Source organism: Mytilus californianus, unplaced genomic scaffold (assembly GCF_021869535.1).
Source record: "Mytilus californianus isolate M0D057914Y unplaced genomic scaffold, xbMytCali1.0.p SCAF_44, whole genome shotgun sequence".
Lineage (NCBI taxonomy): Eukaryota > Metazoa > Mollusca > Bivalvia > Mytilida > Mytilidae > Mytilus > Mytilus californianus.
This window is the reverse complement of record NW_026262695.1, coordinates 1,036,964-1,109,052: the sequence shown is the minus strand read 5'-3', so window position 1 is coordinate 1,109,052 and position 72,089 is coordinate 1,036,964. Positions and strand designations below refer to the sequence as shown.

The window sequence follows — 72,089 nt, the reverse complement described above, 5'->3', positions numbered from 1 at the left end:
TGTGCGTCGATCTCTTCGGATAACATATAATACGTTGTTCGGCTGTGCCTTTTTTATGTGCTGATTTAGGTTGTTTTACGTATTCGTTTTTATTCTAGAGTAAGTCACCACTTCGGTGTTAACATGTTTATCTATTATATGGTCATTTTTATAAATTTACTGTTTGCAAAAGTATGAATTATTCTAAATTCTAAGGATTTTCTTATCCAAGGCATATAACCTTAGTCGTATTTGGCACAACCCTTTGGAACTTTTGGTCCTTAATGTTCTTCAACTTTGTATTTGTTTTGGCTTTCGAACATTTTTGATCTGAGCGTCACTGATGGGTCTTATGTAGACGAAACGCGCATCTGGCGTATTAAATTATAAGCCTGGTACCTTTTGATAGCTATTATTTGTGTGTGTCTTTGTCCTGTATGTTCGTTCTCCCATTTATTTGTATTGTAGTCCTGTTATGTAGTATTGTCATTTTAATGTTGTATTTAACATTGCCGTACAAGCGGGCGGTTTGGTTAGCCACAAAACCAGGTATAACCCTCCATTTTTTCTTAAAATGTCCTGTACCAAGTCAGGAAATGGCCATTTGTTATATTATAGTTCGTTTTTGTGTGTGTTGCATTTTAGTGTTGTAGTTCTGTTGTGTCGTTGTTCTCCTCTTATATTTGATGTGTTTCCCTCAGTTTTAGTTTGTAACCCCAGATTTGTTTTTTTTTTCTCAATCGATTTTTGAATTTCGAATAGCGGTATACTACTGTTGCCTTTATTTGATAGAGTGATGCAAGTTGTAAATACTATGAGTTTGACTGTCCCTCTGGAATCTTTCGTCCCTCTTTTGTAATAATTAGTGAGAGTGTTTGAATGGTGCAAGTTTTTCCTGGGCCAAATTGTCATAAATTCAAGACAAATTACTTCCATTTAAACCATTTCCGCCTGCTTACAAAACGTAGACGGTTAGGAACCAGCTACAGAATTGTATTGGGGTTTAATTAATTAAGCAACACGAATTAAATTAATTACTATATGAAGTTATAAAGTACATTACATACACTAACTATTTATAATTATATGATACTTCAGATGATCGTCGGCTTGGAGACAAACCGGCAAAAAGATTTTGGTCTCCAAATATAATAGTATGGATACAAATTAATAACATCATACATGTCATACGTTAGTCACACAAAAATGAATCCTTGTAGTTTTAATAATTTATTACAAACATCTAAAATATCCGTTGCAAATTGATGACTACATATTTTGTACTATCGTAGAAATATGAGGATTTTCCATAATAAACTTTCCATACCTGTATAATATGTTCGATTGAGATTCAATATATGCCTGATTGGATCTCTATCAAATCTACTCCTGTTAAGCTTGTGTAGTAAAACTTTGCATACATTTCAAATTCCGACCAAATTTGTTGAAAACAGGACAAGATTCGTGTGTTTGAAGGACTGCAACATACATGTTAGCGAATGCTTTGACAATGAAGGTATGTCAACAAGTTTGTTACAACAAATGACCGTTTTTACTTGAATATGCAGTTTGTCAATCACATTATATTTTTAATACCTTGGTGGGGTTTAATACCAGAATATTTTGATAGTTTTCACTAAAATCTCCATGTTGGCGAATTTGATATGTAAATGTTAATGCGTTATAAGAACACAAATTGTTCGTTTTCAACTGTATAAAAGAATGATAAGTAAGCATAAGTATGGCATCAAGGTTTCAATATGGGAAAACAATTTTTTTTTGTGATATTGCGTATTTGGATAATTCTTAATGTATTACCACATCTACCAACTATAGTGTTGTCATCTGAACTACAACGCCTTTCTTCCAAGTTGTTGCCATTTGCCGTTTTTCTATTACAATTACCGCAACATATCGTTGTGCAGTTTCCTGGGTCTGATGATTTTCTCACTGTACCATTATATTCTTCAAACAAACAAAAAACAATATTCCAATTTTTCACATTCCAAAACCTTCTTTTTGAAATACATTCTTCAAATATACAACATTGAAATAGAAAAAGAATTAAGCAAATCACAATCCTTATATTGAGGTCTTTCTGTGGGAGACCCTGGTATCCTCAGTTGTGATATTCGACAATGAAACCCTTATCTGAATTAAATACCGTCCAAAAATAATATTTTCTGCAAAGATTTAAAGGATTTGCGTTTTATTTAACTGATTACACTAAAGTGAGAAAATTTTTTTTTTATGCATTTTCTTTTTAATACGTCCAACGGCTAATTCATAATCTGAAATAAAACTCACTAATGATTCTATATATAAACTTTAAAAATAATTATCCAGTAACAATAAAAATATTACTGCAACTACTGCAAGAAGAAAGACACACATGAATTGTTACAGTGTTCGAAAAATAAAAGTCACCTTGCAAGTATAAGTTAGACAATATTTGGTCTGTTTTATGAATATTTAAAGCCCAAGGCAAGTACTGTGAGACCATTAAGAACATATCCACACCTTCGAGCGACTTAAAAAATTATCTCTTCTAATTTAAATAATCAAACCTTAAATTAATTATAAATTAACTTTTTACAATAAAGTGTTAACAAGGTTAATAAAAGGAATATATATCTTATTTAATGGTCATTTCAATTGAATGGATTAAACAGCACTGACAGAGTTTTGTAAGGCAAAAAGGATAAATTATTCAAAAATTTATTTTTTTTATTTTTTTTTCTGTTTCAGGTCAATGGTAATACTTTTATATCTTAAATTTATTTATCTTCAAAAGCACAAAATGTTATATAAATCAACTTTTTGAAATTTGTATATTCTTTGATAATAATAAAACTCACTCAATTAATATTAAAGTTACTATCATTCAACACCAGATGATTACTTTTTATTAATGAATGTACAAGTTTTTTGCCTTTTTTTTTCGTAAAGTTCATTTGCTCTAAATATCAACAATAATTGATTTATTTCGGGTCTGGTATAAAAAACTGAATTAAATATTGTTTTACCTACACCCCCCTCCCTCCACCCATTTTTTTATTTATTTAGTTTTGTTGCCTTTATCATGTTTATGTTCCATTATTAACGTTTGTAATATTCAAAATGTTTTTATAAATCTTGTCTCTTTCATTTTTAATCATTAGGCTCTTTTCCTATGAAATTGGCCTTGAGTAATTGTACACTTCTAAGCATTCAGAACCCCCCCCCCCCCCCACCCCCTTCCCCTATTGTAAAGGTCATTTGATCGAGGTAAAGTTAAGAACTACCACATAGAGAGTACGAAATCGTGATATACATTTAACACGAAAAACGAACATCCATTGTTCAAAATATAATTTCAAATACAGTGTGAATCAAAAAGACTTGTTTGAAAAGTGTTTTGTATATCGTCTCACGTAATGACCCTTTATTGTAGCGATGAAAGAGAGTCGCAAGATACCAAAGGGACATTCAAACTCATATGTCGAAAATAAACTGACAACGCCATGGCACAAAAGAAGAAAAAAACAAAAGACAAACAAGAACACACATTTCACCACATAGAAAACTAAAGACTCAACAACACGATCCCCACAAAAACCGTTGACGACTTCAGGTGCTCCACAAGGGTATGCAGATATTGCACCATATGTGGAGCCTGTCATGTTGCTCATGTGATAAGTCTTATTCAGTAGTTCATATTCGGGGAAAAGGAGGATAAATTAAAAAGCTTCACTTTTTTGTCCGAAAGTTAAAATGCACATCGACGAAATTTTCTTGTGTTTTTTGTCCAATAAATGGAGGGAAGTACTGTCTCTGCCTTTGACCTATCAAAGATGAAAAATTGAAAAGTAAAACCCGAATTGGCAACAACACACGATAACTATCAAATAAATTAAATGTGGAAATGGATTGCACTTTGTATTTTAATCAGTGAAAATAACTTAAAACTAACATAGGTCATTCTTGTATACCTTGAAACAAATTTCATTGAAACGTGGTATCGTCCAGGTTCATTCAACAAAAGAGAGACCTAGGGTAATTAAATAAAATAAATCCATAGAGGTCAATAAATTGGTCTGCAGCTTTTATAAACATGATAAAGCAAAGCTTCTGATGTCTCGATTGTTGCACTCCACAAACACAAAAGTAAGAAGACACCACCAGAAACGGTGTTAAATTCTTACTTTATAGCAGAGAAAAATGTTTAAATGGTATCGCATTATAAAACAATAAGGAAATATAGTATGAAACAACTATCCACCAGAGAATAAATGCAACTTACAACTTACTATTCCCGTTAGCGCCATGTGTCGCATAATGAAAAGGATATAATTTATATATAAATAAAATAAGTGCGTCATACTGATTGTATATGTATGGTAAATATCAATTCATTATACTAGTTTAATCAAAGAATCTTACCTTTATATACGAAAAAATTTGTTGAATTCAGACAAAATTGTATATCAAGTTGTGGTGTGTGATCAATTTCATCATGATTGCAAGCACAGTTTAGTGTTTGGGTCTGTAAAATAAAATCATGAACATGTATTTAGTTTGATTGTACAGCCTATATTTTACATATATAAAATGTAAATTGCTGGAAAGGGTTTATACAATTATCTAGTTAGATATATCTTGAAAGTGACATAGCTATTATTAACAAAGTAGGAGATGACCTTAAACTAAATGCAAAGAATGAAAATATTTACGTTTGTATACTTACGTTCGGAACTCTCTGTCTGTAACCAAAATAGCTTCCCATGCGTTTAGAGTCACATTTATGTTTACAATATCCAATCGATGCCGCTGAGTGATAAGAGTGGATATGCATTTCAGCAATTGAAAAACACCCTTAATGAAAATTGATAAATTATTTGATGGCAGTTTAATTAAAAATTCATTCATTTCTAGTATTCCATGTATCCACATTAATTTATTAAAAGAGATCTGAATGCTTAGATATTATTTGTTAAACAATCTCATGTTGTCTTTACCGGTAACAGTCTTTTTTATTCATTGATCTCCACGGAACGGTTGATATTGTATCCGCTTTTTCTTGGGATTGTGTTGCACAGCATTTAGTTTTCTCTGTCGATTGCTGTTTGCTTTTCGTTGTCTGTTTTTGAATTTAAGTTCTCTGTTTATCTTCGACTATATGCAATTCTGTAGAATATGTTGTATTTTAGCTTTACATATGATTTAGACTACTTTTTTATTTGTAATATTGAATACTGTAGTTTGAACTCCAGCTTTGCTTCTGTTTTTAGTGTGTAAGTTTTTTTATATTAGGGTTTCGTGTTGTTTTATTGCTATTCTCACGCCTTTTCTTATTGGTACGAAATGGTCAAGGTACGAAATTGTTTCTGCCAGGGTACGAAAAAAAAAAGAGAGACGAAAGATACCAGAGGGACAGTCAAACTCATAGATCGAAAACAAACTGACAACGTCATGGCCAAAAAAAAAAAGACAAACAGACAAATAATAGTACAGATGACACAACATAGAAAACTAAAGACCAAGCAACACGAACCCCACCAAAATCTGGGGGTGATCTCAGGTGCTCTGGAAGGGTAAGAAGATCCTGCTCCACATGTGGCACCCGTCGAGTTGCTTATGTTATTACAAATCCGGTAATAGTCTAATTCGGTAAGTCACATTCGTGAAAAGGGAAGGGTATTGTAGTTACGACATAAGGAACATATCCGATATCATCTGTGAAACGGTTATTCCATAACGGTCAACCAACTCGTGATGGCGTCCGTAAAATTTACGAAGGGATGACTTCAACTTCACCATTTGGAACTCTTGGTTTAATAGCTTCCTTGTGAGCAGCAATCCTCTATCAAGGAAATCATGATAGGAAACACAAGCCCGGGAATATCGTATCAATTTGGAGATATATACTCCGTATGCAGGCGCTGCTGGAATGTTGCTACATAGAAATGGAAAGTTCACAATTGGGAAGCTGAAATAATCTCTTTTGTCGTAAAGTTTTGTTTTCAACCGACCTTCATTGTCAATTTCTTGCTGAAGTCAAGATATGAGGCAGACTTAACTGTATCTGTAGTATCCTTTATCTCTAGTTCGATGGGATAGATTCGTTCAACATAGTCACCAAATTTTGTATTATTTAGTGAGAGAACATCATCTATATAGCGGAACGTAGAGTTAAAGGATATTGCTAACTTCTTATCTCTCTTCCTAAGAAGCTCCTGTATGAAGTCAGCCTCATAATAATAAAGAAACAAGTCGGCAAGAAGAGGGGCACAGTTGGTTCCCATTGGAATTCCGACAGTCTGTTGAAAAACATGTCCTCCAAACGTAACAAATATGTTGTCAATCAAGAAATCAAGCATCTTGATAATGTCAGTTTCAGAGAATTTTTTGTTTGAATCAGAGTGATTCTTTACAAAGTAGGATTTATCCCTCCCCAAGACAAGATACTTGTATTTACGTTCGCCATTCTTTTTAATGAAACAAAGTAATACCAACTCTTTCAATTTGTCTTTTAGTTTGGAATGGGGAATACTTGTGTAAAGTGTAGAAAAGTCAAATGTTTTAATACTATTGCAAGATGAGAGAGTCTTAGATTGTATGTACTCTAAAAGATCTTTGGAATTTTTTAGTATCCACATCTGATTCACGCCACCTCAAGAATAGGCAGTTTCACAATAACTTTGGAGCCCTGCTTTGATTGCTGATAAAATAGATGTTAATAATTTAGAAAGAGGTTTCGTGAAGCACTTGGAAGACCCAGCAATATACCGTTGTTTGTAAGGACACTTATGTAGTTTAGGTATCCAATACAGTGATGGAAGATCCAGTTCTTCGTCTTTGGTTGAAATTTCAAAGGAACATAGAACAGACCTATGATTATCTAGGATTTCCTCTTTGGTAAGTGTCGTGAGGGTATATGTTGAGTTTCGAAGTGAATTGTCAATACCTAATTCATTTATCAAGCAGTTTATGTAATGATATTTACACACAAAAACGATGTTGTTTGGGGCTTTATCTGCGGGGACAACAACATATTTGTCATGGAGGTAGGACAAGTGTTTTGCAACATTTGGGTCTTTAAAAATTGATGTAGCGTGGGTATTGATATGCCCATTTAGTTTCTTAATTCGGATTTGTATTAACGACCTCACAGCCTTAATCCATTCGGAAAGAGTATCTATGTCTTCTTTCTCGCGTATAGCCCATTGCCTGGCATAATCCTCGACTGAATCCATCAGTATTTTTAAGTTGTATTTCCAATTGATGGATTTAGGCTCACGATATTTCGGACCTTTGGATAACAAATTTCGCAGGGAAGTGTTATCGACAATGTTGAGGTCTCCGGTAATAACGTGGCCAGCCGGATTATATGTGAATTGGGACCTAGCACAGGTGCAATCAGGAGGTTTAGACTTGAAGTCGTCAATGTTGAGATCCTGCAAAACGTGTTTGTAATTGAAAATTTTAGTTGCAATTGGTTTGGTATAGGTATAAGAAATTATTGGTACAGACTGATCTTTAAAATAGGAGGTATTTTCGACTGAACTAAATTATGATGACGGATATTGCCTAAGTTGACGCCATCCAGACCTTTGTTGGCAAAGGAAAGTTTAAGAAAAGATCTTTTCTCTTTTTCATCTTTTCCAATGCGAACTGGTTTGAAAAGTCTGTGACTTGCAATATCCGAAATAATAGCGGTAAGTTTGTATTGGTTTGGATGAGGGTTTGTAACCGTGGTTTCCAAACATAAATTGAACAGAGAATGAAGTTTTGAAAGGGGTAATGAATACAGTTTCGTGCGAATGTGATGAATACCTAACGGCTTTTGTATAGATGGCAGCAAGTCATTAATAGAGACATCATGCAAAGTAGGTGATATATAATGACGATGACCATGACTGCGTCTACGTCGAGGAGTAGAGTTGAAAATATTCATCACATTCACCGAGCTACAGGAAGGACTAGATAGAATACCTATACTATACGAAATGGTTAGGGTACGAAATGACTATAATTAGTTATATTTATGTTCAACTTGGAAAATATGATGTGTTTTATTGCTATATTTTAAACTGATTTTTTCTGCAAGATGGACGCCTCGTTAGATCTTGAAACTTGTTTGGCTATAAGTAAACAATTGCATTGTGAATGCAATACTTTTATCGTTGTAAGAAATATTTGTGAGTCACAACAGATTTTTTTTACAAAGTAGTAACGGCTCCGATTCCTTAACGTTTTATTTATTGTCTCACTTGTCAGTTGAATATAATAGAATATTTTCTGGATGAAGCTGCCGTACAAATTCCATAACATTCTCCCTTCCATTTCATTATTTTGCAAAATAGGTTTAGACTTAAAGTAAGAACATAACCAATTATAAAGTAACGTGTCTTGATGATTTTTGTAGACTGGTTGTTACCTTTTATCTGTTTTTATTTTTGTTGATTTTCAGATGTCACATAATCACATATACAAACAGAAGTGGCTGTAAAATTTAAAAAAAAAAAAAGTTTCTATGCCAGTGCTCATACTGTTCGATATAAATGGGAAGCGTGATTCAACTTAGCTAGGATAGTCTGAAATGCCTACCTTTGCTGTGCACATGAATTCAGTCCCTGTTTTTGAGGAGTTCATGTTACTAAGTCGTAGAGTTCTTTTAAGTGTTCCGTATATAATAGTTTGTCTTTTGTTCTCTTTTTGTTTTGTTGTCGTGTAGTCTGCTCTTATTAAGTTTGTAAAGTGTTTTTTTTTTCAGAACTAATTTGATACTGTTGTTGGCAGACTGCTAGTCCTTGCTAGTATCATCTCATCAGCTCAGGAGTAAATATAATGCATCGACATGGATTATTAAATACCATTTTAGAATAATATTCTATTGATAAATCTAGAAATAACTTAGAAATTCAGTTTTGAACAGTTACAGCAAAGTTGACTTATCGTGATTTGTATTCGTATTTGTATTGTTCTATAGAACATAAATAAAAAAGGCACGAGGATAGCAAAAAAACAACACAAAATCCTAATATAAAAAAAACAACACTTAAAACAGAAAAAAACAAACGACAGGTGGAGATCAAACTACAGTATTCATTATTACAAATAAAAATAAAACCATTCTTAATCGTGTGTATAGCTTATGTGCTTTGTTTATATGCCATTTTGTTTTTCTTTGTTGACAAATTTGTTTGCTTTTATACTGATTGAAATTATAACACAATGTTGACTGCTGTACCCCTATTTATGACATTTTACCTATTATATAGATATAAAAAGTTGTGGTATGAGTGCCAATAAGACAACTCTCTATCCAAGTTATTATGTCTGTTTGTTTTGTTCACACAAGTCATTGTTGTCAATATAATGGAATGTTATGCGACTGTCATACAAGTGCAAGGTTTAACTAGCTTTCAAACCAGGTTTATCGTGTTTATACACCATTTTCTACATAAGGAAATGCCTGTACCAAGTCAGGAATATGACAGTTGTCTTCCATTCGTTTGATGTGTTAGAGCTTTTGAGTTTGCCTTTTAAAAAGGGACTTTCCGTTTTGAATTATCCATGGAGTTCGGTGTTTTCATTATTTTACTTTTTTCCGATTATTTGTGGTGAGATAGCTCCTTAGATATCAAGTATTTTTACATTTATACATGGTGAGATAGCTACTTAGATATCAAGTATTTATACATTTATACATGGTGAGATAGCTCCTTAGATATCAAGTATTTATACATTTATACATGGTGAGATAGCTCCTTAGATATCAAGTATTCATACATTTATACATGGTGAGATAGCTCCTTAGATATCAAGTATTCATACATTTATACATGTTTTACTCTTAAACATGTTAAATATTTGCATTTGAGTGTTCCTTGATGACAAAAGACACAGAGAAGCGCTTCGGACACACCACATCTGTAAATATTATTTTTAGTTAAATATCCCAAACTGTTTACTTGTGAAAAAATAATTGGCCGTTAATGCCGTAAAAAAAAAATAGCCCCTTGCATCATATTAAATATATATATATATTACCTATGCGTCATGAACAGCTCGATGACAAAACTTGATGCAAATGAAAAGGGAAACTAGTTTAATGCACTTAATCAATTTGCATGCCAATGTTTCTATTTTGTTTTATTTTTCTGTGAAATGGTGACAGGTCTTTGGTACTCTCTGATTTTGTTTTAACTTATTCAAACTGGATACGAGTTAGAACTCTTAGCATGCTATGGACATTTGTATGCAATGTTTTAACGATTTTTCTTGTTACGTTTTTTTCTATTATTGACACATCTATTTTTGTTTCGTTCATTTTACAAGTTGTAGTTACCAATAATCTCAAACCATCGTGTTGGTATTCTATAAATAGCCTTTCCTATCCAAAATTCGTTCTCATCATTAATGCCACTACTCCGTAGGAGGTCTTCTCTGTTTTCTAAACCATACGGTTTGCATGCATCTCTGGCATTATCCCATGTTATGCCATTTAAATCCCTGTGGACTGTTTTTTGAGAGGATTTTGCTAGAGAAATCGAAAATAAATTCTATTAAATGTTGCCTATTTACCTATAAACATAACAAATTTTGTATTTAAAGATATATTGGCATGGCACTGTCTGCAGTACCATGAATATCATGTCGAACAAACTTCATGTCACACCAAAAATCTGTACAAAATGCCTGTACCAAATCAGGTGTATGACAATTGTTATCCATTCGTTTGATGTGTTTGAGCTTTGATTTTTTTCATTTCATTAGGGACTTTCCGTTTTGACTTTTCCTCGGAGTTCAGTAATTTTGTGATTTTCCTTTCAATGCCTTATGAATAACCATCAGATCAATATTATTGAAACAGACCTTTCAAAAAGGGCAGTGTAAATTTGAGACTGAGGTCTAAAGAATATTTGGTTTGAATACAATTTCATTGATAATGATTAACCTGTAATTAGGAAAATAAATGTGTTAAAATCAGAACACTGACTCATACATAGAAGGCAATATCGTAACCTTTCTGTCTTAAATTGTGAATTCATACACACTATACAATAAATTAAGGAAATTAACAAATACGTATGACTAAAATAACTATCAATTATTAAAAATATAACGCAACAACTGTTTGTATGACCTCATCAATATTTAAAATATTAGAAAAACAAATGTGGGAAATATGTAGGTATTCGAATGATCACATGTAAAATTGGATAGTCGTCAGAAACTATTCACTATAATTATAACATAAATCGGAAATCTGAATTGGTTATATTAAACAAGGAAGTCTAAAGTTCACATAATACTACATTTTAAAAAAACGACAAAACGTTCAAACCAATATTTGCCAAATAAGGAAATCACACTTATTCTCAACCTATTTGTTAAATGTTAAAATTTAGAATAAATATCATCGACAAAATGAAACATTTATTGATTCCAAAGTTTGTAAAAAAAGTCCAAATATCAAATAATGATTTCAGTTGACCTACATCGTCATGATCGTGTTTGTATTCTCTTTCAATTGCTTGAACATTTCAATATTGCATTCAAAACCATTAGCATGATTAGCTTCAATTACAAGGCTGAGTAGTTGATCATTTTGTAGAAATACCGTTTGATTGGTGATAACAAGTTTAGCTTTTAAAGTTATGAAACCAGGTTTGATATATAATTTTTTGCATAAAAAATGCATGAACCAATTCAAGAATATGACAGTTGAACTGTTTTTCATTCTTTTGATTCGTTTGATTCGTTTGATGGGTTTGAGGTTTTGATTATTTGTAAAGTGACTTTTTTTTAAGTAGTCCTTAGAGGTCGTTTTTCCCTAATTACTACAAATAATTTCTTCGAACATTGTAACACAGACATATACGGATTAGATTATGAGTGGTTTGCTGTTGTAAATCTGTATGCATACACATTCAAAAAGATACGTGTATGACTACATTTTCTTATATTGTATAATTACACATAAGAAACCTTTATATAAATATAAATAAATATTGAAATGAGGTACTATGTGAAAACAACTTACCAAAATGTATGAAAATTATCACTATTAAAGCATGTAAAATGAGCATGTCTACAGCAATCATTGAGGATATCAGCAATCGGAAACAATGAATCTGAATCATCATTGTATACATTTATGACCAAACAGGGAAGTTGATAGTTAGCAAACTATTACATTTCGAAAAAAAAACCTACGTATCTTTAAAATCGCATTAGCTGTCATTGGGTATAAGTAAGTAAGAGTTGGTAAAGTACTTTATGTCACATGCAAAATTATTCCTCAGACTGTACCACGAAATCAAGCTAATATTGTATAATCTGTATGCTTACTTCTAATATTAACAAATTAAACTTTTTTTAATTTAAATTTATATTTTCAAACTTAAAAGCACTTTTGGAAAGCATACAGTATAACAAGTCAAAAAAGGAGAAAAAATACACCGTGCACAGAATAATCTTTGAAGAAGGGGAAATACATATCAAAATGACAAAATAACGAAATAACAATAAAAATCTAGATGTATGTACATAGTTAACAGATGCTTTGTGAATAAACATGTATTTTGCGTATTTATTTCAAAAGTAACTTTTATTTTTTTCTGTGGGTGATTTCCTACTAATAGTATTCAAACGTTGAATTCCTGTCTCCAATCACGTACTTACTTCTTTAAATCAAAGTCGGTTTTAGCCCTGTGTATAGGAACACGTCATTAAAACAATGTCTGTAAGATTTGTATCAGATCCATAGATGTAAAATGGACATCCACGTATTTTAAAAAGACAAATCATTTTTTAACAATTAAAATTGATTGTATATGTTTTACGATCGACATTATTTTGAAATAAATAAATAAAATTGATTACATGACATAAACAATCTCTAAAGACATTATGTCAATACGATAATTAACGTATCTTGACGTCGCCGTATAGTTTACGAGCAAAGGTGAATTGTCAATATCAATACTGCTTGACCTCAATTAAACTGATTGAAAGATTATGCCTTCATCATATGAAAATCAAGTACAATTCCTCCCGTTAGGGGTTAAGTATCTTACCATCATAAAATATATGAGAAGAACATAACCCGTATCATGCCAACAACTGGTTTTAGAATAAATGTGTTTATTTTCGATGCAAAGACCCTATGAGTGAATCAATATTAATACCAAAATATGCAATCCTTAATGACCTGACAACAGTATCGTAACTATATCCTTTCTGAATAAGTCTGTTTTAAGGTTGGGTTAGCCTTTGAGGTGAATGCCGACATTTTTGAGCTATGTTAAGAATATTATCATAAAATATTGGATGTGAAATACCTGAACGTATAAGATGTCTGCATGTTGATGTATATTTACGAGTGATGTCCTTGTACCGATGATAAAATTTAGTGAATGTTTTGACTAGTTTGTGATATCGAAAACCCTGGTGTAATAGTTTTTCAGTAGTACAGAGATTTCTTTCGTTGAAATCAAATATGTTGGTACATACACGAGCGAATCGAACAAATTGAGATATGTAAACACCATAAGCTGGTGACAAGGGAACGTCACCATCTAAAAATGAATAATAAACAATATGAAATGAAAAATCATCTCTTTTATCATAAAGTTTGGTATTAAGCTTCCCGTTTAAGACATTAAGCCCTCTAGAAATAATTTATAGTTGGTTCTTATAATAATGTACTGCTACACAACTGTTCCTGGTTTTGGTGCCAGCAAACATGTTTAACCCCGCCATATTTTGTATGAAACTTTCCCAAGTCAGAAGCTTGAAATTCAGTGGTTGTCATTTGTTGCTGTATATCATATTTGTTTTGGGTTTATAATTGTTTGTACATAAATCAGGCTGTTTTCTCGTTTGAATTCTTTAACATTCACAAAATCACAAAATACTGAACTCCGAGGAAAATTCAAAACGGAAAGTCCCCAATAAAATGGTTAAATCAAAAGCTTAAAAAACACATCGAATGAATGGATAACAACTGTCATATTCCTGACTTGGTGCAGGCATTTTCTTATGTAGAAAATGGTGGATTAAACCTAGTTTTATAGCGCTCAAAATAGCTTTAAAGTTTTTTTTTAAGTTTAGGTCTTGAGGGGGCAGTGACAATTTCTGGTGGTGTTGGAAGAAGGGGACTTCCTATTTAATGAGTGGAATTGATAAGCCGCTGGAATAGATGACTTTTAACAAGTTTACAGCTATATAGATAAATATATTTACATGTAAAGTTTTATTAATATATACATATATATAAGCACTGGCTACGGTTACAATGAACGTCACAATAATAAAAAAGTTATTGTTACATTGGAGACTTATTGCCGGAATGCAGGGTTGTATTAATATGATAATATGCATATTTATTTGCCGAAAGTCTTCAACATCGTCGTCGTCATCATCATCATGATCATCAGTTTCATCATCATCATCATCATCATCATCATCATCATCATCATCATCATCATCATCATCATCATCATCATCATCATCATCATCATCATCATCATCATCATCATCATCATCATCATCATCATCATCATCATCATCATCATCATCATCATCATCATCATCATCATCATCATCATCAGCAGCAGCAGCAGCAGCAGCAGCAGCAGCAGAATCATCTTCATCGTCGTCGTCGTCATCATCAATCAGGACGAGAACATGTTACAAACAAACAACAGTACACAAAACTCAACATAGAAAAAAAAGACTGAGTGTTGATCTTAGGTGCTCCGGAAGGGTAGGCAGATCCTGCTCTACATGTGGCAACCGTCGTGTTGCTCATGTTAGTATGTTGGTACAAACCCGTTGATAAGTCTAATTCGGTAGGTCACATTCGGGAAAAAAAGGGGGGCGGGATTTTTTCTAGAGGTAACAGCCAGCAGGAAGACACATAATTCTGACTTTGAGTCGATCGTCTTTTCTCTTACTCCGTAATGCTATTCTTAGCGGCGAAGCAACATACTAATTTGAAAGTCTTTGCTTTGACCAGGCCGGGGTTTCAACCCAAGACTTTTCGCACTTGATGCTATTACGATACCACGAGTCAACCTAGGCGGTTTAAATGGATTGAATATAAATAAACAAATTGATTAATGAGTTAACTGACTATGCGGTATGGATCTTGCTCATTGTTGAAGGCCGTACAGTGAACTATAATCTTTGTTAAGTTCTATGCCATTTTGTCTCTTGTGAAGATTTGTGTCATTAGCAATCATACCATACTTTCCTATTTTTAAAATTAGAATATACCCTTTATTCATGCAAGTAGGAAAGATCCTTTCTCTATTCTTTTTTTCTATTTTCACATTTCCCAACCGATTGTGAAATATCTGTTCTCGGCAAATATGGTCGAGATTTAATTATGATGTCAAGTTTTCTTGGTTTCTTCTGAATTTCCTATTGTAACGTCATGAAAAAAGACGACCATGCCTGAATACGTCACATATATAAAAAAAAAACACAGCTTTCTGCAAATCTTTGAAAAGGAAGAATAAAAATCATAAGAGAAACAGATTCCACCACTATAACTAATTTACCCTTTGTAAAATATCGGGAATTGTAGCACAAACTCCACAACATAAAATATGATTCTGATGATTAAATTGATGTCTAACGTCCAGTTAAAAACCAGTAATACATATCAGATGAGAACATGTTAATGTGATATATGAATAATTATATGACCTCGCATTGTACTTGGTTGACACGCTGAACCGGATTTGTTAAACATCCAAGTTCACAAGGTAGCATTCAAATTGAAATCATGCTACTTTACCAAGACACATTATTCCGACTCAGAACCACCCAGTCTTTCTCCTTACTCATAAATGCTTCGTGCTGTCGGAGAAACAGTAAATAATAGATTTTCTTAAAAACAAACTTCAGTCTTATTCTTTGCAAGATGATTTTCTATACTGTACAGAAAACTGTCCCAGGTTAGGGAGAGGGTTGGGATCCCGCTAACGTGTTTAACCCCGCCACATTCTGTATGTATGTGTCTGTTCCAAGTCAAGAGCCTGTAATTCAGTGGTTGTCGTTTGTTTATGTGTTACATATTTGTTTTTCGTTCATTTTTTGTACATAAATTAGGCCGTTAGTTTTCTCGTTTGAATTGTTTTACATTGTCATTTCGTGGTCTTTTATAGCTGACTGTGCGGTATGGGCTTTGCTCATTGTTGAAGGCCGTACGGTGACCTATAATTGTTAATTTCTGTGTCATTTGGTCTCTTGTGGAGAGTTGTCTCATTGGCAATCATACCACATCTTCTTTTTTATATGTATATTTCAAGCACCAAATTGTAATATATTATGTTCTAACTTATCAAAGAATCAAGATATGTGAACAAAGCATAAACCTTTGTTGTGTATTTATCATAGAGATGGTGGAAGCTGTATTTCTAATAAAAAGTGAGCTCTATAATGATAAAAACCTAACTGTTTAGGAATATTTGTTTATCATCATTATGTATGAATACATGATTAATTGACAATTTCTCCCATTTTCTTTTAATTCATGAATCTTTTAAGAAATCCAAACTTATAACAGTATATAAACTAAACACCAAGATAAGATGAACATGATGAAGAAAAGGCTTAATGAGATAAAACCAAAATTTGTTAAAATAAATCAGTGAAACTTCTAGAAAAACAGAAAAAGTAAGATACAATAAGTCTGGCAAAGTGTAAACTTTTTATAGACGAAAACAGGTTGATCACATATCCATCGAGTCCATATTGATTGTAAATTTGTAAACATCTGTATTATGTGTACCGTAAACAGCAGTCCTCAAGTATGCTAGCTAGTAGGCACTCTGTTGGTAACTGAACTGTCGAGGTTTGTTTCCCTGTATATTACTCTTACGACATTTGCATTCCTTGTAGGCTAATAGTTGTAGGTTTATGCACACCATTTTGAAAGAATTAGACTGCTTCTGCCAATGTTGAACACGTAGTAAGAGAGCTATTTTCTTTATTACAACTATTATTTTATAGTGATTTTTGTTTGTGTCTGAAATTTCTAGACAATGATTTATTCCTTTACATTACATGGAGACAGATAGTATTATTTTCATATCTACAAATATAGAATGCGTAATCTGATTTTTTGTCAGAATTTAATTTTTTACTTTATTTTCATGTTATAATTCAAAGAATATATATTCGAAGTAATAGACTCATCTGAAGACATAGCACCTCCCATAAATTAAAAATTGATTTATATGGGATTTCAATATGATTGAAGGCCGTACAGGGAAGAATAGCTGCTTACATCTACGTCATTGAGATTAGTCATGTCAATAACAATCATGCCCCCTTTTTTATTTTCTTCATAATATTCGGGGGAAAACAGTTTGTCTTAAACCAAGGTTACTATTTTGCATAATCAACATGATCAATGCGAAACACAACATAATCGTGAGTACACCATATAAGAATAAGAGGATGTGGTATGATTGCCAATGAGAAAACTCTCCACAAGAGATCAAGTGACATAGCAGTTAACAACTATACGTCACCGTACGGCTTTCAACAATGAGGAAAACACATAACGCATAGTCAGCTATACACGGCCCTGAAATGACAAAATGTATTTTTTTAACATTTCAAACAAAAAAAATAACGGCCTGATAAATTTATGTGAAAAACAATGAAGGAAAATCAAATATGATATACAGCAACAATCTACAACCACTGAATAACAGACTCCTGACTTGTCACAGGCACATACAGAATGTGGCGGGGTTAAACTATGTCTTTAGCAGAAGCTATTATAAGCATATGCAATGTTTAACAAAACTTTACTGTATTAATTATAACATCAAAAAGTCCATTCATTACCCATGTCAAACTCACAGGGGTAAAGCATATTTGTAAAACAGAAGAAAATCAAGAGCTGCGCCATGACAGCATGATACGCTCGTCACTTTTTCAAAGAATAAAGTTCTATAACTCCTCAATGGCATATCAGAAATTTATAAAAAAAAAAACAAAAAAACTAAAGGGCGGTAATTTTAATAGATATAAACCAGTCATCAAAGTTTCATGAAAACTGCTCAAAGCACTTTTGAGTTATTGTCCGAAAACTGGAAAATCCCCCCTTTTTATGAATAAAATTGCATATCTCGGAAACGTAAAATCTAAAATTAATAAAAATCAAAAGGGAGCTTACGTCAATAGATATAAACAATTCACCAAAGTTTCATGAAAACTGCTTAAAGCTTATGAGTTATTGTCCGAAAACTAAAAAATCCCCCTTTTTGATGAATAAAACCCAACAACTCGGAAAAGTAAAATCCAAAATTTATAAAAATTTAAAGAAAGCTTACTTAAATAGATATAAACAATTCACCAAAATTTCATGCAAATTGGTTAAAGTGTTTTTGAGTTATTGTCCAACATGTTGACGACGGACGGACAGACGGACGGACAGACGGAGGGACAGACGGTACGACGGTCGAACAGACGGACAACGGTATACCATAATACATCTCGTAAACGGGCGTATAAAAAAACGAATTAACACGGAATAACTAGGAACTATTGTGTCCCTTTCGAATGTTACTGCGTTAAGTCTGAAAACTTTGACTTGTTCTTGTATATGTCACAAACACACGATACATACACGCACCTCGGTACTTTGTGTCTTTTGTGTTAATGTAACAAGTAATTCCTTCGAATTTCGTGCAAATCGGATGAGTCAAGTAATTTCAAAACTGACTTTTACAGTTTGTTCTAATAATGTGTTGTTCCAACACCACTGTCCAAGGTTAGGGGAAGGTTGAGCGCTTCCAAACATGTTTAATCCCGTCACATTCTTTAGTTAAAACAGTCATTGCCATATGTTGCTGTTAGTCATATTTGTTATTCGTGTATTGTTTTGTCGTAATTCAGAACGTTGGATATCTCGTTTGAAATGTTTTACTTGTTGTCATGTCGGAGCTTTTTATAGCTAACTATACGGTATTTATCTTGTTCATTGTTGACGACTTTACGGTGTCCTATAGTTCCTTGTATTCATGTAATTTGGCATATGGTGGATAGTTTTCTCATCGGCAATCATACCACATTACTTTATTTCTAAATACTAAAAATTCAATCTATTGTTGTATCCATGTCTAAAAGCTAGATGCATAATCTATCATTACAATTCGTATGCTTAAATCTTTCGAACTATTTTGTTATAATTCTAGATGAATGAATATAGAAAAATAATATCTGCAATTTTATTTTATGATATGATGATATAGTTAAAGCTTAGCACACACTTATTGAGAATGCACTATGCCTCGAATTCTTTTCAGTCCTCATAACGATATGAAATCTGCAAAGAAGAAAAAAAAAACTCTAATTATAAAAAGAAAATATATAAAGCGGTTATTTTTTTCTGTATTTGATTGATATAGTAATGTTTTACAATGCAATTAGTTTCATGTAACTATGTATTGCTAGGTCAAAAGTAAAATAACAAAAATACCGGAGTACAAGGGAAATTCAAAACGGAAAGTCCTTAATAAAAATCAAAAGCTCAATCACATCTAACGAATGGAAAACATATTCATGACTTGGTACAGGCATTTCCTTAGGTAGAAAATGGTTTTATAGCTAGCTAAACCTCTCCATTGTATGACAGTCGCTTTGAATTCCATTATATTGACAGCAATGTGTGAGCAAAACAAACAGACATAATAGGTAAAAAAGTAAAAAATATGGATACAGAATATATAATCTTAATCACTATAAAAACAAACTATGTTGTATGGTTCTTAATCAATTGAATGACGTTTGTTTTACATCCACTTGTAAATGATACATGTACATGCAAAACATTCGAAATGCGATAAAAAAAAACGGTTTTGCTTAGTCCAACCTGCTAAATCGTATTTCAGTTTGCAATCTTAAAATGTTACGTAATAGTCCACAGGAAGGCATATTGACATCTATTAATAATGTTCTTTTTATATCCAGTATACGCACGTGTGAACATTGAGCGCATTGAATGGAGCAGCACGGATGACAAATAAATTATCGAAAAACGAATACTGTTTAGCAAATCAAATACGGAATCCCGAATTATTCCTGTCTATGAATATATTTGGAACGAAAAGTTGCAGATACCTTAAAATTTAATGCGGAAAAAAACAACGGTAATGTTTGTGTATTAGACAAATCAAATATTTTGTATTGAACTTTTCATTTTAGACACTAGTGTATAACAAAAGTATCTGAATAATTTACTCTTATTATTTTAATAAAATTACAGAATAAAAAGTAAATGCTGTGCACTGCTATTCCTTAACAATAAGTGAACAAAGCAAATAAAGTAGTGTTTGCTACTAAATAAAGATAAAGCAGTTAAGTGTTTTTTAATTTATTTAAAAAAAACAAAAAAACAAAGAACAATATCATGATTCCTATATTTCGACTTCTATACATGTAATGCGATGATTTAAAATTAACACAAGTTAAAGCAAGTAAACTCACCACACATAGGTATCTTACAATATTCCCAACGTTTGGTTGGATCTATTGTATAACACCATGGTTGTCCGCTGTTGTTAGGATTTCTACAGTAATTATGTTTCGTTTTAAGCTTGCTAAACACGTGTTTGTGTGGATATTGCCGTTTCCAATGCTGACAGGTACGCCCAGTTTGTGTCAAACTAATTCGACCTTTGTATTCCGTACCCTTTGTGGATTTTCGACATTCTGAAATATTTATGAATAAATTGAGATGTGGTTTATACGTCATTGAGCCTGCAATTCAACGACAAAGCAAATGACGTTAATAGAACAACACACTTTAAGGTTGTCTTCAACAATTGATCGATTTCATTTATATTTTTGTTAACTGAAAATGGAATTTTCCCAAGCATCACAATCCTGATAATCGCTTTGTCATTCTTCAGACAACATATGCGTATCGATTTTTATAACAAGCTAATCTAAAAGGAAGTGGTATGATTACCAATAAGACAACTCTTAAAATGAAGTAGACGTTAGCTACTTTAGGTTTTCCACAATGATCAACACATATACCACATAGAAAGCTATTAAAGGCCCCGAAATGACAAAGGTAAATCGAATTCAAACGAGAAATCTTGTACTCGTAAAGGACGATGCATGAAGTTCTATTACTGGACGTTAAAAATAATATTTTGAATATAGTATGAATTAGTTTCAACATTACATGTTCAAAAGCTGCATTCATTTTCTTGAAGTTGTTTTAAAGTGTATACGAATGAAAGTAACTCTTGCATATTTCAAAGTTTAAATGAATAGATTTATAATTATAAAATAAAGTTGTGTGTATATGCCACAAAATTATGTCGAAATACGCAGCTCTTGAGTAAAAAAGATACCATTATATAAAACTACTATATTAATTTATAATGAATTTATTTTGACTTAATTTGGAGAAAATACTCACCATCAACATTCTCTTGATCTTCAGGTGCTTTGTATAAAAAAAATAAATACACTTTATTCTAATTTCAATTTCGAAGAATAATCCCATTTATATATTTGATACATATTTTTCCTAAAAGTTTGATAAAGATAATTTAAAAAGAAATGTATTAAAGTTCGTTCACATTGCCTAAAATATTAAATATGATTATTTTGTAAACATATCAATGAACCAGTAAAAAAAATGTTATGTATCGCTAACTCTAAGGAAATGTGTGCAGATTCATGTCACTATATGACATTCATATCTGCAAGGATCCGTATCGTTTACTGGGTAACAATCACACCCAAAAATAAATCTGCATATCATATTGAATACTACTCTTGTGATGTATTTAGACCAAAAACATTTAAGGACCAACTCCTGTCCCCGTCCAAATAGAAATAATAATAAAAAGAAAAAAAATAGGAAAATTCTACAAAGACAACGGGTGTTGACTATTTATTGAATTCGATCGTAGTTCATTATGATGTGTTCAAAGAAAGTCTCACAAATAGTTCAAAGAAATATACACATGCTGAAATGGATCCTGTCCAACTGATCTTCAAAACACGATTTAACTTAAAATTTAGATATACATATACCTTTTGGTCTACACATTTTGTTACCTTTATTTTTCATTAAAATTGATTCCATTCATGAGATTTAAACATCGTTAAAATACCGTTGGATTTTATTATGTAATAGGGTAACGAAAGTAACAAATTGCTTTCCAACAAATACTCTTTAAAATTAACACCCCGCATCACATGTTACAGATTTAACATCTCAAAGTTGATAAGATATTTCAGATTGCATTTTTATTCAAAATTGGATTACAAATTTCAGCGTTGATCAGATATACCAGCTATTACTAATGCAATAAATAGATTAACTTAAAAAAATTATGCAACTAAGTTAAGACACATTTTTATAAATTTGAAGTAAAAGTGTTATAGAAGCTATCACAACTTTGTTGATTGTTTTGGAAAATCCATGTTTTAACCATCTCTTGTACTTATTCTGTAGAAACAACCCCACTTTGTTTACTTATTACACATCAAGAAGTTGGCCCGGTAAGACTCTTTTTTTTTTGGCCCAAAAATATAGCATTTTTACGAATTTGTTAAGAATTTAAACCTTTAGCTAATATTTGGAAAGTAGAATATTTTTGTTACATAAATATTGACTTTTTTGACAATACAATGCACATGCATCAGGTACTAGCATCATTAATTGATGAAAAATTACTTTAATCTTCACAATTTTAGCATTTGTGCTAATATGTAGACAGTTTTTGTCTAAAATGGAAGTGACCGCACTTGTATTCAGTCTTAATATTTAAATATATGTTGTATTTGATGATAACACATAACATGTATGTGGCCGTTTATATTCTAGACAAAAACCATCTGAAAAATGACGTTTTATGGCATATTTGATAAATTATTTTTATATTCAAGCTGGAAGCGTGTTTAATGACAAAATCTAATACATAAACTAATTGAATTGACTGAAGAAAACACTTTTTGATTTAAAAAAGTCAAAAATCTGTTATCAGAAATACTTCAAATTTCAGGCCAAAACTAGCTATTACCGGACCTTCTCCTTTCTGATTAATAATTAATTTTACAATTATTCTATTATAATGATACTACAGCTCCAATTTGGTTATTCCCCGACGACTAACCGGTCTCAATCCTTTTGGAGTTCATGCGATCCCAGTTTTGTTTCTTACCTTGATTTTCTTGATTGTATTCGATTTACGAGATTTGATTATCGGAAAACAACTACTGTTGCCTGAATTCATGACTTCCCGAGTTTTACTTATGACTTATGCGAAAAAGTTCATTTGATTTTAAGGATGTAGTTAGGTGAAATTAAAAAAAAATCTAGGATTTAAAATTGATACTTTAACTTAGAAGAGCTTTAGTTAAAGAACAAAATAAGCTAAACATATTGATAGGTCATGGAGCTCCTTTTCAAGATATTTAAATTTGTTTAAATGGCGGGAAAAGGCTGTCTCGGGCTTTTAACTTCTATTTTCATCGGTGTTATTTTGGTGTTAAATCGAAGGAAAAGAAATTTAAGATCTGCTTAAATTTTGGTAAAAGACCTTTTATGAGCTATTGAAGTCTTATATGAAAAGACAAATATGTGTCATTGGTCAAACTATTTTACCCTGTACCGAAGGAAAAAAACCAAGGAGTCCGAACATCTGACAAAAATTCCTAAACCTGACCTAAGTACATCCTTAATTATAATTTCAAGATCATTTTATTGAAATGGTATGTACTATGGTATATTTAACGATTTTGTTTTGTATGTGTACTTATGTGGGCTTATTTTACACATCAATTAACTCCGTAAAAATAATAACTAGATTGTTTTATTTTTGTTTTGTTTACTTTACTCTATCAAATATTGACAAAGTTCAATAGGGCTTGGGTATATCGAATGTTTGTTACGAAAAACTTTAAAAAAGCTACCTTAAAAATGTTTTCAATGTAAAGTAATGGGACATACTGGCAAAAGAAATTAACTTTTGATACATTTCGTGTGTCCAAAGCGCGTTTCAGAATTGATCCTCATCTTGAACGCTCAAACTCTTTTTTTATAAACCAACATTGTATAGATAGGTAGAACCTTTAGGAACTATATGACCAAGTGAGATCTATAAGAATAGACAAATTCCTCCAAGGTCAACTTTGCATGATGGAGTAAAATATTAAGTTCAATACACACCAGTCAAAACCGTCTAAGGTCAAAAGTCAGCCTTATCTGAGTAAGTTTAAATATAAATTATAGGGCAATTACAAAAAACATATTTCAATTGAAGGTTCTGCCATCACCATACCCTTTGTTATGACAGAAGTGCAAGACAAAATCACTATATAAAACAGCTAATGTACTTACGAGTGCAAACATCTACACCATTTCCCTTGAACTTCTTTTTACATATACATCTATATTGACCTCTTCGGAGACGACATTTAGCATTTTGATGACAAATTTGTTGTTTAACAACTGTCAAAGTTGGTTTCCCGTTTTCTCTGGAACACTTGGTTACAATTGTGCAGTCTGATGAAGTTAATTGCTTTCCAAGCTAAGAAAAAATTAATTTAAGTAAGTTGACAACCAGAAAATCTTTATGAATGGAAATATTATCAGCTTTTTAGTACCAAAAATTATTTGTCAGTTTGATGGAAACAAAATAATGTTTTACAAAATTAACGTTCCCTCTACATTTACTTAATATATGAATAGAACAAAATGTTGATAATACTCCTATGAAACAGTTTTGACAAAGGTCACCATACAATGTGGGTCGAGTCATACAAAATGCTGGTGGTTTTGTTCGGGCATAGCTTGATAACTAGTATGTTGTACTTAATGGAATTTGGTTTTGATGGCAGATCTTTAAAACTCTAAGTGTGTTTGTTACTAGATAGACCCAAATATATTGTATATTGCTGAATACAGTATGCTTATTTGTAGGTAGTTTTTGAATGTTGACTTTGCTGGTTTATTAACCCGTACTGCACATCTTCTTTGCTTGATGTCAGGTTCTGTTTAGTTCTTAAAATATTAATTAAGATTCAAGCTTATTAGTTAGATGTTATCGTAAATATAAGTCCCTTTCCTATACAATTAACTTTCAAGAAGCAGACTTTAAAACTATAAAGTTCTAATTGTTTTAAGTAATGGCCGTTTAAGAGTTTGAAAGATATGGCCCTGTCCTAAACAATTTTGATTTTGTTAACAAAGAGAGGCAGTAACAAACTTCATGTCATGTATGTTTAATGTTATCAGGTGAAAAACGTAAAAGATCATCGGATTTATGTTATAATTGCCTGACAAGGTATAAACAGAAGATATTGTTTTGGAAACATTCGAAGTTTTATGCACTTTGAAGACCAGGGAATGCAGTATTTTTTTATGTATGCATACTCTGTCACATGATTTTATTATACGTCAGGCACATGTGAAAACTATAAAAAAAAATTCGAGCTTTTGATTAAGTACACCACAAGCGGATATTTCTACACAATATTTTGAACCGAAGCTCGAATCAAAATAGGTGAAAGTCAAAATCAAGAATGAGGTTAAGAACATGCATTGAAAACCCAATTGCGTACACTCGTTAAAATGTCTAATAGTCCACAGTGTAAAGTGTAAGCAGATTGTAAAATTGCAAGACAGATATATTTTAATAATCAAGCAATTAGTGATGCGATATTTCCCCTCATACATACATTGCTACTTTGCCGGGGGGGGGGGGGGGGGGGGGGGGGGGGGGGGGGGGGGGGGGGCTGGGCTGGGGTGGCAGTTTTATATAGTGTATAACCTTATAGTGAAATATCTATTTTGAGAAGCTTTGGCGTATCAAATCACATGAAGATTCGAAAACTTCTGTTAATCTTCTGTGATACTAAATTTAAAGCAACTTGTAAGAAGTATCATAAATTATATGCTTTGTAATATTAATACATTTGAACAGACGAGGTTTTATTCGGTATTTTGATTATTTCAGGTCTTAATTCCTTCCAAACGAGAATTAAACGTGCCTTAAACTTTAACATGAATTGATTCAACGAAAGTAAACAGTATTAGTTCCAGCATGTTAAAAAATTTTTGGTATACTTAAATGTTACTTTGCACTGTTTCCGTTTTATTGACCATGTTTTCCCGTTCATAAATTCACAAAGAGAAAGGCAGACATACTCCTCTTAATTGGGAGCCTGAAAAGGCATCTCACTAATGTTATCACTTCTAATAGTTAACCAGTCATAAAATTCTCAAATCATTTGAAAGCACTAGGATATTTACACCCCAAATTATAAATCGGCGAAGCAAATTTTGCTTTTTAATGCTCTTCTTCATCGTAATTGATTTTTTTTAAATTACACACATTTTGATATCAGGGCTATTTATGAATCTGGTGTTGAGAAAAAAACCGTCTAGCATATTGAATGATAAGCCATTTATCTTTGATGAATGTTTGCTTTATCAAAAATTAATCGCAATACATAAATATATGTGTATACATACGGGATAGTATTCTCCTTCTGGTCCACGACATCCACATTGTTCTTTGGGCACACATTCATTTCCACTCAGGAGAAATCCTTCTTTACATTGACAACCTTCTGTATTTGGTAATCTGCATGTTAATGGAGCATCTGGGTCCACACAAGTTGCTGGACATCCACTCCCAGAAGTAGTATATTCCATGTTATCTGGACATGTGAGTGCTAAAATAGGAAAATGACTATTTTAATGTTGTCATTTTAATGTTATATGTAACATTGCCATAAAATCGGGAGGTTTGGCATGCCACAAAACCAGGTTCAACCCACCATTTTTTTCTTAAAATGTCCTGTACCAAGTCAGAAAAATGGCCATTGTTATATTATAGTTCGTTTCTGTGTGTGTTACAATTTAATGATGTGTTTTTGTTGTGTCGTTGTTCTCCTCTTATATTTGATGCGTTTCTCTCAGTTTTAGTTTGTAACCCGGATTTGTTTTTATCTCTATCGATTTATGAGTTTCGAACAGCGGTATACTACTGTTGCCTTTATTTATCTTTTTTGACTGAAATGTTATATTTTTATCTCGATTCAGGTCTTCAGAATCGAAAAACTATATTATCATTGGAATGTTGCACACTACCTGGCACAATTTTTTACAATTTATATCGACGTTTAAATAAGTAACTAATTTTCAATATTTTTTCACTTCCCTTCTGAAAACAAATTGTGTAGAAAAAAAAAAGAAAATAAAACAATTACTTGAAGAAACATCATCACTTTCTCCTTAATTGATAAATAATCATTGCATTAAACAACTTGAATACCGTTCATCAATACAACATATAATATATTTTGTAAACCAACTTATTTTCGCGGATACTTAATTTCGCGTTTTGCCATTTCAATTCGACTTCGCGGCGATTTATTTTTAGCGATGTTTTAATTTCATTAAATGTCATGTATTATCATAAGAGAAGATCGAAGTTTAACATATTTGCGACGATTTATATTCGCGTTATTTTTCTACTTGCAAAAGTCGCGAACATTAATCGCTCGTAAGTAGTAGTTGGTTTACACTATTTGGTCAATTTGTACTCATATACACTAAGCATAAATCGACAGGTCTTCTTGGAAGGTGAATGAAATGCTTTTGGGTTTCAGTATTTTGATGAAAAAAATACACTTTTCTGTACGTTTGTAACGTCATTAAGACTAATTTCCTCATGTCGTCTCATGAAAATATGTAGTAATATGTCGAATGAGATGAAGGAACGAAAAAAGTATTAAGATATTTGTGAATTTGTATACATACGACAAATATCCCTTTTCCGCCAAGTTATTGATAAACCCATGTCTTCGCATTGTTCTTCATATCCCTCCAAAGACTCACAAATAGATTGCTCGAGTTCAGGTGATCCTTCTATACTACAGTAATTATATAGACAGGACTCATATAAATCCTTGGCCATATCCATATCTTTGTTCGCACAAGACATGAATGGGCTTTTTACATTTTTCGGATTCAATAAACCACAGTATTTATCGTCAGCGGCTTTACTGGACTGGTCTGCAGAACATGGTTCTTCTATTATAGGAACAACTACGCACCTGCAATATCATTCGATGATTTATCAGTTTAACCCTAGGAACTATTAAATCTCATTTTGTTTTAATATAATAAAAAAAAACACATAAAGAACATTTAAAATCGACAAAAGGATATCTTCAAAAATAACAAATCGTCACAAAGAAGAGAAAGATCTCTAAATGCTCTCTTTTTTCCCAAAAGTATTTTTTTAAAGGAATAGAACCACTAATTCAGGCCGGTCGGAAAGTACATACAAGAAAGTAGTACATATTGTAAGCAAAATAGTTCCTACGCTTAGCTGTATCTGTGTCAATAGGTGAAATATTTGGGTAGTTTTGGTATTAAATGAAAGCTTGGGGACGTAGGATTGCTGTAGAACCTTTGTTGAAAGTATCTTTTGAATTATAAAGAAGTATATATAATTATAGTAGGAGGGCACATTTGCCCTGTTGTTCAGATCTGAAGTACCAGTTTTTGTACTATCAACCTTCCGGCACCCAGAATGCTCTAATATGCAATTAAAGGTATGTTGAATTTTTCAACAAACGTTAGGATAAGGTATAGTTTTGACATGAATTGACTGCTACTTTATTTGAACTTAAAACAAAATAGCCATTAATGCTTGAAATTGCAGAATTTAGCATAGAATGCAATGGGGCTCTGAATTAGTGGTTTTATACCTATTACTGAAAGACATGTGAAATTTAAATTTTAGAAATCATATCCATTACAATGAAAATTTGTCTCATTTGTTGTTAGTTATCATATTACATTATTTTTTTTTTATGTAACAATGATCATGGTGTCAAATTAAAGCCCTCAAATTCAGCCTTTTTTGGTCATTTAGCCGGCACACAGTTAAGATTTTACCTGAAGTTTATATTTTTGCATTATCTAACACTGAAACCAATGAAACATGGATATTATGACTGGTTGATAGTATAACTATAGCTTTTAGTCAATTGATCTAGTGGGTGTTCATGTTTTATTAGGCTTCTCAGTGTATCATTTATTCCAAAGGAAATTGGTGTATACCTATATCATGTATATAGTAATTCCAAAATCCCACTTGAAATGCAGTTTATAATCAGTTTAGCAAGTTGTCTAGCTGTGAGATACATAATTTGTTCTTGTTGATCCATGTTTTTACATAAAAGTATGGTTTTTACCAAATCACTCTACTTTTTCAACATGTAGAAAAAAGGGGACAACATTATCAATTATATCTCATGTTTGGACCACTATATATATATTCAAGGAATAATCTCTGATAAAAAAAGACATATAGGTAAGAACATTGTTATTTGAGTAGATATAAACAAATAAGAACTGGTAAACATTGAAAAAGTCTCATATCTGTCATTATTAGTATCCATATGGAGTTTTCTATGTATAACGCATATGTTACTACCAGTCCAGTTTGAGCTTGGATTCATTGATAAAGTGATATTCATTGAACTTAAGACAAAAGCTTTATGTGTTTTTCTATGCTAGCAATAGATCATAGAAGGAAATTAAGTAAAGCAGTAGTCAATATAGCAAGTTTGAATTCATTGATATAGTGATATTCATTGAACTTAAGACAAAAGCTTTATGTGTTTTTCTATGCTAGCAATAGATCATAGAAGGAAATTAAGTAAAGCAGTAGTCACTATAACATGTTTGAATTCATTGATATAGTAATATTCATTGAACTTAAGACAAAAGCTTTATGTGTTTTTCTATGCTAGCAATAGATCATAGAAGGAAATTAAGTAAAGCAGTAGTCAATATATCACGTTTGAATTCATTGATATAGTGATATTTTCTGAACTTAAGACAAAAGCTTTATGTGTTTTTCTATGCTAGCAATAGATCATAGAAGGAAATTAAGTAAGGCAGTAGTCAATATAACAAGTTTGGTGCTGTTATAGGTATAGAACCACTAATTCAGGCCCGGTCGGAAAGAACATACAAGAAAGTAGTACATATTTTAAACAAAATAGTTCCTATGCAAAGCTGTATCTGTGTCAATAGGTGAAATATTTTGGTAGTTTTGGTATCAAATGAAAGCTAGGGGACTTGGGATTACTGTAGAACCTTTGTTGAAAGTTTTTTTTTTTTAATTACAAAGAAGTATATAGTATTATACTAGAAGGGCACATTTTCTCTGTTGTTCAGATCAGAAGTACCGGTTTTTGTATTATCAAACTTCTGGCAACCAGTACACTGTAATATGCAATTAAAGGTATGTTGAAACGTCAGGATAAGGTATAGTTTTGAAATGAAATGACTGCAATTTTATTTTAAATTAAGACAAAGTAGCCATTAATGCTTGATATTGCAGAATTTAACATAGAAAGCAATGGGGCTATGAATTAGTGGTTTTATACCTTAACAAGTAACATGAGAATTAAACATATATGTCCAGCTAATGATAATATGACACATTACAATCAAGCAAAGACAGTTTATCTATTTGAAAGTTTTAAGCATTTTAGGTAAGTTATGTTGTTTGTTTGGTGAATCTCTGTTAATGAAGAGCAAGGAAAAGACAACCCATATTCTTTTGTTTACTTCCTATTCAATGAGAGTATCTATTACATATAATATCCAATTAAATCAAATGATAAGTAACAAAAGGACACATAACAGGTTTGAATTGTTTGTTAGCAATAGTTTGTAATGAATCCAAGCACATTTAAATCACATTTACTAGAACCACTTAGCTACTTGTCAATATAATATATATATAAGTTACCTTTAGCCTGGACGGTATGTCTTTTGTCTTTCATGTAATGTTTTTTTAATGTTGTTTGTCCTTTTGTCATTTATAATTTTACCATGGCATTGTCGGTTTTAATTTAACTAATGACTTTTAAATGACTCCTATGTTTTTTTGCTCTCTTTTCTTTATATCAATCTTATTAATAAAGTGTATATTTTAATGTTTACCTCAATAGCAGATAAATAACATTATAACTTATTAAGGATGTAAACTTCTGAGGAGCCAAACATTTCTAGAATTAAACTTTTTTTTCTTAGTCTGATGTTTATATGACTGTAAGAAAGTAACCGATGAAGAAAAAAGTATATGGTGGTGCACTTCCTTTTTTTGCTAAGGCCACTTGAAAGTACCCATTTTTTATGATTTTTCCATTTTTCATCAATTTGTACCCATTTTTGTGCTATTGTCATGAAAAAAATTACAATTTCACAATTAAACTTTTTTTCATACTTTCACTAAAGATGAAGTGGCCCAATCTGAATAAATTTAACTTAAAACAAATTATAGGTTGGTGTTTATATTAGAAAGTTTTATACTATTTTGTTGCTTTTTCGTGTCAAATTGACCATGCTGTCAATTTTGTAAATTTCGGATTTTGCTCTTTTTTTTTACAACAAAAGGCATATTATTTCAACTTCTTTGTTTTAAATGATTAACAAAAATACATATCTAAGAGTTTGTTAAAGAAACATTTATATGGGATGTACATATCTTTGGTAAAACTCATTTGTTTTTACCCTCACATATTTTCGCAACATTTTGGCTGATGACACTTACCAGATTGGTTAAAAAATTTGAAATTTTGAAAATCAAAAACTACTTATTGTAAGTACACAATTTGTTCACACAGTTTAGTTTGATTATAATATTTTTTATATTCATTGATATATTCCACTTGTATCACATGTTTTGGAAATAATTCCCGAACGAGATTTCAACGAGACTGAAACCTCAGAAGACTACATCCTTAAAAGAGAGCTTTTACAAAAATGGATAAGTTGCATTAACTTTTCACCTTTACACCAGTACGGGGAACTTTGCAAAATTTAAATTGTAAGTTTGGGATTGGCTTACTTGTTATCCTGTGTTTCATAGATTCCTGGAACTGTGTAGCTCTTTCCAATTAGCTCGAATTTGTCTTTCTTTAGACTAACATCCTCACCTGTTGCTGTTCTGAAATCGTCTTTCTTTCCGTTGCAATCACCACAAATACCAGTTACAATTCCCGCATATGTCTTTGGAACGGATACTGCCACGGTACCGACACCATTCCATGTTATCAATATGTTGCATTTTGTTTGTAGCCGTACATATCTACCAGAAGTCGTAATTTCAAAGTTTGTACAAGAATAGGGAGTATAAACTTGAACGTCATTAACCTTATGATAAACAGACACATTATACCATTATAAACATATTGATTGCGAAAGACTAGCACAAAATATATTTACAGGCGTACAACATGTACAAATGAAAATGAAAGAATCATTTAGCAACAGGTGAAAAAAAAACATGTAATTACTACTGATACTGCGACTGAAATATTGATCATTAGCTGATTTTTAGTATTTTTCATATATTGAAAGCGTTTATAAACGTTTTTCTTACGAAGAAATAAAATAACAAATATACGGAACTCCATGGATTATCCAAAAACAGAAAGTCTTTTATTAAATGGCAATTTCAAAAATGAATATGTATATCAGAACGATGATGCTTCTAGCAGTTGTTTTAAAGTAAATACATTTAATCATTATTTAATCTTTTAAAATTCATTACCGTATAATAACGTCTACGCCAACTGATTCCTGCTGGATGTGTGTCTCATTGGCAATCATTTCTCATCTTCTTAATTTTATATCAGTATATAGAGTATATCACTTTGTATTTTCGAATTTGACGGGATATACAGTAGTGTACGTGTTTTTCTATGCGTCACACAAGTTTCGCTCGACCGTATTGTTTTGAAAAATAAACACAATATGTAACGGATAATTTTATTCTAGTTATTGTACAATTTACCATTAATAGACCTATTCTGTTGAGTTATAAGATATGTACCTGAATAACAAAACTTAACATTTTCATGATCGAAAAAAGAATTTTTCCTTTGATCTTGCTGACTGATAATTTCCGTTCTCAGCGGCGTCGAGTGATATGAAAACGGAGTTGAGTGATATGAATATTATCGCTAGAAACTAAGGGAACACGTGCCGTTGTCAAGGAAATTAACAATGTCTTCATAGGTAAAATAGCGAAAAACAGATTATCGACCTACAATCAGTTACTTACAAAAACGATGTTATTTTTATCTAGCCGAATTGTAGCATCTGCTAACTTGACCAAAACATATTGTGTATATGAGACTCTTGTGTTTGAACCACGGTCTTTAGTTTGCACTTGAACTTCAAAACCACCACATTTATCAATGGATGTTGATTTGATCATGGTATAGGTACATATTCTCATAAAGTGAATGGCTTGTCCATCAAAACTTTTAACATGTTGATCTCCACTAGCAACACAGGTGCATGTCTCTGTAGTGAAATACAATAAATTAAAAAAAACATCTTCAGTTATTCCATTACCTTTGCTACCATAAACACAACACAAATGAATTCATTGATAATTAGTTAAGTACGCACGATAGATGTTGATGGTTTAAACGCATGCTTGTGATCAAAATTTGGAATGCAAAGTAAAATGTCATGCTTATAATTAAAAGGTCGTGTTATCTGTGGAATCTATACCTTAATATAGGTCCAATCACATTTTTCATAATCAAAACATTCATCATAGAATATTATAATTACAATCATATCATCAACATATTGCCAAATTGTATTTACGGTATTATAAATGTGTGCATTTAAACAAGTTTTAAAATAAAAATGATTTCTTTTTACATTTTAATAATGAAATAAGAAGTGGGTCAAGAAAAATATATTTAACACAACTTTAAGGAAAGGTGGTCAGCATAACTGTTTCTTGAATATCTTGAAAGTTTGATCTATACCCTTCATCTTTTATTTCCATCTTTGTTACAATGAAAATGTTGTATTTATATGAACTTACAGACTTTTTAACAGTTAAGGCCGAAAAGAAGAATAAAAGGTTAAGTACTCAAACATCTTGACCATTTGGTTCGTTCCCATGCAAAATTAGCTAGTATATTTCCCAATCTCCGGCGCAGAGCTCACATCCGTTCCGTACTTACTTCGTATCACTACACTTAATATGTCATTGTATTGTAGTGTACTGAGTATACGGAAAGGAAACAAGCTCTGTACGTAGATTGTATATTTCCTTGACGATCTATTCTACTAAACATATAACATAATACCTATGCAGCTATTTACACCGTCTCCGACAAACTCTATTTTGCATACACATCGACCATTGTGACATTTTGCTTCTGGATGACAAACGCTTGATCCACACTCGGGTCCTGTTTCTAAAGAAAACATAAGTTCTTATCAATAGCTATACCGATTCATTACGTATATAATATAAAATTGAGAATGGAAATAGGTAATGTCAAAGAGACTACAACCCGACCAAAGAGCAGAAAACAGGCGATGGATCTTCAACACAGCGAGAAAATCCCGCAACCGGAGGCGGGCTTCAGCTGGCCCCTACATGTAGATACAAATGTGTACTAGTTCAGTGAAAATGGACGTCATACTAAACTCCAAAACATATATTAAATAAACTAAAATTAAAAAAACATACAAGACTAACAAAGGTCATTTAACTGATACTAATAGTAAACTTATGATGTATTTGTCAGCATATGAAAAAAATACCAATAAATGTTTTGTATAAAATTTCCTTAGAACTCGGCATTTTTATGGTTGTAAATTAATTCTATAGTATATGTTGATTTAATCTCGTTTGAAAAAATCAATTTTTTGACGAGTCTGTTTTAATTCATTGCATACAGAACGTTTACGCTGTAATCACCTTCAACACTTATCCAAAGCTAAACATGTAAAATTTGGACTCACAAATGTATTAATAAAATGTGTGCTTTGAGAATCAATTACTGTCCATCCTCGAGTTGTTAAAATCCCCTGCTATCTTTAGCCCTTTTTGTAAGTAAAAAGACTAAAATAAATATACATATTAAACGATGTGAAGTACCATTACCACATAATTGTGACTAGGTGCATTCTAAACAGTTTAAGAAATACCTTCGCAGACGTATCGAACAGTAACGTATTTGTATGTGCCTACACAAGGATCACCGTACAGGCCGTTATTTGCTGATACCATGCATGATTTCATTCCATCACAATGTTTTCTTATTATAGGAAGTGGTTTGTCAGATGAACATGATGTCGTTTTCACATTTGAACTTCTACATTTGCCCATTTCAGTTCTTCCATATGTTGCTTCCAAAATTCTTATTGTTTTCTTCCATGGACATGTAATTTTACTTTTAAAGCCCTCACATATCACTTTTTCTGTACCAGGTTGTGGCTTACCTTTGAATACCATTTTTGTATTATTTTGATAAACAAAGTATAAATCACGAGAACATGGATACTTTTTTATTTGTTTTTTTTTTTCATTAAATAATTAGAAGAAAAAAAACTTTATATATTATTTATTGTCGTTGTGTCTGTTTGGTTTAAACGAGCTAAAAAAAACAGGTTAAACCCACTATTTTCCTCGGACAAGTCAGGAAAATGAGAGGTCTTTTTCACTCATTTCGTTAGTTGATGACGTTTGATTTCTTCAGTTCTTATGGGCTTCCTGTTTTTAGATTTACCATGGAGTTCAGTTTTTTTGTTATACTTTTTTCTAGTCAGAAATGGTTCAAAGACAAAATGTCCAGCCACAATCACGTTACGATATTTAAGTGATACAAGTTTAGCAGATGTCGTCTGTCGTTAGTCAAAACGTTTGTTCAATATATGCTGGGAGTGGAATATCATAATCGTTTCAGAATAAAGAAAAACATGACAAACCGGAAAAAAACATGATCACAAAGGAAAATAAATACAGTTTGCAGCTTTTTAAAACCAGAAAAAACAAAAATGAACCAAATTTTGCTTTGCATCAACAGATTGCGTTTAGGAAAAAAATGTATATTGCGATGATTAATATATTTACTTTTCATAGCATATCCATATTTTATCCTTAACTTCACATTATCTTTATTCCTGAACACTACGAAGGTAAAACCACACAACTATGAACGTATTTACACTTTTAGTATTTTGTCACCTAATAACCTTTTGACTTCATTCAACAGTCAATTTTAAATGATGATCTCAAATGTTTTAAATTGTGATGCAATAATTTGCCTGAACTAATGCAATTATAAGTAATGCAAAACACATTTGTATATAAGGATTAATACGTCTATGTAGACATAAAAGGTGTCAATACCTTTGCATTGTTTGACTCCATCTCCTTTGAAACCCTCTTCGCAAGCACAATCATAAACGCCATTGAGTAATTTACATTGTGCATTACTGTGACATTTTTGCCGTCTAATGACTTGTATTTTTGCGTAACCCGATTTTGTGGCAACGCATCTGGACACCGTCCTACAATCTCTAGATGTAATTTCTGTATCAATCTAATTGCAAAAAGACAAAATTGTATTTTACAGCTGAATATGGAAGTATCAAGCAAATGAGTTTCGAATTTCAATTAAAGATAGTCAATGTCCAGCTTCTTTTATATATCGTTCTTGAATCGATTTAATCGTTGTTTAGAGTATTAAACTAAACGGTGTACAACCATAAAACAAAAATAAGATGCATATATGGTCGCCTTCAAAAACCGAAATGAGAGTAACAAATCTTTCCATTGAAATAATATGAATACATATCTTATTTTGAAATGTTGAATTATTCAATACACTTAAGGATGTACTTTTTAAAATTTGAAAAATTAAAAAAAATAAAAAAATATTGAAATTAAAAAAATCTAGAATTTAAAATTGATATTATTAGTCGAAAGAGCATTAGTTAAGGAACAAAATAAGTTAACAATATTGATAGGTTATGGAACTCCTTTTCGAGATATTTAATTTTTTTTATATGGCGGGAAAAGGCTGTCTCGGACTTTTACCTTATATTTGCATTGGTGTTATTTGGGTCTCAAATCGAAAGAAAAGAATTCTAGAATCGGCTTAAATTTTGGTAAATGACCTTTTATAAGCTATTGAAGTCTTATATGAAAAGAAAAATGGGTGTTATGGGGCAAAATATTTTACCCAGCATCGTAGGAAAAAAACCAAGGAGTCCGAAAATCTGACACAAATTCCTAAACCTGACCTTAGTACATCCTTAAGACTTGAATTGTTTTAGCACACTATTTAGGTTTTTGTTTCAGCGCCAGTAATGAGTCTGATGAGCATGACTCGCGCGTCTTGCTTTCCAAATTATAAGCTTAATATCTTTATGTGTTTTAAAGTTTAATAACTAACTGGATAGTATTCACCGGTAGGTAGCCTGCAACCACACTGAGCTATCAGTATACATTTGTTGTCACTGAGTACAAATCCTTCTTTACACTGACATCCTTCTGATGGGGGTAGTTTGCATGTTTTGGGGGCATGTAGATCAACGCACGTGGCTGGGCATCCACTTATAGCACTACTGTATTCCATATTGTCTTCACATATAAAAGCTATTCAAAATAAATAAATGTAGTTGTAATTTCAGATATAATGCATGCCATGTCAATATTTATAGATTCCATTGAATCAAACGGAGCTGGGGGAGTTGTGACATGTGTAGACTGCACAACTTTTCATTCAAAATTAGATACATCTTGGTATTTACATACATAGTATGAATATTTGTGAATTTTTGAATTTTCATTTGTAATTGAACTACACGAAAGTGGTTGTGTCTGAAAGTGTATATGAAAATGCAAGAACAATCTGCGCAATATACACTACATCTTTTTCAGTTGGAGCTACGCGTTTCCCTCAAAATCCTGCAAATTTCGTCCTGAAGTTTAATAGATTTTTTAAAGAATATACATAAGCATTCTGATATGTTAATAAGGTTAAAACCAACAAACATGTAGTAAAAAGTTAGTTTCCGTGGATCAAAATGCAATTTTATATCGTTATCGTTTGAATAATAACAAGATAAATAAAAACATGGATTATTGGAAATATTGTTTAAGTCACATTGAGAAGTTTTCTAAATCGAAGAGGATTTCTTTTTTAACAGTAAATTATGTCAACCAATCTATTTTCACATAAAAACACAGTACTAACAGAGTTATAGGCTATTTATTTTTTCCATTTTTTGTTTGTTAATTGTAGTTATTTTCATTTAAGAGAAGACAAAAGTTTCATATATTCGCAACGATGTGTTTTTCGCGTTATATTTTCACTTCCGATAATCGATTAAAACATCGTTATCAAAATTCATTTTTTGTACATAATTCATATTTTGGCATAGCCATAGTGACGAACTCAACATTAAACTTCTTAAAAAGTAAATTCTAAAAGGATGATTGATCGTTTATACTAGAAATAAATTTGGAACAGAACACTTACGACAAAATTGTTTTGTTCTCCATGATATATCAACACCCATGTTTTCACATCTTTCTTCTAGGCCTTCAGCAGCTTCGCAAACAATTGTATTTAATATATCTGGTTGATCACTGTATGCACAGTAGTCATAAACACAAGTGTCATATATGTCTTGAACTAATGCCGCGTCTTCTTGTGAGCAGTCTTTGAACGGGCTGCTTGGGTTAGCTGGATTTAACTGGCCACAGGCGGAGTTTCCATTTGCTTTGTTTCTCAGTGCTGACGTACAAGGATCCGGTGGGGTTGTCACGCCACACCTGAATTGAGTTTCGAAAAATCATGTCGACAAACTATTTATAAATTTTGATCATGCTTTAGTACAATCCGGCACTTGTTTATTTGGGAAAATGTCTGTTATTTGTTTGCTAATAGTTTTTTAAGTTAAATATAAATTAATGACAAAATATCAATACAAAAAAAGTAATAACAAAAATACCCCAATAACTCCAAGGAAAATTCAAAACGAAAAGTGCATTCTCAAATGGAAAAATTAAAAGCTCAATTACATTAAACGAATGGAAAACAACTGTCATATTCCTGACTTGGCATTTTCCTATGTAGAAAACGATTAATTAAACCTGGTTTTATAGCTAGATTAACCTGTCACTTTTATGCCAAATAGCGTTCAGTAATCAACAATTTAATATTGATACACTTAATCCTATCAATATATTAAAATTCCCCATGATCTATTCTGATGATTAACTATTCATGTAATACGCAATGGTATAAACGTCAATGACCAAACAATATGGCCAAAAAGAACAGAAGAAGAAAAGGACGCAGAAACAAAATAAGAAAAAAAAAATCCAGTTTCCAATCCTTTTGATCACGCAAAATGTTTTGAGATCATGTATTTTTTTTTTCATTTTGTTCATTCTTTCATCATTGTGAAAAACTATTCAATTACAAAGCACTTATCATGACCAAATATAAAACTTTTTTCCAAAATTCTTTATCTTGGTTGAGAGCGATTGGGCGGTATCATTCTGTAAAGATATTCAGTATTGTTTCGTGCTATTGTATTAAGTTCTGAATTAATTTTTTTATGTTTTTTTTTTTGTATTGATATTGACTATAGCCCAAATACCTATTATGTATAACTGTACGTGTTGAACGCTTACTTTTCGCTATTGCCTTCTCGAATCAGGTAACTTTCACCAATAAGCTTAAACTTGTCCGGTTTTGTGCGCACGTCCAAACCATCTTTTGTTATAAAATCATCTTTAATGCCATTACAATTTCCACACAAGCCAATTAAATTTTGCCTGAAATGACTCGGTACCGATATAGTTACTGCGCTTTTCCCGTCCCATGTAATTAAGACGTTACATGTAGTTTTTAGTCTCACATAGCGTCCTGAATTTATGATACTGAAATATCCAGTTTTATATGGTAGATATCTTTTAATTCCATCCACCTACAAATGAACAGAACAACTTGAAAAAAACAATTAAGAAATGAATGTTTCTTTTTGTAATTTCATTGGTGTGTAAAAGTGTTTACTGAAGCACATTTTGTATGAAGCGTGGAAATGCTTCATTCTGAAAATGTGTGAACGATCATCACTTTTACACCCCAATAAAATTACACTTTTATGCTCATGAAAAAAAAATGTTTATCAAGTTTTTCTTTTATTTACCTGTGCACTTTTTTGTGGAAGCACGTTTCATCACAAATGTAACATTCATTTTGATATGAAGGTAAATTTTTGAATGTCGCACGATTGATGTTAGCCAATCAAACCAGCGAATTCTCGTGAAACATACATGTAATGTAATTATTCATATGTGTATATGATCATAGTACTGTATTACTGATTGAAGGAGTGACAACGTCTTTTCATTTAGTTTGTTCTAGGTCAGTCCTGTTTTAACTCATTGTATACCATAAAGCATCATGATACTAAAAATTGAGATTACAAAAAGTTATTTTCGTTCTTGTTAGGGGTTCTATTTTTACAAAGTATATGCATGTAGTACCAATGGACTGTTTTTGAGTTGTTTGAGTTTGGTTTAAGAAATGAAATATGTATACAATTTACAACAAAAGATTTGTAAGGCAATAATACTTAAATGGCTATTCTGTAATTAATCATTAATTTCCAAATTTCCAAACCAATTCAGTCAAATAAATATCCTTTCTTTTTAAATGCTTTTTCATCAAAAACAAGCTCTGTCTTCATTGTTATAAAATGTTGATGGAATTTAGGAATATGAGTTTGCTTTTTGAATATCAACAGCGGTTTTTCATTCATAATAGCATATATATCGTTTATCATTTTATACCAAGATTCACATAAAACGTAGATGTGAGTTTTCATAAGAAATACTAGATGACATTGAGAAAAAGACCTAAATGAGAAATAAGGCAAATAATATAAGCTCACAGCTGTGTTTATTAAAATAAAACATTCCAAAATGGTTCAACAGAACAGGCTGCTATTGGTGATGTAAGCGTAAACATGTAATGTTGACTGCCTAACACTTAGTTCATTCATCAACAAAATGCAAAATCTTTTTTTTTAAGTCGATCTGTTGTCTTTACATGTCATTTCGTAATATTAAAGAAGCCCCTGTTTAAGTTTTGAACATTCCACAAAAAGCTGATAAAATGATTGATGTATAAAGTTTTTTGACCGATTGTATGTTAAATTCTACGAAAACGTGAGGAAAAAAATCAAAGTTTTGCTTCAGACATTTATAATGTAATCAGAAATGAATATTGTAAATTACCCTACGACTACTCTTTCAAGGGGGATCTTTGTTTTTTTTTAGGTAAGAATAAACAGTCAAATCTTATATGATTGTGATCTAGTTGGAACTTACAACTACTCTTACAAAGAGGATTGGCTCCTTGAGATGTATAAATAAGCAGTCACATTCAGATTGATAGTACATTTATAACTCAACCAATATCGATTCAATATATTTATAGCTCGGTTCAGTCAAGGTTTATAACTCTAGAAGGCTGCATTATTCTTGATTGTCAAGGATTGTTGTGAAAGGATTTATTCATTTATTTAAGCATTTAAAACGATGGGTACCACACCTTTAACAGGACCAACTGGCCCTTACTGAGCACGTGGGAGTAACCCGGGTTTTGAGAGATCGTGGTGGTCAGTTTGTCAGTTTTGTAGTTTTATGCAGACTTGTTTGAGTATTCGTCGTTTTTTTTTTTTTTTTTTTTTTTTTTTTTTTTGCCATGGCTTCTGTCGGTTTCCCTTCGATATTAATGTTGATTGTCCCTTTTTTCTATCTTTCGCCGTGTTTAAAGTTCACAGAGTCTCAGATATAATGAGAATGTTACTGTTTAAATTCGGCTAATATGTTGGTTTTTTTTTAACATGCATGAATCATAGTTATTTTCATCATGTACTGATTATAGTCATGTGTGAACTTGCTTGTCTTTTCTGTCGACTTTCGTATTTTTTTATGATGTTGTTAGTTTATCTTCAATGTTTCTTTCGTATCTTCCGCCTCTTTTCATGAGAGTGTCTATTTACTCATTTCTTATCTTTTCTCTGATATTTTAATTAAAGATCCTCCTGTCTTTTGATCGTTTTTTGGGTTTTTTTTGCCATGGCATTGTCAGTTTATTTTCGATTCATGAATTTGAATATCCCTTTGGTATCTTTTGGCTCTTTTCTTCAAAGCTTATCATATCAATACTAAATTTTGAGATTTTACCTTGACAGCTCTATTCTTTAACAAGTCAATCTTCGTCTTTCTGACGACTACATGAACAGATCTTGTATACATGTATGAGACTCGTTTATTTCCTCTGTTTTCATTCTTGACTTGAACATGAAATCTGCATGTACTGCTTGGGTTAACATATTGAGACAAAGTATATTTACATGTTCCCATGAAATGTAATCCTTGTCCGTCGAAAGATCTGTAATGCGGATCGCCGCTCGCTGAACATGTACAACTTTCTGGCGATAGAGAATATACAAAACATATCAAGTTCATTGAAAGAAACAACATATCTGCATATTATCATACAGCTGTTAGAATGACGTTGAAAAAATTAACATTAATAACGAAACTAAATTTAAATAAAGGCAACAGTAGTATACCGCTTTTCGAAATTCACAAATCTATTGAGAAAAAAACAAATCCGGGTTACAAACTAAAACTGAGGGAAACACATCAAATATAAGAGGAGAACTACGACACAACAGAAACACAACATTAAAATGTAACACACACACAAACGAACTATAATATTTCAATTGCCATTTTCCTGACTTAGTACAGGACATTTTAAGAAAAAAATGGTGGGTTGAACCTGGTTTTGTGGCTGGACAAACCTCCCAAAAGAGTCTTTGTAACCTGTACTATATGTGTATGCAAATTCTCTACTAAAAGTTATTATCAATTATCAATTATCTTTCTTTCTCGTACTCAGCACTTCATCATGCTTAATTTTCACCGCCGTCAAATGATCTGTTTTAAACCAAGAATTATAAAGTATTAAGTAAAAAACGAACACTAAAACTTTTTGTTCGAAATAGATGTTAATCAAACGAAACGTGGAAATAAGCTGACTATTGTTGCCATGACACAAAACAAATGAAATCTAAACCTTAGGAGGTAGACTGATGGTGTATCAAGTTTAAACGATGGCGTAAACGCTTAGATGTTTTCCAACCATGTGTGGTAACTCTTATGACAAAAACACTTCAGAGGAAGTGACAAAAGTAACAACAATTGGTTAATACATCAACCTTTGAATACACAAAAAAAAGTAAGAGCAATTGAAATGTTCATATAATTAGAGATTAAAGCCACGTTATGTAATAAATGCGAAGAATAGAACCATAACCCGAAGGTGTGTTGAATCACAACTGTTCTGTCTTTTATAAGCCATCAAACCAAATCAGCTATATTTTTAAAATCTTGCAACCTTTGGTTTAAGTCAAATACAAATTGAAAGATGCTGCATTTAATACACCACACTATCGCCTATGGTCCAATATAATGAAATTGATCCTCAGATGTGGACAAGTTTGTTTTTCAAATTAAAAATACCTTTAGCTGAAATATACATTACATGATGCCCTTTTTTATTTTTGTAAGTGGTACTTACTGGAACAAACGTTAATGCCATCTCCTGTGTATCCTATTTTACATCTACATCTTCCTCTTTTGCATTTACCATTTTTGTGACATTTCCCCTTGCAATTACTTGGTTTGCCTGCATAGACAAACACACTTTTATTTATTTATTATCAAATAAGTTAGTCCATTCAATTGTTGTTGACTTTTAGAAATTGAATTGAAACACCACTCACAGATGAAGAAGGGGGCTACCGAACTTGCTTGAATAGCTTACTATACAGTAAAGTTTTTGTTTATTGATGAAGGTCGTACGAAGACTTCTAGTTCTTATCATCCACGTCATTTCAACTAATGGGATGGTATAGATTTAATAGATGTTAAAAATGATCCCTGACTATGTGTAATCTAAAGTTTATGGCTCTGATAATATTGGAGGCTATATCATAAAGGATAAGTGTAAATAAATAAATAAATAGAGTCAAGAGTTTTATTAAGCGATGTCATGCACTGCTTACTTAATTATAAATATAGTAGGGAGTAAAAAATAGTTTTTAATTATTCATAATAGACGCCAAAAAGAAATAATAATGTGGAAGAAAAAAGAAATTTTCATAGTTAAATGTTTAAAAAAGGACGCAGAGATGTTTTACAGCAAAACCACATATCCTTAAACAATTCCTCACTAATTTTACATCCAATCAATTTGACTGTCCCTCTTGTATATTTCGTCCCTCTTTTATTAAGATATAAATGTAATTTACGTCAGTAGAAAAAAAGAGGCATAGAAGACGGCCAAATCGCACTAATAGAAACAAAACAGAAAACAGCATGCTCCCCTCCAATACAAAAGACATTCAAGTCTTCAAACCTCTACAAAGAAAATTAAAGATTACACATCAAACCTTTATCGAAGAAAGCATAATAGGAAAACCAAGCTTCTGTATATCGTAACAACTAAATGAGGGTTTAGATGGGGGTCCGTCATTTCTGTTTTCTTTAATTTTTTAGGTTTGTCTGTATTTTTTTTAATTTTCTGCCCATTATTCTCTATTCTTTATATTTTAGCACACCATTATTTCCTATTCTTTTTTTGTTTGCCCTATTTGTCTGTATTGTTTATGTATTTTGCCATTTATTCCGCACATTTTTCACACTATTCTCCACTCTGTTAACCCAATCCGGACCCCCCCTGAAAGTGTCATATTGGTTTTGAAGGAGATAGTTAGTCCAACCACATAATACTAACTCATACAAAGGCTTGTTCTCATTATTGAAAGATATCAAAGCCAAATGGGCATCATTGCTAGCCATTATTTTAAACTTGATACTAAATCTTTTAGGATTATCTACATTGATGCCATAATCTGAGAGTAGTTTATATTTATACCTATTTGGCGTTTGGATTTTCTTTTGACAGCTTAGAAAATTTACATACAAAATGGCATGACAAATTTCATTAAAAAAGCTACAAAAAAATCTTTAAGCTAGACAACACGAATTCAACTCCCATTTAGTATTAAGTGTTTAAATTTTGAGATACTAGCGGTAACTGTTGATATTAGTCGATTTGTAGGTGTTTCTTGGCTAATCTAAGTCTAGTTGCTAAAAGAACCACTTTTACAAAATTATGACGTTGAATTTCAACTTATCAAAAAACTGAAAAAGGTCACAATTTTGTTTTATATCGAACTTTTCCAACAGCCATAAGTAGAACTGGTATACTTTCATCAGTGTATACTGTAAACTCTAAAATATTTTTGGAAATACTGTCAAAACATGTGCATCTATCGAGCCTAAAAGCTTGAGAAAACCTTAGTTAAGAGTCAATTACCAGTCCGTTATTGCGTGATCCCTTATCACTATAACATATCAATGTAATTTGTAGGCGTAACACGACGTGTGTCAATGGTAGAACATGATCTGCTAACATTTCCGGAGCACCAGAGACCACTGTGTGTTTTGGTGAGTTTCGCGTTTCTCAACTTTTATTTTAGTTTTCTGTATAGTGTTTTGTGAACTTTCGTTTGAAGCGATGATATTGTCAAATTATCTCGTCTAGATCGAGGTTATGGCCTATTTTAACCTGTAGTAAAACTAGTCCTGAATAAAACATCGGTACTTGTACATATTGAAGATTTCACATCCATAACCAGATTTGATTCGATATTAAATCCACCTGAATGGAAACAAAATCTTTTTTTTTCAAAACTGTCCTATGTTTTTTTGTTTTTTTTTGTCGTTATTCTGATTTCTGCCATTGTGCTGTCAGTTTTTTGTCTGGAATTAGTGGATTTTTATAGTATATATTTTAATTATAGCTTAGAATGATATAAAATCATTGTAGCCGGAATTAGACCAAGACTTATGACAGCTCTTAATGTTGGCTTATATATGCAATTTCAAAAGAAAAAAACATACGATACCGTTTGAATAATAAAATAAGCAAAGACGGCGGTGCTCAGTAGGATTCTTACAAAACTGAAAGGTAATATAACAGATCACCTACCATAAATGAACATAAGGAATCTGATGTTCAGTAGTTGTCGTTTGCTGATGTGGTTCATAAGTGTTTCTCGTTTGTCGTTTTTAATATAGATTAGACCGTTGGTTTTCCCGTTTGAATGGTTTTACACTAGTAATTTTTTGGGGCCCTTTATATCTTACTGTTCGGTGTGAGCCAAGGCTCCGTGTTGAAGACCGTACTGTGACCTATAATGGTTTACTTTTATAAATTTTGACTTAGATGGAGAGTTGTCTCATTGGCACTATTACCACATCTTCTTATGTCTAATAATTGTCCTGAGGCCAACGGATGTTAATAAAATACCACAAGTTACCTTTGACGAAATTATATAGGTAAAATATCCCAAATGATTTAAAATTTGTCTTTATTGTTTTAACAATGTTTTACCTTTTGGCTTCTGACAGCACCAGCAAGTTCCACAACCTGGATAGTTTTTATTTATGCCTTCTGTGAACCTCCGACCATGTTTTTCACATATCGATTTTTCTCCAAATTTTATCATTGCAAATTTGTTTGCGAATGTATAATGATAGCATTTCCATTTACTTGAAGCTGAAAAATATATCCGTTTCTTGAAGTATTTTTTTCTTTATATTACTTAAGCAAAATACTGGTTAAGTTAGTTTTTATTACTGGTGAAATCAACATCAGCCCATTACTTTTCTCGTTTGGATTGTTTTACATTTGTTATTTCAAGGGCCTTTTATAGCTGACTATGCGATATGGGTTTTACTCATTGTTGAAGGCCGTACGGTGAACTATAATTGTCAATTCCTGTGCATTTTTTCTATTTTAAAGAGTTGTCTCATTGGCAATCATATCACATCTTCTTATATATATATATATATATATATATATAAACGCCTAAAAAGTGTACACAACAACACCAATAACAAAAAAAGGAACTATAAATGTAATTATTTATAAATATTTCGGATAACAGATATCCTTCATCAGTAAATATGATTGTGATGTTGAATGAATCATATATCAGTCTACTTAGATTAAACTATACAAATCTTGAAATTTATACAATAAAAATGTCAAACCGAACATCAGGTAAGACGCTTGCACAATTCTAAATATGTGTTAAACACGACATAGGTTATATGACTAATTACAACAGAGAGTTCAAATATATGCTTTAAATAAAAATAATAATGTGCGATATGAACTAGCACAATTCTAAAGCTTTAACGGTGACGACAGTTATGATGTTACAAGAACGATTGCGTCAATAAGAATTCCAAATAAACAGCACTGAACGATCTAAATTTGTAAATATATATATATATACAGACATCTTGCATATAAACAATGAACAATAACATGCAAAATTCCAGTGCATATGGATAATTGTAAGAAAATAAAACATTTGGTATCTATAACGAAAACTACTTGATATTAAATTAACTACATTGTCCTAATGGTTTTTGGCCTGTTATTTATCTCACAAATGAAGAGATATATCTCGTATCACACTGAATGGGAGTTTATACGATTAAGTGATACCTCAAAAGTAATGTGATTTGATATTGTGACATTTAAATTGGATATCCATGGGATCAATGATGACTAGCAAAGGTCACGATGGAGTAATTTTCTATTAATTCTCCTCGGGAAGGGCTTGGCTATTTACGAATTTCACGATGTCGTCTATATTATATTATATTATATTATATTATATATACTCAATTTGCTATAAATTGTGGTTTGGCTTCATTTGTACTTACGTATCTTGTCTGCAAAATGGAAAATAATTGAATTATAAGTTATAATTCTTGTAACTTTATTTCTGAGAAGGATTAATATCTAATAGAAAAACAAATGATTTGGAGTATACATCCATGACACAAAATCAGTACAGCAAAAAGCACACAAAAAGCAAAGGAAAAGCGCTTTTGTTTCTGTTCTTCATCTCAAAGTCACAGTGAGACCTTCAAAATGAAGCAAACAAAGTCTCACCTCACTGAAAGTTTAAGACGGCCCCAAGCATCGGCTTAAGCGGAATCCATTAATTTTTACCATATATTTCAACGATCCACTCGACATCTAGTTTTTTCGATAAATTAGTTAGTCCTAATGGAAAAGGGAATACAAAACATGTTAAGCATGAACTTGAATGATATATACCGTTACCTTTTATACAAGATCTTACTACGTCTCCTTGGTATCCTGCTGCACACACGCATTTTCGATTTATGTACTGAGCTCTACCATGCTATTTACCCATGCACTTAGATGTCTTGCCTAAATTTTATAATTTTTACAATTAACGAGGTTATACACTTGTTCTTTCTGTGTTGTCAGCAAGAAACGTTTTTGTTTTATTCTGACTCTGAAGTTAAAGAAGCTCGACAACTTCTTTGGTAAAAAAAACCATTAAATGATATAATAAAATAGTACATAAATTTGACTTGTGTACAACATCTTACTTCGTCACATTAACGTTTTATACACTTAGCTCTTTACAAACAACGATGTACTGTATTCGTTGTAATTTCTTTGTTGACACTGAGAAACGTTATCGTTTTATTCCGATTTTGATGTTTTAAAATCGCCTCGACAACAGGTTTTAACTGCTGATTTTAGTCAGTCATAATGAATAAAAGAGAGACAAAAGATACCAAAGCTATTCAAATTCATAAGTCGAAATCAAACTGGCAATGCCATGGCAAAAATACGCAAAAACGATCAAAAAGAACACAACAGTAGACATAACACAACATAGAAAACTAAAAAAAATCGGTAAATAAGTTATTAATTAGTAAAAACATGTTTGTCATAAAAATATATACTATTAAAATGCATACCTTTCTTGTTTTTACAAGATCTAACTCCGTCACCTTGGTATCTTGATTTACATACGCATTTTCCATTTATACACTTAGTTTGTTAATGACATTTCTCGAGCACTTGCGTGTAATGCCGGCAAAATGGACAATTGTACGAACAATGGGTATTGTAATTGTTGTCGTTTCATGGCTGACATTGATAAATATTTACAAAATAATTAATAAAAAATTGAATTAATGAAAAATATTCAACGATTGATCCAACATTACATTTAGTCATAAATGCGCGTAGCGCACACGATTGTTATCAGTACTATTCGGTCACTAGTTTAATATTATACAGTAATATCTTTTGATAGGGTAGATATGTGGTTTTTGTTGACTTTTTAAAAGCTGATATGCACTGAGGCCAACAACCAGTTTTTCAAAAGTCAATTAGGCCAAAAATTCACCGAACCAAAAGACTTATTGTTTTTTTCCATATTCATGATATTCCGAAAGAGATAAAAATGTATTAAATGATTATTTATCAAAAGTAATTGTATATCAAACATTTTACCATTATAATACCTGTAAAAGCAAGTGACGTAAAGAAAGATGAATATGTTATAGATAAAGCATATTGTAATGTGTTTCTTGTTGTATAACAGACCTCGGGTTGTCAGGATTGATCAAAGGAAAGACCAGCCGGAGGGAGATCTTTCTTTGTGCAATCCTAACACCACGATGTGTGTTATACAACAAGAAACACCTTAAAGTATGCTTGATCTGACTTATATTCTGTCAAAAACTATTTTTTTCTGCAAAGATTTCCAGGAGTTGTATCCTATTTTACCGATCACATTGAAGTGAGATATTCTTTTCTTAAACGTTAAGGTATAACAGCGCCCTACGGTTCATTTTTAATGTAAAATAACATTCACCTTATTAATCTAGATATATGTATAAATATTAGAAATCACTGTCCAGTTACAATATAAATGATATAGTAATTGCATGAAGCTAGAAGCAACTGAATTCTTAAGAGGTATACAAATGCAAGTCACTTTGTAAGTTATTATCGTATACTCTATATAAAAGGGGTGCCTTGTTATTTCTCTTGTTTAAATACATTTTTATCGCGGAAAAGCAGATTATTTTTCAACAATTTTTAACGAACTTTTCAGAAGAATTGTTTTCTCTCCTTTTGTCTGGCAATACATTTTATCTTCAAAAGTTGAGAATCAGAATGACATATTATAGCCCCCCCCCCCCCTCCTTTTTTAAAGAACGTGGCTGTTCCCCTATAGAAACTAGGAATATTTTGTCATTTAATAGAGTAAAGGGTATTTGATTCAGCCTAATACACAAATTAAATAATTATTTCTGTCTAAATGTAAAAAAGTGTTAAAGATAGAAAATTGTACAATAAAACACAATTGGCAACAACACGCGGATTAAATGTTTTAGTAACCTTTCATTGAAACTTGGTATCGCCCAGGTTGTTTCTTCAAAAGAATGACTTTTCGTTCTGAAAGAAAATAACTCCATATATGTATATAAGTTGTTTTATTCAAAATCCAATTCATATAGAAAGACATCCAAATTGCAACTAAAGATTATGCAGCATACTTCTCGGTTCAACAATGCAGAGATGAACTCAAAGAAATACTAGATTTTTGTTGTTTTGTTATTTGCCAGTGACATATTATTTTATGCTATTGGACGTCAAGGTCTACAGGGTAGCTCTGCAAAGTGTTCGACCGGAATAAAGATCGCAAATGACTGACAATGTTATACAAGGGTACATATACGTTGTATAGGAACAGAAATTTGCATTACAACTAACCACTTATGGACTGTTTTTTTTTTTTTTTTTTTTTTTTTTTTTTTATAAAAGGTGTTGCAAGGGTTCTTTCGTGTTAAGCGAGTATGGCTATCTCCCTAGACAAGGACATATTTAATGGTAATACCTAATACCATGTTTTCCCACTAAAAAACAATTTCTCTCCTCTAATATAACACACAATTGGTTTAGTTAACACATTGTCGATGACTTTGTAAAAAGCGTTGGAAAAGATAAAGTTCCTTGCATGTTCTGTGTTATTCCTATTTAAAAGTCAGTGGTCAATGTAAAGAAAAGAAATAACTTATCCACGAATAGAAATATAGAAAAAAATAATTTAATTTAAGATTAGTTATTCAGTAAGCATTTATTCACAATATGTAGAAAACTTCATATTTTGACTGTGTTTAGTTTCCAAAAAGTCTCATAGACAATTTATAGTTTGGTGGCAAATTTAAACAGTGATAGACGTGATACTCGGTTAATAGTTGGCGTTTGATATTCCAACTGAAAATGGTGTCGTCAGCCTTCGGTTTCAAGCATCTATTTAGTTTTCGGGTCAAATAAAACAGCTGATGAACGATAATCCCGTCTATTTATAAGTGTTTAGCAAACTGTCTTTTGTTTGCAATTGACCTTCAGTTTGAACTGCCACCTTCATTATTCGTATTTTTGGCTTATTTCTTTGTTTGGGCCAAGCAAAACGGTTGTTGGCTTCAAACCCAGTCAATAACGGTTATTAACTTCCGGTAGACGTGGCTTCTTATTTAAACAATTTGCAAGGCTAAAAAGACGCCCTTGTCAGTAGGAGTTTTTTTCAGTTTTGAATTCATACGGCTCTTAGATAAGTGCAAACAATACTGAAAGGAGCTGTAATCTGGTTATCGAACCACCAATTCGGGCTCTGTCTGAGAGAACATACCAAAAAGTAGTACATATTTAAAAAACAATAGTTCCTACTCGTGTACTTTCTCAATAAGTACAATATTTGGGTAATTTTGATATATATAATAATAGCTAAAGGTCTTTGAATTACTTTAAAACTCATGGTGAAATTTTCACTTATGAATAATAATAAAATATTTATATTATATCATTGAATAGGAGGACATATTTGCCAGTTGTTCAGATCAGAAGTACTTGTTTTTTGTACTACCAAACTTTCGAGAACCAGTACGCTCAAATATACAATGACAGGTATGTTGATTTTTTTAGCACAAGTCAGGATAAGGTATTGTTTTAACATGAAATGACTATCACTTTATTTGAATTTACGACAAAATAGCTATGAATGCTTGATAATGCAGAATTTAACATGAAAAGCAATAGGGTTGTGAATAAGTGGTTTTAATCCTCTTCATGTCATGTTAAGCATATCAGTAACCAGACAAATTATTAACTTAAAGATTGATGTATTTTCAGATTTTCAGAAGCAGTTAGAATAAGATGACAGAAAGTAAGTTATTTTGGACTATTTTAAATAGAAAAAAAAACACTAAAAAACGCTTCAGAAGAAATATTACGAATAATTTTATTATGCGTAATGTATACAATTGGACATATGGCGCGGATGAATGTTGGATATACTAAGTGCATTGAAATGTATACTATGCACTCATTTGTTAACGTGGGATTATATTTTGTTATGAATTGGTGGGTAAAAATAAGCACAAAATGAATAATTCCACAAAACGAAAATTTAAAAAGCAATAAGTTCAGCTCTACAAACAAATTTTTTTCTTACAATCCACTTAAAAGAGGGGCGAAAGATACCAGAGGGACAGTCAAACTCATAGATCGAAAACAAACTGACAACGCCATGGCCAAAAATAAAAAGACAAACAGACAAATATTAGTACAGATGACACAGCATAGAAAACTAAAGACTAAGCAACACGAACCCCACCAAAAACTGGGGGTGATCTCAGGTGATCCGGAAGGGTAAATTGCTAGCATTAAAAAAAAAAATGAAATCTACAGTAGACTAATGGGGTTTTTATGTAATTGCATACACGGAATATTATAATTGGGTTGTAAGTCTTACTATATCTTAATCATTGTTCATGAGTGATTTGCAAAGACGTATTTGTATGTCCGAGGACAAGGATCACCATACAACCCGTTATTTGCAGCAACAGCACGATTTTCGCCCATTACAATTCCTCCTTGTGATGCCAAGGGGTTTCTTCGTAGAACAACGAGTTGTTTTTAAATATAAATGTTTGCACGTTCTTCTATTAGATCTACCATACGTTGCCTGCTGTATCTTGATTACTTTGTTTGATGAACATGACAATGTTTTTTTTTTTAGTTTTCGCAAATTACTTCTTTTCCCCCCGCAATAAATAAAAAATATATTCATAGATGATTGAACTGTTACAATACTAATACTTTTAAAGGTACATTAGCTTCCAATTGTCCGACCAACAAATATATTTAAACTCGCAAATATCATTTAATAAATATAAAAACGAAAGCAATGCGCATGTCTGGAATCCTACATGCTTATGTGCTTTGTCTATATGTATACTTGTGAACAATTTAATTATATTTTGACAAAAATATATAGTCAGTAGGAAATGAAAACTATTAATAGAACGTTAGACTTTTGTTTGTAGTAGCAACATGATACACCTTTTTTTTACACGAAACATTATATCATTCTATAACACGGCCGACACTCGGCTCACCGAGAGATTGGTCGGTTAATCTATATTGAGTATGCGGCTATATGGGCGGTTGGTCTGTTAATCGGGTCGGTTATACGTCTGTTAAGAGTAAAACGCACAATTTAATGTTAAACTCTGTTAAATATACAGATTTTTGGCATATTATGAGAACCAAATCAAAAAAAAGAAAAGTGTCTGACAAAATGATTTCTATCATAGAACATTTTCCACCTGTAAAATAATTTCATAGCCTGCGCAGTTTTCAGTAGAACTAAAAGGCGTCGCGCAAGTATGTGGTTTTTATGTTTATACGCATAGCAATTTTTTTGATAAAAGGCGAAAAAAAAACATTTTTAGATATCATTTAAAGGACACAAAATAGTACTTTGGTTCTAAAAAATATATTGACATTGAGAAATATTTTTTAATTGTAATATAACTTGAGTAATACCACATTTAAATGAATATTAGGGGAATAAAGTCTTTTAATGGGTTGGACAATTTAAATCGTGTCAGTTAAGAGTTATTTAGCCACGGCAATAGTTTTGCTACCTTTATATTTTCCCATTGAAAAAGTTAGAAATGAGATGTACTTGTAAAAAAAAAATGGCAAAACGCTGCAACAGTATCCTTATAGTAAGAGCATTTTTATTTTATTTTTATTACTTTGCATTTTATTGAAGGGTGTGTCACTTCAATATAGCGTGATATGGAATGATTGGCCGATGGAATAAGCATGAATTTATTATTTACGCCAAGTTATCAATCAGCCTTATTTTTTTTGTCTGTTCAAAGTCTGCAACATCTATGAATCTGTCATGTGTTGCCATGCAGCTGGTTAAATTCCATGCCTTTTCCGGTATGCATTGTCTTTTCTTCCAAGTCATCATTGTCACTTTCTGCCTAAAGAAATGTCTGTACCAAGTACGGAATATGACCGTTGTTTTCTAATCGTTGGAAAGACGTGGTTCTAAACAAGAAATTGACATTAGTAAGTTTGTTTTTTTCAATATTTGTGTTGGGTGCTGATTTTTAAAATGTGTAACAAAGAAAGTTTTTTATATTCCTGGAAATCACAACAAAAGCATAATAATAATTTCATTTTTCGAGTAATGATGTATTTCCATCGTAAGTTATTTAGCCTACATTACGAAGTTTATCTCTGATTCATATACCGGTTACCTATGTAGATGACAAATTGGTGTCATTCATAACAATGAAACAGAATCCACATGATATATGCGACCATTCTTTGATGAAATTAATATTACTTTAATATTACACTTTTTGAAACCATTTTTATCAATTTTCAATTTCCATTGTCTAAATTTATGTTTCATTGTTCATGTGTTGTTTCCGTATATTTTAGCCACTCGTCTTGAACCTACCCATTTGTTCCGATAACACCCCATATAGCAATCAAATTATACTTTTATTGTCATTCATAACTCTTAACAGACCAATTAACAGACCGGGTTTTATACATCCGACCAATTAACAGACCAGATTTTTAATAAAAATTGATTTATGTCACCAAAATACAGTTGTTCGTGTAGATTTTTCACATAATGATATTAATATGGTTAACAAACATAATGCCTGTCTTTTTTAGATGTTCAAAATATTGCATGCAAGTAAATTCAACCAACTTGTCATTTTTGTGTACATTTGTGTGTGTTAAATGTGTATAAATATACTGATGAGTAACCCGCCTTTTCATTTTATAGATCGTTTATCGAAGCTAGAAAAAAAATAATTATATCACTGGATTCAGTACTCAGAATTGTTTTGCCAGACATGAATAGGTTTTATGATACAAATATATTTAAAAAGTTATACAATGAAACATACTGACCTTGCAATGATTTTCTCGATAACACCTGATTAACAGACTTTAGCCAACCCGATTAACAGACAAACCGCCAATATAGCCGCATACTCAATATAGATTAACCGACCAATCTCTCGGTTAGCCGAGTGTCGGCCGTGTATAAACTGAGAGCTGTACCTTTATGTTTATCCTATTTGTCTTAAAAACGCTGCATAAAATTATGTATTATTTTTTCAGTCTGAATATGTATGAAATATATTTTGCTAGTCTGTAAACCAATATTTTTTACTAAGATCAACAACTGTAACCCTAACCCCTTTTTCCAACGAAAATGAAACTATAAAACAATCAAATTAGAGAATAAAAACAAATAATAATTAGAAATCAGTATATATTGATCTATGCAACAGTACATTACCGATGTTATAATTTCATACATCCTTATATTCTAATTTAAGTTAAATGATCCGTTTATTTTTTTTTTTATTATTTTAATTTACGTAACATCTTTAAAATTTCAACTTACCAACTACTGCCTGTATGACTGTCACAAGCAACAAAATTAAAACTCCCGGTCGTGCCTCCATGACTCCGGCTGTTTGAGTGTCATGTGATGCAAAGTTGCTTATGTATCCTTAATAAACCGACGTGTGGACACGTACATTGATCAGATATATTGACGAATTCTGGTATGTGTTGTTTACGCACAAGAGATGGAAATAAAATTGACAATAATTACACTTAAAGATTTTTGATTGTATCAAAATTTGAATAGCTTTGATGTATATAGTTTTCTAATATGTTATACAAAATCATCAGTAAATTAGATGAATTAACATGAGCTGGAACAGGTTATGTTGATTGTATCTTCTAGTAGGTTATAGGCTATCTATATTAAAATGATACTATTGTCCATCCGTAAATATTAATTTAAACATACATGTCTAGTACCTTTTCATATATCTGAAATTATCATTATTTAATGAAAACCGCTATCATGCAGTTGTCTACGAATATTGCATATCCTTGAATTGGCTACGTAACACATGTTTTAATTGTATTAAATACAATTATATTTCACCGATGTAATAACTTACACCGACGCATGTTGAGTTTGAATATTGTATTGCTTCTTTTTTTTTTCGAAAAATACTTTTTGGAAGTTACACATGTAGAATAAGGCAAAACGAAACTTTTTGAAAGGTCTAAGCTTGAGAATATTGTTTGAAAATGAAAATTTCCCGAAAACGAAGATTTGTTTTATCCATCTTTATAATCTGTTTGAACTGTGTTATATTTAAGTGCCAGTCTTTGTAAAATACAGGCAATTTAGATGAATTTCAAAACATGACCGAAAAAGAACCTAACCGACTTAACCACCCAATTTGAAGTTACGTTCATCCTGAGGTAGGAATGGTAGGTCTTTTGTTTTTTTTTTATTCTGAAAACATTTTGCCGTAACCTTGCAGTACTAAGATATATAAGAAATCACTGTGTTCTTTTTAAAACGGTCTTTAGAACAGAGTACAGGGACTCATAATCATTTCCATTTCATTTCATGCTACCTTTGTTTTACAGTCAAGGATATTTTATGAATGATATATATGACCGTGACGAAAAACATAGGAGCAAGATAACTAAGAAAAAACGGTAAAAAAATAGAAAACCAAAGATGTATGAGAACCGAAATATTTGAAGACTTATATGACCAAAAGCACCTAATAAACAGCCAAATCCATCTAAGTTCAACTTTGTCTGATGGAGTTGAAACCTAAGTTCTTTATAATTTTTAAATTTGTAAGCAGACAATTTTGAATGAATAATTGTTCATTGCTTAACGTCCAGTGACAAATATTTTATGCATGTTCAGGACGAGAACAAATTAACAATAAATCCAATTGGTAGGTTCTGCAACAGAGGACGTTTTAGATGAAATGTTGGGAAATTAAGACTGCCAATGAAAACGATGTTATATTGGATATTGACAGAAATGTTACTTTGCAACAGACCCCCTACGGAACCCTCAAAGTACTATTGCAAGGGTTTTGTAACGTGCAGTGGGCGTGGTATTTTTTTCTGTACGCTCTATTCTGACCGGACGTGGCGTACTTGAGGCAAAAGTTTTATTGCCGGTCGGAAGAGGACCTAAGTGACCATATTTCTATTCCCCAGTCCCAATTGGAGATTAACAATTTTAGAAATCAATCTTTGTTCTAAATCATGCAAGCACCAAATTACTGACTACTGAGCTGATGATAAACTCGAGGATTTATCCAACGTATTTAATAAACAACGAAATATACAATCTGTAAGCTTTAATACGATCATTTAGAAATTAAAAAAAGAAACAAAAGGTGTATAGAATATGAGTACACCCCATAAATGATTATACATTGTAAGTTTTTATTCTTTGTATTTCTGATGGAAATGAAGCTATGATGGTGCTTTACTTCTGTGTGACCTCTTCACAGTAGAAGCATTTGAACATTATTCTAGATTTCCATTTCTAGAACGATAAAACATGTGACCATCAAGATAAATAGTAAATGAAACACAAAAGGACGAGAAATTTGAAATGCCGCTGGAAAATGAAGATCAAGAGATGACATTATTTCTATACCCAATCACATGTGGGGTCAGAAAAACATTATAAGAAAATCAAATGTTATCAGGCAAAGGTTAATAATTACTTAATTAAGACATCGAGGTAAATTCAGATGAACGTTATCTGAACATCAAATTTCAGACCCGGACAGGCTTACTTTCCAAAAAGTATTAACAATTTTACAGATATCAGTTATAATCACAAGCCAAACATTTCTTATGGTGATATACCTGCATCCCCAAAAATTTAAGTCTACATCAAAAGATACAAAAAGTTTTGAAACATACAAAAAGGAAGATAAAGAATTTAGTGTAAAACAATATCGTTTCCCTTGCCTGAATAGGACACATATATGACTCTGTGTATGGTTCTCTTGCTACCTTGTCCTATTTATTTGGATGTTCGGCCAAGAACTCATGTCAAGATTATTTCCGTATACTACCGTATCAGTGGTGTCTTGCTCGTCTCGCATAGTACAGAAGGACGTCAGGTGGACCGTCGGTCGGTTCAACTAAACGACTTTGGTTCTTCTTCTATGCCAAGCAAGAGCAAAGACTGGTTAATAATATGCAGGTTCTTACTAGCACGTTAAAAATTCAGAAGTCTCATGTATGTTACATTTCTATACGCGTACAAACGTTCATTTTATTTATATGACCTAGTGTGGTGTAACAGAAATATTTTCACACATTTCTTTTGCTGTTTATAACCGAGAAACGATTATTTGTTTAGGTGGAAAGAACAGAACACCGATAAAGTAATATTTTGTTTTTAAGAGTTTGATTTTTAATTAATATACAATAAACAAATACATGTATGAATCACTGAGTACACTCCTAGCCATTCTTGCATGATTGATAATTTTTGTTTGTTGCTGAACGCCCAGTTGCAAATGTATAGTATATACTGTAAGTCCATTCTGATGACAAATGCCATTCGTTTTAACTGAGTTGAACAACCTGTATAAAGTGTTCAACAAAGAACCAAATATTATCGATTGTACAATTTTACCATGGGTATTTGACTGTCATATTTCTTTTGTTTAAGTGTTCAAACTTTAAATTCAAGTTCAGCGTAGATAAATGGAAACCAACATGCTTAGGTACAATATTTATTTTTCATTGCAATTGAAATCGATTCAGATTTGACAATTTGGGTCCGGACATTTTCCTTTACGACAAGAGACTGTTCTTTAAATTTTCGTCACCCAAGAGTAACTGGGATAATAGTATAGAAATATGCTAACTTTTGGTCTTTTTTCTGACCGGCCGTAAAATCCAAACCAATGTGGAGCGTTCGTATAGCTGTGGGGGGTGTCTAAATACGCAGCCACGTCCAGTCAGAATTCCAATATAACCTGATTCACCAGTGGCAGTTTAAATTTTCTCCAGGCGATATTCTATTTCAGGACCTACTTAATATTGTACTAGTTGTTCATTCATTTCTCGTCCTGAACATATGTTAAAAATATTAGCCATTAGATGTAAAGCAAACAGCAATCAATCAATCAACTTCAATTTTTAGCGGATTGTTTTTTTTTTATGAAATAGCTAGTCACACTTTGTAGTAGTAAAGCAAAATATTGCAAAGTTGTAGATTGCCTTATACATGTTATATTTATAGGATTATGGTATTGCTAACAAACCAGCCGAGAAGTGCTGTCTTGTCCATTTCATTATTTATACTCACAAGGGAGAGTATACACAAATTCAAATACCACGTTAATCATTACCGATTTTTTATTACGACCTGCACGTGTGTCGGACTATTGGGGTGTCAAACTAATAGGGTTTTGGAAAAATGGGGTATCGGACTATTGGGGTGTGAGACTATTAGCGTGTTGAACCAATGGGGTGTCGGGATAGCCCGTATATGAAAAAACGTTATTTAACTCCACATAGCAGCTCACACCAGTCTCAGTCCTTTGTAAAAAAATCGCGTCAACATGAAATTTTCAGAACTTATTGCAAAGTGCCATTCACATAGTTTTTCTGGATATTCATTTATTTTCAATAACATTTTTTTTTTTTTAAATTTTCAATCATAATATTTTTCATCTTAGATTTAAATTATTCTTTGGCGTAATTTGAAAAAAAAATGAAAATGTGAATTGCTAAAAATAGATTACCCTTAAACATTTTAATGACATAGCTAAAATACTGGGAGAACGATGATTTTACATTATCGAATCAACCGAGAAATGTACACTCTGTCTGTCTACTCGTCTGTCCGTCAACGCTTCTATTTCATACCATAAGTCCGACACCTACTCGTCCGTCCGTCAACACTTCTATTGCATACCATAATAAAGAAACAAGGAGATGTGGTATGAATCCAATGAGACAACTATCCACCAAAGTTCAAATGAAATGGATGTACGCTAATATAGGCAACCGTACGGGCTTCAACAATGAGAAAAACCCATACCGTATAGTCGGCTATAAATGGTCCCGACATGAAAAATATGAAACAATTCAATTAAGAAAACTAACAGCATAATTGATAACAAAACAATTTACGGAAAACAAATATGACAGACATGAACCAACGATAACTACTGAACTACAGGCTCCTGATTTGGGACAGGCTCAAAAGAATGTGCTGGGGTTAAACATGTTTGTAAGCGCTTAAACCTTCCCTAACCTGGGGCAGTGGTGTTACAGCACAACATAAGAACAAACTATAAAAGTCAGTTGAAAATAGCTCAACCCATCAGATCGATACAAAGATAAATCAAGATTTCTTCAACCAATTTCCATATTTTGTATGCAAAGTGTTTGAACATGTACCTATGATAGAAAAGTCGTTTCGAATTCAATGCGAATTGAAAATAATTGTGACAAAAACTTAGTTTTTGTTGAGAAATCAGAATTTTTTTAAACATTTTTCGCGCTAGGATTCCTACAAAAATATTTTATAGAAATGATATGATTGATAAAATGGTGTCAAAATTTAATTTAGTGAAATTGAATATTGGTAGATAAACCTTTACTATTGATTAAAAACATGAATTTGCTTTATGTAAAACAAAACAAAAATAAATGTATACACGGGTGTCATTCGGTTTATCGAGAGAAGTGATCGTGAAAGAATACTAACGGTGGTCAAGCATTGCGATCAGATCGTGAAAGATCTGGTATAGAATCGTGAATGAAATATTATCGAGAAGACACATGCTGCGTCAGTTAATAATCTTATTTAATCAATTATTATGAAAAATATTGGAAAAACAAAACTGTCTGTCTAATAGTTCAACATTCTGATTAGTATCCGAGAAAAACCAAAACTTAAATATACACCTTTTTTACAAAACTACGCTCTTCGAAATTTCAGAGAAATAAAAATGTAAACAAACATCATTTTTTTCAAAATTTTAATGCATAAACTACTTTTCTCCTAGAACTATTGTGAAATATTACTGTTTGAAATAGTTCTTAAAGTTGTTTTGATTTAGTTTATTCAGAAACTTTGCAAAAACGGTAATTATTTGTATTACGGATCGTGAAAGATCGGGTACCGCATTTGAATGATCGTGAAACGAATCGTGAAAGATCCATTGCCGCTTATTCGTTATTGCAAAAAATCCACGAAAACGCTCGAATCTTTTTTTAAAGAAGTGATTATTTATGCTTGTAATCGGTATATCAACAGATTGGATTTACATGACTCATTCCGTTTCACTTCTGTTTGTGAATATGGCTAAAATGGTTTAATGCCATTGGATTTGATTTTTGATAATACCACACCGACTAGTTTTCTTATAACAATATAAGGGTGTCTGTCCGTCCTGCATACGTTTTATTTTGTTTGAAAAGTTAAGATTGTCTCATCTGATGCCCATTAATATGTATGCGTATCTGTAAAACGAAGATCCTTGCAGATTTTTGTAAAAATTGGGGGAAAAATTGTTTAAAACAAAAGAGCAGAAAAACAACTGTCATATTCCTGACTTGGCACAGGCATTTTCCTTAGCAAATGGTGGGTTAAATCTGGTTTTCTTGCTTGCTTATACGCCCACTTCTATGACAGTTGTTTTTAATGTTCCGTTATATTGCCAAATTAGGGGAGCAACACTTACAGAATTAATTGGTTTACGTGATCATATGTGACATACAGTAGCATACATCACAGACATACAACACAGCTTAATTCAACGTTCAATAGATATCAGAAGATGTGTATGAGTGCACGACTTTTCAAACTAGTGCGCACCAGCTTAAATGACCGGCAAACGAAAATATTTCTATTTATTTGGCACTTAACGGGCTCCGTTAGGGTCTCCTCTCATAATGACATATACACTAACCCGATAAAATTCATCAAAATTAAAATATAAGTACAAGGGTATACAAAATGAAACTACGCTATAAAAATCCTCATGTGTCCTTATCGCATCTCTGGACCAACCCACATAAAGAACGCTAAAAGTAACAAAATCTGAAGCTGGATGCACATATACCGAACCACGACAAGAGGCATACGATCAAATGGAACATAATACTATAGTCGTACAAAAACAAATAAAGATAAAACTGTAAAGTAGATAAAATGCTACACAGAGTCAACACCATAAACCCTGGTTCATTAATTGTTTGTGCAGGCACTGATAACGTTTTACAAACTAAATCTGAGTATCAGCTGCAATCTCTTGAAAATCGTATGAGTTCAGAAATGTATACTTCATAGGCGGATGAAGTTGGTAAATCGCTGCTAAGGTGAGGAAATCTTATAATTTCAAAATTGAAATCATCTCGTTTGTCGTAGACTCTGTATTAAAAGATGACCGATGTAGTCAAATTCCGGGTATATGTTTAAAAATGATGCAGATGAAGCTGTATATGTGGTGTCTATAATATCTAGTTTATGACTATTAATGGGACCAAATGAGAAAATTTCGTATTATTAATGGAAAGAACATCTTCCATACACCTGTGTGTAAAATTAGATGATAAAGCTTATTTGATCTAATATAACATTAGGAAGATGTGGTATGATGTCCAATAGCTCTGCACAAGAGACCAAATGACACATAATTTAACAACTAGATCATCGTACGGCCTTCCACAATGAGTAAAACCCATACAGCTATAAAAGGCCACGAAATGACATATGTAAAACAATTCCAACGAGAAAACTTTTTTATTTATGTACAATGAACGAAAAACAAATATGATATACACCAACAAACGACAACCACTGAATTACAGACCCCTGAACTAGGACAGGCACCTACATAATGTGGCGGGGTTAAACTTGTTAGTGACCCTCTTTCTAACCTGGGAATGTGGTGTAACAGAACAACAATTGAAAAACTATAAAATTCAGTAAAAAAAGGGCTAAACTCATCAGATCGATACAAAGCAAAAACAAGTTACAAAAACACAGAGTGGACTTATACATCTCCATTACCCTTTCGAAAACCAACAGACCCCTCTCGCTTCTCTCGTTTGTGGATTCATTACGCATTATGTATACACAATATTGACCTTTCGACCATTTAGGCTTCTGTAGGTCTTATTATCTTGGATGCCTAGTTACGCGTAGCATTGCCTGATAAATGAAAACAGGTCTAAATATGAGTAAAAAAATATATATCACCAACAAAAATTAAAGCAATGATTTACGTACCTAGAAAGTTACACACTTCAACCAATTACAAGTATTTCAATTGGTAAACAAATGCTGTTTACTATTAAGTCCGTTCACGCCTTGTCTTTCACGGTCCAAATAATGCGTTGAATGATCTTTCACAATCAATTTTGATATATTTTATAAATAGACTTTTTCAAAAATAATATGAACTTTTTCAAGTAATAACATAAATGTCTTTTACTGGACTATCTGACATATAAAGATTAAGTTTTAAATATATCATGATATATTGGAATGCAACTACATGTATTATAGTTATAAAACGTGAATTTTTCTTAATGATTTTCATAGGATTGTGTGTCGCCTTTTGTATTTCCTTAAAAAGTGCTCCATTTTTTTCATTTATTAAGTGCATAGTTTTATTAAGGAAGTTGAATCATTTTGACAGACATTGTTTTTCTAATTTGTTCCACCTTTTGAAACTACAGCAGATTTTTTCATAGATTTTGAAGTAGAAGTTATAGATATTTCATATCTTTTGGATAGTTTTGCGGTGTTTCGTAAATTATACCATAGCTTTTGTTGAAACCCCCGGCAATAATCTCACGGGACGAAGTCGAGTGAGGTTGCCGAGGGGTTTCAACAAAAAACTATGGTATAATTTACGAAACACCGCAAAACTATCCAAAAAATATGGATTACATGTTTTAACCTATCGCATCTTTTGCTGTTTAAAATTGTATATTTCATATATTTTTGTTTGTTTACTTTAAAAATAGTTTTGATAAGAATCACTAAAATAACCCTTTTCGGGCATTATACATAAAGCTCCGCCTACTTTCTAAAGTAAACACGGGCTTCTGAAACAGCGGGAAAATCAGATAGACGAGATGTTTCGACAGCGATGGATGCACATTTACATTGGTGACGGATAACGTTACAAACGAACAAATGTTAAAGGAATTAGATGTTCTGGATATGGACGCAAGAGACCACAGATAAAAAGTTGAACTGCAAATGGTTAGTTTTTTTTTTTTATTTTATCAAAATGTTCGAATGTTTTAATTTTTTAATATTCATTTATAATTCTGAGGAAATTAATTTCACAAGAAGCTTTTTGAGAGTTTGGATGACTCATTCCACATTTTAATTTGTACCTAAAGCCCAAGTCGTACATTAATTAAAAGGGATTTCAAAATGTTTATGATTAAAATCACATGTTAACTAGCAATAATTTACACACAAAATTAAGCTTCATTTAGAAAAACCAGACGCTATTTAATTCTAACATTTCAACATTATTGTTATTACTTGAGCGACCTCGTTAAAGTCTAGATGTCAGCAATGTATAACAAATCGGGTGCGGATCCAGGATTCTGAAAAGGGATCTAGCAAGCCAACATTTGAAGTAATACATTGAAAAAGTCTATGCATTTACCATATATGAAGCTCCCTAAAAGGGGCTTCGCAGGTAGGTTAATGCTGTTCTAGAGTAAATCGGCTATTTATTCATAAAAAAATCATCGAAATTTGAAATTGTTTTGAATTTTAGTCTAGAAACTTTCATACCCTAAACCAATTATGATCATCCCTTATATCATCTAAACTTTTAATGTTTGGTGTCTCAGAACTCCCAACCTCGTTACCATGGTAACAGGCGACATTCAAAGATGGCGTGTGAAACTTCAACTTCAAGAGCCCGGCACACCCCAAAGAACTATATCATTGAATGAAAATAAAGTTGTATTTGGTTGACAAAGATCCCGGCACACCCCAAAGAACTATATCAATGAATGAAAATAAAGTTGTATTTGGTTGACAAAGATGTTATCTTTCCTGTAACAGCTGTTTCTTTCTATAAATTTGTCCTTTTATAATAAAAAATAACAGAAGAGACATACAATCCAACCATTCAAACACCAAAAATCAACTTTCTTGTCAATTTTGAAAATGTAGTATTCATTTGAAAATCAAAAACAGCAATCTTGGTATTCATGAGCTTTCCAAGAATAAATATGCCAAGTTTTAAAGAGATCAATAAATATTAACGAGGTGTGCCAATGCGATCTTTATAAATGAATGATACTCAAGACCTTTCGCGGCGACATTTAAACACTGAAATGATTCAGATCGATTATTCCCCTTAATTATATCAAAGTGCCGGGAAAGAAATAAACGACATTGTAATAGTTTTTGACTAGAAATGGACACATTAAAGATGTAAAACAATGTTATTTTTTTAATTTTATACTTGAAGGTGTTCACGAATCTTGAGAAAAATCACGGTGCACACGAATGTCATGAGGGAAAAAAGGGGGGATACTCTAAAGTTATACTTTGTAAGATATTGTAAGAGCTTTCGTAACCCCATGTTCATTTCCAACTCCACATATGTGCCGATTGTAAATAAAATTAACTTGGTTACATTTCTTAACATCGATTCTCATAGGGATTTTACGACTTTAAAGATATGGAGATAACGAACGACAAAAAGAGTCTTTCTAAAACAAAATGATTCTCCTGCATAAGAAAAAAAAAGCCACATTTAACAAGCGCTAGTGGCAGTAGCGCATGGAAGTATGAAGCCCCTTCTATCAAACTCATGTTTCATGAGAAATAGTAATCTGATTAGACCTGATCAAGTTTTTTTTTCAAAGTTTTTTTTTTTTTTTAACAGTTTTAAATATTGGTATGCTAGAGCTATGTTCATTTGTTGAACATGCATCATTCATTCATTGCAGTCTCTTGAATAGTAAATTGATAAATTCGAAAACAGGCCCATGCATTGGTCCAGAATTAAAATCAGAAAAAAAAGGATACTAAGTCATGTACATGATGTGGGTAAATTCAGTATGAACTTAATATTTTCTATTGTTATAGAAAAAAAATAAAATAAGAGATTTCCTTTAAGAGATATAACTATTTGTTTATTCAATAAAGTTGTATGCATGTGAAAGCCATTACTTCTTCAAGAGTACATTATGAGTATTATTTGACTATTAAAAACATAGTCAGTATTTCAAAAGTTTCATAAAAACTTCTCATTCATTTCAAATAGTTTTCTTAATACCAAAAGCATTGTATATGTCACATTCAACTGAAAGTCCTTATCTTAAAGCATACAATACTTCTTTTGGCTTTCCATGATCCATAATAAATGTAGAAATATATCAGACTGCTGATTTTCATATGTTAATGTTGTACTGGAAAATTCTTGTCTCTAAACTTGTCTTTCATTTCACATATACCATGCAAAGAATATTCCTATATACATGTAAAATATTGTGAATGACAATATATATATGCCAGTAAGTACATGCAATTTTATTACCAGTCTGCATTATAATTCTCACTCAGTTCACAGTTTTATGAATATATCCAAAATTATCTCAATAACTGGCATATAATGAATAATGATATGACAAGGTCCTTTTGTGTGTCGATCTTACAAGAAAGAAGTGCACAGTTATTTCCTCTTGTGTAATACTTTTATTTCTTTGTTTTCAATGTTCCAGAGTCAGTTTTAACAGTAATGAAATCCTTCCTTTTATTGTCATACTGAAAATTTCATTCCAAAAGTCACATGTGACATGGCATGGGGTTCTTTCATATTCAGCACTGTTATAGTTTTGTTAAATGTCCTCAAGCTTTTATCTTTAAAACATTAATTTCACTTTTTGTTCATAGATATAGGAAGATGTGGTATGAGTGTTAATGAGACAACTCTCCATCCAAGTTACAATTTATAAAAGTAAACCATTATAGGTCAAGGTACGGCCTTCAACACGGAGCATTGGCTCACACCGAACAGCAAGCTATAAAGGGCCCAAAAAATTACTGGTGTAAAACCATTCAAACGGAAAAACCAACGGTCTAATCTATATAAAAACGAGAAACGAGAAACACGTATGAACTACATAAACAGACGACAACTACTGTAATCAGATTCCTGACTTAGGACAGTTGCAAACATTTGCAGCGGGATTAAACGTTTCAATGGTACCAAACCTTCTCCCTTTTCTGAAACAATAGTATAACATCACAACATAGAAAACACACTATAAAATATCAATTGGAAGGCTTAACTCAATCAAAAAACGTAAATCAACACACAATGAACGAATAAATTTGACCTGTGACACCTGAATTCAAATACACAGTTAATAAAAAAATACATTTAAGTTATTGGTATTCATGTAATGATACAAATTTATAGAAAACTTCAGTCAAAATTGTGTGTTCCTATAAAATATTATTGAATTAAAAGTAAACTTGACAAAAAGTTCTACATTGATTTAAGATGAACTTTTAATTTATGAATTTTTTGTAAAAGTAAAAGTTTGTAAGCACAACTTACTTCAACTGATATTTACCCATCACAATGCTTTACCAATTTGTTATTAATTAATATGATTTAATCAATATTGAGTGGGTGTGATCCAATACAACAGACAACTTACATATACACCTAAGCTGAGGGTCTGGATGGTGTTTATAGAATAGATTATGATCCTTATGGGCAAACAGTGTAGAATAAAGGGCTAACAAATTAAAGAATAAAAAATGACTTAAAATAAAAGAGAATAATGGGGTGTTAAATACAAAGAATAGAGAATAATGAGCAAAATAGATAAAGAATATAGGAAATGATATAAAAAAAAATAAAGAACTGAAGGACCCCCAGCAAGACTCATACATTATAATATTAATACTTACATTGTGTAGACCTTATATTTAATACTATAGAAACTACACTCTTTAGGCATTTACATGTCAACTTATATGTACCAGGTGTAAATCAATCTGCAAAAGAAGTTACAATAATTACTGAAAGGATTCAAACTAAATTTTATACACACCAGGTTGTAAATAAACATAATTAAGATTGATGTGAATTGTTTTAAATTATGCTTGTCAAGATTTGAAGAGATCTACACAAAGAAACATAGACTTCAGATACACATTTTTATAGTGAATCAATATTACAAATAAACATTTTATATAATCTAATGAATAAAAACATAAGAAACATCAACAAATTGATAAAGACAAAAATTTAAATGTACACTAAAAGGGATGATTTAAAATGATGAAGTGTTTGTGTGGGCTTGCTAAAAACTTACCAACAATAACTGTCAGATTAGCGTGGTTTCTATATATTATCTAGACTTCTTGTAGGAGCTGTGTAACACACATCCGACATAGATCATGGGTTAGAACAGGAAGCCCCGAATTGGGAGATATCACTTCCTGCTAAGGATATATACTTCTCCTGAGAGTAGGAGCACCTCTAAGATTCACTATACTCCTCCCTGTCATTTTCTTTTTGTTGACAATTCTCATGGTTGTGAAGACAGTTTCACTTATGTTCCTAACCGCAGAATTTCCATTTGTAACCATGTTTTAATAGACGTAACATATTTTTGCAAATATCCATATTATTAAAAATCCAATCCAAGGTAATAAAATGTTAACAACTCGTCGGAATAACATAGAGTGACTTTGAGCGTTCCTTCACCATTCAGATCTCCTTCCTTACACAAAACTCTAAGTGAATAGCACAGCTGTCGCAAACTAGAAATCCGTATAACATAAATTACTCTGATTCTTCATTATCCTATCCTTACACAAAACTCTAAGTGAACAGCACAGCTGTCGCACACTAGAATTCCGCATAACATAAATTATTATGATTCTTCATCATCCTATCTCATTCCTTCCACCAATATAGTTATTAACATATATAGATATAAATGTCCATCAATCACACACTCTTTAAATCCTTTTAAAGAGGTTATATTATAATTAACCCACATAAAAAAATATGTACATATATATATATATAAAGTCACAATTACTTGTATCTCACTGTAATTTGTAGATTCTTTTAGAATTGTCAGTAGTAATCCTGAAGACATCTTCAACTGGTTGCTGTAAAAGTTCAGATATTTTTAGTGCCACTGCATGTACTGAGTAGGGATTTCCAATAGTGTGAGAATAAAGAGGAATATACGGAACATCTGATTTCAAAACTACACGTGTAATGCCAAAGGTTTTCACAATTTCTACAATATTTGAATACCGGTCTCTCAAAATAAATGAAGTAATGCCAAAAACAATGACAGAAAACTGGCTGACGGCTGCTGAATAAAGTTGAGTGGTACAGGTAAAACAATGCCAATGAATTAGTTGGTCTGGTTTACAAATTTCACTTAATGTGGCCAAAACGTGTTCATGCAGTGATGGTTTTCCTCTTGAGTAAATAACTACAGTTAAATTCAGTTCTGTGGCCAAATGAAGTTGTTTTCTGAAATATTGTATCTGTCGTTCGAAATCTCTTCTTGAATGACAAGTAGAGTCATCTAAACCAATCTCTCCAACTGCCACTGTTTTTGTTGATTTTAGTAAATTTTGAAGGTCAGTCCAATTATGTTCAAGAGATGAAGTTGAAGATGAGCTTATAATTTTAGGATGAATCCCAAAGGTGAATCTTAACCGGTTACCTTTTCTAAATTCGCTGCGCTTTGCTGAGTTTGGCCAAGCTGAAGGAAAAACAAAGTTAGCAATGGCATATTTCAATTCTGTTTTATATGTGCTTTGAGAGCCAAGGTAATCCAGATCCTGGAAAGCTCCACTACCCATCTGCCTGCATAGTTGGTCTAGATGAAAATGAGAGTCTATAACGTGTAGTGGTCCGGATGACTTTATACTCAGCTGTCCAATTTGAAGTCCTTCTTTGTTTTTTCTTTCTTCGAATTTTAACAGCCAACGTTGTTCATCTGAATTTAAATAACCAATTAGATTTTTAAGAATTTTCCAATGTAAAATATGATGAATTTTCAATAATGGGGTTGCTGGAATTTTGTAATTAGAGGCAGGTTCCAAACAATTTAATTTCAAGAAGGCATCCACGAGTTTAACTTCTGAAATATGGAATTCTGTAGGCGGCAACTGTGTCCTTATTCTCATTATGGCATTCAGTTTCTCTTCAAGGCCTACAGGGAAGGAGGTACCTAGTGCACGAGCTAACTCTGGTAGAAGACCGTTCATTAGCTCGGCGTACATCACTTCCCTGTTCTTAAAGGTAGCATCAATAGAATTTGTTGGATGACAGCGAGTTATGTGCTTACTCAGGAAATTGGCTGTCTGTTCCTGAGTACCACAAATCCAACAGGCAGTCTCTGGCGCCACATACCATGGTAGATGGGTTTGAATGGTGTGTCTCCTTGGGTTGGTAAATGTGTGGAAGCAAATATCACACTCCCTGTGCCGCAAGCGGACATTCTTGGCCTCGCCTCTGATAGCTACCTGTCTTTTATGTTCATTTAAGTGATCCTGGTCCTCCTCGTAATCCAATTCTTCCTCGCTCATTTTACCAGTCTGGAAAATACTGAATGACTACTCATTAAAAATTTTATTTTTTTTTTAAATAAGGCTATGAAAATGAGCAAACACTATTACCTTTATGTGTATTCATGAAATAAAAATAGAAAAAATAAAATAATTTTTTACATAATTTAACATAATATACAAAAATATTTAAAAGCATTTGTGATTAACATCATCACTCAAGTCTCTTTGCTAACTACATCCACAACATAATCTGACAAATAGCTTGGCAGAACCCTCTTTCTTTTTTCTCTGCCTGATGTTTCAGTTTTATCAGGCACTTTTAAAGTATTCTTATCAGGAGATAAGAGAACAGCACTGCTGTCTCTGCCTGATGTTTCAGTTTTATCAGGCACTTTTAAAGTATTCTTATCAGGGGACAAGAGAACAGCACTGCTGTCACTATTGCCACTACTCATTTTAGCCAAATCGAATGGATCAGCACAACTACCATGATTAATATCATTCTCACTGTCTAAATCCAATCCAACAGGCCTACTGTCATGATTGACACTACTTTCACCATTCCTATTCAATTGGACAGCACTGCTGTCACAGTTTGAATATGGAAGTAAAAATAAAACATCTGACCAACCATCAGGTAACTCGTTTTCTTCTTTTCTTGAGTCAATATTCCCTTCTGGAACACACTGACCAAACAGACGGTTACAAAGTCTCTTTATCCATAATGGAACAATTTCGTCGTCACATTGTTTTATCCTATCATGATGTATTATCATCTCTTTCTTTCTACCTGTAAATTCATACAACACAGGGGACAAAACTCTGATTACTACATAAGGTCCTTGCCATGGAGCCCGGAGTTTCTTGCTCTGACCTACTTTAGATGTTGAATCCAACTTGAAAACAATATCTCCTACTTCGTAAGTTTTATGATATAATTTTATATCGTAAGTTCTTTTCTGACGAAGCTGAGCTGCCTGTAATTTATCGCGCGCTAACTTATGAGCTTCCTGGAGAGTGTTTTTCAGGTCAATTACATGATGAGCGGTTTCCTTGGCCTCAAAATTGACAGAATAAGTTCCTGTCAGTAAATTGATTGGATGTAATACTTCCCGACCTAGCATCATCATGTTTGGTGTAAACCCTGTCTGTCTATTTACAGTTGATCGTAAAGCACCAGCAATGGTTTGCAAATGAAGATCCCAATCTTTCTGTTTTCCCTTTAAGTAACATCTGATGGCTTGTAAAATGGTTCGATTAAATCGTTCAACTTGTCCGTCAGAACACGGTCTATATGGAGTGGTCCTAGTCTTGACGATTTGTAACAGTCTGCAAATATCATGAAACTAATGACCATCAAAATTTTTCCCTTGATCAGTGTGAATTTGGACTGGACATCCCAATCTTGAAATGAAGCCGTCTT

The 72,089-nt window shown here is 32.1% G+C and overlaps 1 protein-coding gene across 1 annotated transcript; it reads right to left on the bottom strand.

Moving 5' to 3' along the window:
- Positions 1–19,304: 19,304 nt before the first annotated feature.
- LOC127699933 (zonadhesin-like) lies at positions 19,305–55,734 on the bottom strand. Its single transcript, XM_052203311.1, has 17 exons — positions 55,643–55,734; positions 46,384–46,548; positions 43,501–43,608; positions 42,096–42,343; positions 39,531–39,826; positions 38,368–38,663; positions 37,279–37,481; positions 36,231–36,423; positions 35,027–35,320; positions 34,177–34,287; positions 33,126–33,370; positions 31,908–32,212; positions 27,791–28,086; positions 26,498–26,700; positions 24,362–24,551; positions 21,428–21,454; positions 19,305–19,321 (listed from the first exon to the last, which is right to left on the bottom strand). The coding sequence occupies exons 1-17, from the start codon at positions 55,701–55,703 to the stop codon at positions 19,305–19,307; spliced, it is 3,258 nt and encodes a 1,085-aa protein (XP_052059271.1). The 5' UTR covers positions 55,704–55,734.
- Positions 55,735–72,089: the final 16,355 nt, after the last annotated feature.

Excerpts from the sequence above, each read along its gene's own strand:
- LOC127699933 (XM_052203311.1), bottom strand. The coding sequence starts at position 55,703 with ATGGAGGCACGACCGGGAGTTTTAATTTTGTTGCTTGTGACAGTCATA. Across the intron at positions 36,424-37,278 it reads CTACCGGTGAATACTATCCA|ATTGATACAGAAATTACATC; the intron begins GTTAGTTATTAA and ends TTTTGCAATTAG. Across the intron at positions 24,552-26,497 it reads CAGAAGGAGAATACTATCCC|CTTGGAAAGCAATTAACTTC; the intron begins GTATGTATACAC and ends ATTTTTTCTTAG.